The sequence below is a fragment of the Thalia democratica genome, chromosome 5 (assembly GCF_965202585.1).
Source record: "Thalia democratica chromosome 5, ktThaDemo2.hap1.1, whole genome shotgun sequence".
Taxonomy (NCBI): Eukaryota; Metazoa; Chordata; class Thaliacea; order Salpida; family Salpidae; genus Thalia; species Thalia democratica.
In genome coordinates this window covers 7,080,110-7,152,198 of record NC_139169.1, presented here as the reverse complement: position 1 = coordinate 7,152,198, position 72,089 = coordinate 7,080,110, and the positions used below count along the sequence as shown (strand labels likewise).

Sequence of the window (72,089 nt, the reverse complement as noted above, 5' to 3'; positions counted from 1 at the left end):
CTCCGTATATGTTCATTAAATCTAACGCAATAATTAAACATAAACAGCTACTTTTCAAAATTTCAAGTTTTTTTCAATGAACCAGTTTTAGTTCAGCAAAGATTAGAAATGGTTAGAAAAGCAACGTTCGGAAAAACATTGAAGTATCAATTTAGTTTGATAAAGTAGAACGTTTTTACTAAACAGCACAAAAAAGGCTTAGTTTATTTGAAAATGGTTATATTTTTACCGGTTTGCAGTAACAAAAAATGACAATCATTAAAGTGTTTACAATAAGTAATTAATCACACTGCTCACCTTTTAAATTAACATAGAGACGCAAAGAATCTTTTTTTTTAACGGTTTTGAATCATTCTGATATATTTGACTTGGATTTTTTTAAACGTTTTATTTGTGTAATAAAACTGAAGCATATTCGTTTTTATCGTAATTTGAAGGTAATGTTTGTTAATTTCAAAAACACTAAGTATTATGTCTAATAAAACATTTTGTTTAATCTTAATTTAAGCATTCGAATATAAAGAAAAAAAAAATTTAAATAGATGAAAGTTAAAAGTAGTTATAAATTTTAGTATTATGTATTGCACCTAAATAAATTTATTTTGTTACATCAGCAGATGAAATAAACTATATCTAATATTTAAAGTATAATGTAAAAGTATTTTATGTTATCCTTGGAATTTGTTATAGACTTTATCGTTATAAAATCTATCTGTTACTTATTAAAGTTGTAAAATTTTAAACTATTACACAATGTTCCTTACAGTGACGCTTAGAACTGTTTCATAACAGTTTATTAATTTAAAAACTGTTTTGATAATTTTAAGAATTAGTTCAACAATGAAGCTGTTAAGATTAAATTAATTAAAAAACTAAAAAACTAACTTTAGTTAAACTTATACAGTTAAAAGTAAGTAGAGGTTAGTTTCTTAACTTGGCAAACAGTTTTACAAGCAAAAAATTAACCGAAGTATACTTTATTTTTAGTTATTATATTCTTAAACTTTGATATGTTTACACAAAAACTTAATATAAGTTTGTATTTCAAACATTTAAACGTATATTTTTTGCCTTGTTTTATTTTGTTTTTTGAGTGTTAAACATAACTGAATTATATTACTAGTATACTAGAGTTTTTGCAACTTTATATTTAGACTAGCTAGTGGTTAATTATTATGTAAAATTTTAGTTACTGTTGATATTTTGAAATTTTAAACTGATTTGTATTAACGTGTAAATGTATTAACAAAGGATGGTGAGAAAAAAAATAATAAAAAATAATGTCAACCACTAGGTTTTAATCTTGCAACCTTTAACTTAAAAAGTTTTCAAAGCCATCATTGGGACCCCTAAAAAACCATCACGTAAAAGTCCATACAATCTGTAATTAAATACAATTACTTAGTACCATATCAGATTAAAATATAATTTTTTCAATGATACATCAGTCCTAGCTAGCATAAGTATGATTTCAGTGTAATTTTAAATTTTTGGTTATATTTTGGTGTAAAAACAAAAGTAACTTTATGCCCATCTACAAAATGTTCTCTTTTAAATTTTGTTAAAAATTCCTGCAACAGGGCATTAACTGTAAACATAAGTCGAAGCTATTGTGCTTAAAAGGAATTTAAGACAAGAGAAAATCGGATAGCAATAATAAAACAAGAAAAAAACTTTTTTTTTAATTTACCATACTAAAGGCTTAAGATTACGATTAAGAAAAATACTTGGTCAACGCAATGTACTGCCAAGCAAGAAGCCCTAAAAAACCATCACATTAAAGTCCAAACAATCTGTAAATAAACACAATTACTTAGTACCATATCAGACTAACATATAATTTGTTTAATGTTACATCATTCTTAGCAAGCATGAGTATGATTTCAGTAAAATTTTAAATTTTTGGTTATATTTTGGTGTAAAAACAAAAGTAACTTTATGCCCATCTACAAAATGTTCTCTTTTAAATTTTGTTAAAAATTCCTGCAACAGGGCATTAACTGTAAACGTAAGTCGAACAATTGTGCTTAAAAGGAATTTAAGGCAAGAGAAAATCGGATAGCAATAATAAAACAAGAAAAAAAATATTTGAACTTACCATACTACAAGCTTAAGATTACGATAAAGGAAAATACAATGAAGTTTTTGCTTGTGTTGGTCAACGCAATGTACTGCCAAGCAAGGTTGCCAGAATGACCTAAATAAATGATACGAATGTTAAACAAAAAGATTTCAACTTAAAATTTGATTAACCAGAAACATATGTATACGCTCATCGCCATAATGACTAACTTACAAAAATATTTCTATGAGAAAATTGCTACGTACTTACTGATTCAGGACTTTTTAGTTAAGATATTATTTATTTGGTTTCTAAAATGTGTGGATTTATATATTTTCTACATTTTAAAAAGATTATTTAACTATTTAAACAAATCAACCTAAAAGTTGGTAGAAGACCGATTATTGTATTTTATTTTTTTTTTTACATCGCTTACTAGTTATTAAACTATGCTTTACAACCCGTGATTATTACTTTACTAGTATAAAGTAACAATTTTTTTAATTATACAACGACTAAAATAAAAGTTTTAGTCAATCAAACTTCAAAAAGTCGGCGATTATTTAGTTACTGATTAGTCTTAAGCTAACAACTAATATATTACTGTATAGATGACCATATAAAAAGTTTTATCGCGTTAATATTTGAAATACTGTTTTTCTTTTTCCTACTTAACAAATGCTTCAAACTTAACTGTGCAATATTTTCATTGGATATTTTTCACTGCAAATTTTGGAAAATAGTCTTCATAAAACTTTTTTACATTGACAGAACATGAGTTGGTTTTTGATTTTTATTTAACAACTGAAATTCGCATCAACGTACTCAAATTCAAACAAAAAGTATTTCAACTAAAAAGCAAAACATAAAAACGCATGGAGATTAAAAAAATATATATACTCAATACAACTAAATAATAAATTTAACGTTACAATCAGCGCAAATTAATTTTTTAGTCTCTTATTCCACGGGCTCCTCTGCCTAAGGCAAAAGCTCCAAAATTGCTACTAACACAAATAGTACGACGTGAAAGCAGATAATTTGAAAAATACCGACTAGGATCGGATGATACCAGCCTGAAAAAAATTTATAGTTATTATTATTAAGTACATTTATTATTTCGTTAGTATAATAAAGTTTTAATTAAACGAGCTGCAATTTACTGAAACTGATAAGTAACATTTAGTACGACACCAAATTAATAACTGGATGTAAATAAGCTAATAAAAAATTATTTATGGCAAATTTTATATAAAATCTATTTAACCGTCAGATCTACTAATAGTAAAGGATTATACAAAACAGTAAGGCAAATTACCTTCCTCTGAAGCAGTTTGATCCAAACCAGTAGTATTGACAACATGTTTTAACAAATCACAGCAGGTTTCAGCATGAGTTGTGGAATTAGTAGCAGGTTTCAACAGATCACAGCAGGTTGCAGCAGGAATTGTGGAATTAGTAGCAGATTTCAACAGATCACAGCAGGTTGCATCAGGAATTGTGGAACTAGTAGCAGGTTTTAACAGACCACAGCAGGTTTCAGCAGCAATTGTAGAATTACTACCAGATTTCAACAGATTACTGGTTACAGCAGGAATTGTGGAATTAGTATCAGGTTTCTTCAAATCACTGGTAGGAATTGTAGAATTAGTAGCAGGTTTCAACAAGTCACTGTTAGGAATTGAAGAATTAACACCAGATTTCAACAGATCACTGATTACATTAGGAATTGTAGAATTAGTATCAGGTTTCAACAGAGCACTGGCAGAATCTGTAGCAGAACTTTCAGGATTTGTAACAGAAATTGTGTAACTTTCAGGGTTTGTAGCCGAAATTTTAGGACTTGTAGCAGAAGTGGTATTACTAACTAGAGCTCCAAACACATTCACCATCAGTAAGTAGAATGCAACAAGAAACAACAAGAACTTCATTTTGTTAATTTTAACAACAACTGAAATCAAAATGTATTAATCATAAAAAAATTATATTACACTTATTATAACCAGCAGTTATAGTTACTTGTTCGTTTATAAAGCTATGAATACTAAAGTGGTTTAAGCAATTTTCATTAAAATAAGTATACTTTAAACTTAGTACAGTTAGTTCAGTTATATTTTTAGGAGTTTCTAATTCATCTAAAGTAAAAATCATACATGTACTTAATAGCAGAAAATTTAAGTTTTTGATGGTTTTACTTGTAAGTCTACATCATAAAAAAACTTTCTATTTTACCTACAAAAATTATATTTCAAACTTTTAACTAAACTCCTTTAGTGTTCAATAAATATTTCATATACTTTCTTTTTATCTTTGATACTAAACTTAATCATAAATCTAATATGTATAAAGTATTCAAAAGTTTTAATTGTTAAACTTTCAAAGTTATATATACTTATCAGTCTTGTATAGACAGCATTGATTTGATTGTTAATACTAAGAACAAATGATTATAATTCGTCGAAATTGTTTTTCATTGTTGATACGAAACGAACATATTTTTACTTGTAGCAAAACTAATGCCTCATAATTAAATCATAGTCCAACGGGTGTTTAAATTAGTAAAACTTTTGTTCATACTTAATATCTAAATAATTTAATAACAGTCATTTACCATCTTTTTGCTAGTTTGTTTGTAGGATAGAAATATGTTTTTGTTATTTTGATTTCTAACAATGAACATCAAATACTCTTTTTATCACTAAATAATAAAAGTTTTAAACGCTACTAGGTTTTTACAGTACAAGTAAACAAGTTTCGAGTAAACGTAGAAATTTTCCAAGAATTTTAAGAGAAGATCTTTATGGTCTTTTTTAAAATACATTTTTCAGTATTAAAACATTTACCAACTTATTTTTTTAATATTAGTCGTTTCTTGTTAATGTATAATTAAGGCGTAGGAAAATTTGCTTAAAAATACTGAAACTAAAACATTGCATTTAGATTCTTTGATCATAAAAAGTAAACTGTAAATTATAAACAAATCTACTACGAAGTCTTCAATAAACAATATATTATTAATGAAAATAATTAAATTTAAGTTAAAATAAGTTTTCCGATTAAAGAGTTAAGTAATCTAATATTTATTTATATGCTTTTTGTATTTAGCAAAGTCAAACAAATTTTAAAGCTGGAATTAAAAATACACGCTTATAAAGTTTATAACGTTTTTTGCAAAAATAAAAACATATTTATTAATTTTAGTTTTGTTATAGTTTACATCTGGGTTTCTTAAAGGGCCCAAAATAGGGGCCATTAGCAATAAAGGAGCCATTACTTTTTTTTTTATCTAAAAAATGTGAATTTTAAACACAAAAAAAATCTTGCGAATGTGAGTCGTTTCATATGTAATTTATGTATCAATTTACAAATGTAAAGTTTCATACTTCATACTAAATAATAAAAGAATAACACATATTCTAAAAACAAGCTGTAAGTGAAAATTACATTTTCTGTAGTATAGAATTTTTATAATTTAATATATATATATATATATATATGTTAAATCAGCATACATTTTAAACTTATGCTAATGTTTAACTATCAAATTGTTAGAAAGCTCAGTAAAATGTGGGAACGGGTCTAATATGTACGAAGGGACATTTTTGCACGAGAGTAAAACAATAAATAAAATGAATAGAAAATTGAAAGAAAAATAAGAAAAAAAATCACCGACCGAGGGTAAGGGATAGGGATAACAGTGATATTAAATAAAAATAATAATTAATATAAAAACAAAAAATGAAAAATAAAGTTACCGATCGATAGTAAGGATTAGGGGTAATAGTGATAGTAAAAAAAAAAGATTAAAATTTAAAAAAAAAATATTCAACCTTTGTAAAAGTATCTTTGTACAAAAGTGTCCCTTCGTGCATATTAGACACCTACCCATAAAATGTATAAGTTTTCTACTTATTTGAATTTGTAATATTGAAGGTATATTTGGTGTTTAGTAGCAGTGAGACGGAGCCACAGTTTACAGATTACGTTCAGAGTTCATAGCAGTTTAAACTACCTCGAATTTAGTTAAAAGATACAATCATTCTTAAGATACAATGACATTAAAAATTGAATTTTTAAAGGTTGATAAAAACTGCATTTAAGGCAGGCGTTCTAAAAATGCAATCACGTTAAAAATTGAACTCTTAAAAAGTAAAAACATCTTCATCTAATAAAGTTTGTTTATTTCCGCACCCCCTATGACCTCATAACGCGTAGCAGGGTAGCACAAATGCTGTTATTCAAGTTTTAATTTAGAAATTGTTTTATTCACATAAAGCTCGCTATGAGCTTAGTTAATTTACTAACATAACATACAACATAGATTTATGTTTGTTAAAATGTTATACTTTATAGGAAGTAAATAAACACATATAATAAAAAAAATCACATACATTTATTTAATACACGTCATAGGGGGTTAAACTAGCTTGAACTTTATTGTATCGTTTTTAAAATAAGCAAATATGTCAAAATTGAGAATAAAATTAATATTGACATTTAAGGTTGATAAACAACTGTATTTAAGGCAGAAGCTTTAAAAATACAAAGGCAATTAAAGTTGAAGTTCTTTTTTAAGAAACTTTGTTTATTTCCGCACCCCCTATTACTTCATAACTCGTCGCAGGGTAGAAAATTGCCATTAATTAAATTTTAATTAATCTAGCAATCGCTTTTCACCCTATAACCTTCATGAGCTTAGAAAGTATACGATTATACAACATAGCTTTAAGTTTGTTTGAAATTTGAACATTATAGGAAGTAAACTAAAATAAGCTTTTAAATTATAGGAAGTAAACTAAAATAAGCTTTTAAATTATAGGAAGTAAACTAAAATAAGCTTTTAAATTATAGGAAGTAAACTAAAATAAGCTTTTAAATTATAGGAAGTAAACTAAAATAAGCTTTTAAAACTTTTACGGAGATTTATTAATGTTTGTTTTTATAATGCTGTTTAGTATTAAAAAGCAGTAAATAAAATATGCATAAACTTTATAAACACCTTTCCAAGTTAAATGAATTGTTTGTTTATGAACTAGTTGTAGTTTTTTTCACTTTTAACTTAAACTTTGGAAAAAGTGTTAAAAGTAGCAAAACTACAACTAATCAGTAATTTATATGTTCAATCTGGCGGAAAAAAACACCACAATTTTACTCGAAGACTATCTGCAGTTTACTGGATAGAACCGCTGGTTATTACGTGTAAAATGGTATTATAACAGGGGAAGTCCGCACATTTCTCACTTACCGCCAGTTGCGCTCGTAACCAGCAACACTTGATCACGTGCGGTGAACTTTGGGATCTCTTTTGCTTTTTTATCTTCCATAATTGATCATTGACTTGGAGTTGTGCATAGATATACATTTAAGATGTTAGTGATTGCTTTATTTTATTTCAAATCAGCATCGTTTTCGTTTTTGCGTTGTCGTGTTGCTTTACGACCAGAGTGTGTGTGATGTTTTAATTTGCTTGTAATATGTTATTTGTGCTTGTAATTTGTTGTTCTTATATTTAAAAGTTGTGTTTAGATTACTAGCTAGTATGTATAACTGACTTGCTAACATTTTTTTAGAAAACTTCTAAAATTTATAAATACTTTCAAGTTAGTTACAAAAAAGTAAACGTTTTTAGAGCCGCTAGTTAATAAAGAAAATATTTATATTGATGGCTGTGCTTTCAAAAAAGTATGACAAAACTATAGCCAGATGACATTAATTCTGCTTTGTAGAACTATAGAACTAATTACTTAGGTCATATATACAAAAAAGGTATTACAGACGATTTAACTCTAAATATCATTGAAATATCCCTTTATATATACTGTTATTTATTAAAAGTAAATATATGTACTAAAACGAATATGAATCGACTAAGTTCCATATTTTTGTTACAATCTTAAAATAAACAATGAAGTGCTATTTTTAAACATGTCTAAATTTATACATATTTTATATATGTATGGTTACATAAAAATTTACATTCAAAAAATCTAATTATGTATAAAAATATTAAAGGGGCTCAAATTTCTAAAAAAAAAATTGAAGCTTTAAAAAATGAACCGAAAGATCTAATTAATAATGTAAGGGCTTAAAAACACTTTGAACAATTAACTATAAATTGAGATAAATCGGGACAACTGAGAAATATCAAAATTTGAACTGTCGGAACTTTGTCAGAACTTGAAACGTTGTGCTACCTACACGTCGTATAAATCTGACGCAATAATTAGCACAAACAGCTACTTTTTTAAGTTTCTCAAAGTTTTTTTGAATGAACCAGTTTTACTTTAGCAAAGATTAGTGAGGGTTAGAAAAGCAACGTTCGGAAAAACATTGAAGTATCAATTTAGTTTGATACAGTAGGATGTTTTCACTAAACAGCACAAAAAATGTTTAGTTTATTTGAAAATGGTTAGATTTTTAATTGTTTACAGAAACAAAAAACGACAATTATTCAAGTGTTCACAACAAATAATTAATCACATTGCTCACCTTATAATTTAACATAGAAACGCAAAGAATCTGTTTTTTGAACGGTTTCGATTCATTCTGATGTATTTGACTTAGGTTTTTTTAAACGTTTTATTTGTGTAATAAAACTGAAGAATATTAATTTTTTACGTAATTTGAAGGTAATGTATGTTAATTTTAATAACACTAAGTATTAATTTGTCTAAAAAAACATTGTGTTAAACCTTAATTTAAGCATTCGAATATAAGAAAAAAAATAATTTGTTTAAAAGGATGAAAGTTAAAAATAGTTTTAAACTTTAGTTTTATGTATTGCACCTAAAAAAATTTGTTTTGTTACATCAGCAAACGAAATAAATTATGTCTAATATCTAAAGTATAATGTAAAGGTGTTTTATATTATCCTTGGAATTCGTTATAGACTTTATTACTATAAAATCTATCTGTTACTTAATTACATTGTGAAAATTTAAACTATTACACAATGTTCCTTACAGTGACGCTTAGAACTGTTTCATAACAGTTTATTAATTTAAAAACTGTTTTGATAATTTTAAGAATTAGTTAAACAATTAAGCTGTTAAGATTAAATTAATTAAAAAACTAAAAAACTAATTTTAGTTAAACTTATACAGTTAAAAGTAAATAGAGGTCAGTTTCTTAACTGGCCATCAGTTTTACAAGAAAAAAATAAACTGATGTATACTTTGTTTTCAGTTATTATATTCCTAAACTTTGATATGTTTACACAAAAACTTAAAATAAGTTTGAATTTTAAACATTTAAACGTATATTTTTTGCTTCGTTTTATTTTGTTTTTTAAGTGTTGAACAAACCTGAACCATATTACTAGTATACTAGAGTTTTGCAACTTTATATTTAGACTATCTAGTGGTTAATTATTATGTAAAATATTAGTTACTGTTGATTTTTTGAAATTTTAAACTGATTTATATTAACGTGTGAAGGTATTAACAAAGGATGGTGAGAAAAAATAATAATTTAAAGACATTCTGTGTCCAGTATTGTAAACTAATGGAATCTTTCGTTCAAGTATAGATTTTTCTTTCAGTCTAAAAGACAAAACAACTTCGCTTCTAATAAATTTTATCATTTAGTACTTTCAAATTAATTCATGTATTATATGTGTAATTCAACATTTTATTTAAAGGGTGAAACAAAAACCACATTGATTTTATTTTGTATAAACGACAGAATTTTTAGTTATTTTTTTGATTGGAAAGATGAAAAGATACACCTTTATTAAGACTTCGAATTTAAAAGTGCACTTTGTTCTACATGTTAATAAAAATATTGAAAAATATATTTTTTTAAATGCTTCATAGTACTGTTAAGCTATTAAATGAAATTAATTAATAGTCTTTGTTATTATTTTATTATTACGTTGTTTATTATCATTTCTAAGTTACAATCATACTAGGTTATTCTTTGTTTAACTTTATGAGACTTTATTGACTATTTTTTTACTTTGTTAGCGCTTTATTGAACTTATACATTACATAAAACTAACAGACAATTTAAGTGCTATTTATTAATCAAATATGTAACAAATGTATAACAAAACTGTTAAAACAACTCAGTTAGTTACAAAACTAAAATGTTTTTAAATTCACACTACAACTAAAGAGTTTACTTTTATAGAATTAAGTTTTAAGCTTAAAATTGCTTTTGAAAACTTATAGTTTATTTTACTTCTGGTATTTTTCTTAATACAAAGTTACAAACTCCAATACCTCAATACCACAGCACACAAACAAAAAAAAAAAAAAGACTTTACAACTACAGAGTAATTTTTTTTTATAAATTCTTTCTTTAAAATGGACGACTTTAAAGTGAAGTTCATTGCATCCGTGTTAACCGTGCGCAACGACGTCACCTTGCGGAACTCCAAAACCTTCGTTTTGAATCCCCGCTCGGGCAGAAACTGGGAGAGGATGATCTGGAAGGGCGCGAAACAAACGGGGAAGTCCCTGATCGAAAAGACCTTGAAGGAAAAGTACTGGCCCAATCGAGACACTGACGGTCTGATTGAAGACGGGGACACCAAAGTGTGCTTGTGCGTTGACGTGTAAGGTTTTCAACGACGAGATGCTGTCCAGGTCCATGGTCGATTTCGTCCAGTACTTCAGGGCGATGCGGCCCAGCGAGAAGGAAATGGTGCTCAGCATCACCATGCGGATAAACATTGTGTGATTAGTTGTTTGTTCGAATGAAAACATGATAATTGTGGATTAGTGATAACTTTTTGCTTTTTTGCGTTTGCTTCATTTTAGCGATTAGAACTTTTTAAGATTTTTCCCTTTTTTGCAGCGACTTTTTCTAATAAATGTTTTAGTTTTTTTTTTGTAAACGGGTTAAAAGTTGGCTATTTACGAATAAATTTAAATAATTTTCGTACTTTAAAAAGTCTAAAATAGTTAAACTGCATCGAACTGGTGTATAAATGTTTTTGGTTCACTAGGTCTTTGGACCAAACTATTTTATCGTTCAATAAACAATGTTTGAGTTGTTAGTTTTTGCAAAACTATAAAAAGCTCTTATAGTTTTTCAATTTCATAAATTCTTGTCTGATTCTGGTTGTTTTCTAATAAATTACATATGACTTATTTAGAAAATAACAAAACAATTAGCAAACGAAGGAATGATTATATATAGTAAACAATATATATAATTAAAATAAGTAATTTCTAGTTTAAGATATACTAACAGAGATACAAACTTTTTTGATTATATTTCACAGGAAATTTAAGTTGTAATCAATTTAACTTTAATATTTTGTTATTATCATTGATCAATTATTAAAAAAAAGAAAGTAGTGTAAAAATCATTTGAGTAGTATATAACACTATTAAACCATTAAAACTGCATTTCAAATTTAAAGCTCGACATAATCACAGTAGAAAAAAAAATAACAAAATTTTTGGGCGCTTTTCTTTTACTATTCAATAAAATATATACTAAATGCCAAATATACGCTAACATCAAAACCAGTATTTGGTTGTATATTGTATTTTAAAGAATCCGTAGAAAATAAACTTTTGATAGAATTTTTTTTCAACAAATACAATATTTTTTTCAAAAGTTAAATATTTTAAAACAAAAAACAACAACGCCTTGACAGAGCTTAAGCAACAAAAATAATAACTTCAATAAAATATACGTTATTAGCCTTAAATAAAGTTTCATGAAAAAAATTCCTAATGAATTTAAATTATTTTTTAGGGTATCTAAAGTGGAGAAAAGAAGATCACCAACAAAAAAGTTGAGTACAAAATATTTATTTTTATTTTTGAACAAAAACTAAATTTAATATGGCTTGGTTATGCTTTGTCTAAAAAAAAATTGACACCTCCAAAAAATATGTTACAGGAAATTTTAAATGAACTAAGTTTAAGTATTTACGGTACCAAATAGAATTCCTGTTCACACTAGCTTTTTTTTGTGAAAATTGTTGTGCACCATTTAACATTTTAAGGCTAGAAAAAAAAATTGTTTAAACTTTTACCATTTTTTGAATTAAATCGATTATAAGTATGCATTTTAATAAAAGTATATGTTTTCTAGATAAAAATTAAGTTGTATGAAAAAGCGTAAATAGTTATAATATATTGTAATAACATAAAAACCCAAATATTAGTTTCTGTCCTCTTATAAACATCGAAACGTATTTTTGAACAATGCATTTGTTTTGTTACAAGTAAAAATTTCTTGCTAGAAAAAAAGTTGTAACAAATATAATTCTTTAGCTTAAACGTTAATTACCATTTTTCACAGTTATTAGTTTTAAAAGTTGGATAACTTGTATAAATGAGGAATTGATTAGTGTGAGGCTTTTAAATCTATATCAAGCTTTTGTCTAAACTAATTTTTATTATAGATTATATACAGAATGAATGTAACCACAAGTAATTATGTAGAACAGGCATAGTTGTTTTATTTATTTTAATAGCTGTTATTTTAAGATTTCTCTAATTTATAAAAGTTTTAAAACTGCTAAACAAGTTTAAGTAAGAATTAAATAACAAAACAGATTTTTTTGTTCAAAAGGAGTACTAATTTATTTTGTCCATAAGTTTAAAATTGTTGTTCTCAAACCTTACTACTGTACTTTAAAAACATTTAACATGCTTAAAAACATCCATTCACACTTTCGTGAACAAAAATGTAGTTTTTAGTTGTTAAATAAACATCCTAAGTAGATCATTGTTATCTTTTTTCTTAGAAAATTTGTAGACTTTTATTACTTTCAGTTCTTGTAAAACTAACAAAATTAAACTTTTGGTGTTTCTTATTTGAAATTGTAGTAAAAATTTGGAATATTACTAAAAAGTTAACTTCATTTGATTAGCTTCAGTAATTATAAAAAGTAATAAAATTAAGTTCTTGTTGTTTTTTGTTGCATTTTACTTACTGATGATTATTGTTGTTAGACAAGTCAATACTCCTGTAAGTAATACCACTTTTGTTACGATTTCTGAAAATTATTTGACTTCTGTTAAAAGTCCTGCAAATTACACAACTTCAGCTACAAGTCATGAAAGTTCTATTACAAAATGAAGTTCTTGTTATTTATTTTTGCATTCTACTTACTGATGATGAATTTGTTTGGAGCTTCAGTTAGTTCTACTACTTCTGCTACAATAGCTGAAAATTTTACAACTTCTGTTACAAATCCTAAAAGTTTTGGTAAAAATTCATGAAAATGTGTAACTTGCGACTTCTTTTTTGGTAAGGAGTGTGATATCTGCCTTCGAAAACGTAGCCAATGAAGTAGCAGAACCAAAATATTTGTTAAGGATGTTAAGAGATAGACTACCGGATAAATTAAATATTTTTTTTTAGGTTTTTTTTTCCATACTTTGTTAGTAAGGATAGTGTTTCAGTTTAAAATTGTATTACTCTTTTTCTCTTTATGTATTAATTTTTATTTGAGTTTTTAAGTTGCATAGTGTACATTATTTATTCATAAAATAATTCAAAGCTACTAGTTTTCTGTATAGTTTATAGTAATATAGAAATACCATACCGAAAATAACACACTATCAAAATCCACCCGCGTTCAAAATCCATCGGATTTTTCAATTCTTTTGTTTTTTAATTTATTTTATATAGTTTTAACATTTTTATTTTCATTTTTACTTTTTTCACTATCACTGTTACCGCTAACCCTTACACTCGATCGGTAAGCGATTCTCGAATTTGGCTGGGTGGATTTTGATCGCGGGTTGATTTTGAACGTGTCCCAATAATGTAATATAGTTGAAATATAGTTCGAACATAGCTTCTTGTTAATTGATTAAATATCGAATACCAATGTTTATGTATTTGACAAATTAAAAACTCTTGAGCTATTTTTTTAATTTGTTCTAATGGTATAGGATGTTGGAAAGTGTGTTATTTTCAACAAGCTTGTTAACAAAACATAAATAACCGAAAATAAATTTTCCTATAAAAATCGACTTATTTAGTAACAAAACTTATCCTACGATTTAGCTAATCAGCATCCGAGTATGCTTTGTACTATGAGTTTTTAACCCTAAAAACTGAATTTTGATTATAAAAATATACTTAGCTGTTTCTAATGTGAACCTTAGCAAATCCAAAATACTACTTATTTTGTGCCAATTGTGTATCATTTTACAATAATTAAAACTACATACTATATACTAAATGCTCAAAAAGTTAAGGTAATTTCAGACAACAAACTTTTGAGTAAAAAAAAAGTTACACACTTTTAGTAGTTAATTGTTTTTTTTAATTTAATATTTATGTAAATTTAGAAAACAGTTTAAATTAAAGCTAGTAGTTTACTATCGAATAAATGTAACATGCCTTCAAGCATGAAATTTTCTATTTATTTGTTTGTTGACTTGATTATTTCTTACATACTATTTAACACTGGGTAGTAGGAAGTGATGACGTCACTATGACTTGTGATGACGTCATATAGTTATGTTCAATGACTGTATATTTATACAAAATTAATCTTATTGTTCAATTTTGTACTTCTTAACACTTTCTATAACTTTAGATAAATAGTTTTTAGTTTAGCAAGAGTTATTTTAGCAACGCATGCCAAAAATCTCAAGTAGCAACTCAGTTTTTTAAAACACAATACTTTCATTTGGACATGTACTAAATAAATTTTCTTACTTTCAAATTTACAGCGAATTATGCATAAATTTTCTAATAACAACTAGTACGAAGACAAAGCTTTTCACAACCAGCACAAAAAAGTGCCCATTAAAATTAAATTTATTCGCAAAACTTCACTGGGGTACCAAACAAAAGTCAACATTATTGCAAGGTAGTTGTTCATTTGACAAATAATATTAATAATATACATACACAAGTGCAATCCGCTTTGTCACGCCCAAAACCATTTCTCTTTCATCGGGTCGCATCGCCCCGAAGTAGCGGACCGGCCACCGGCCTGGTCATCATCTTGTCGCTCAAAACGTTGACGTCACTATGACTTGTGATGACGTCATAAATGTTCAAAACGTTGAACTTCCCGTCCAAATACAAGATTACCTCAAAGCTCGCCTCAACAATCGACCCTCGTAGTGTCTCGCCGTCCAAATACAAGATTACCTCAAAGCTCGCCTCAACAATACCCTCGTAGTGTCTCGCCGTCCAAATACAAGATTACCTCAAAGCTCGCCTCAACAATACCCTCGTAGTGTCTCGCCGTCCAAATACAAGATTACCTCAAAGCTCGCCTCAACAATACCCTCGTAGTGTCTCGCCGTCCAAATACAAGATTACCTCAAAGCTCGCCTCAACAATACCCTCGTAGTGTCTCGCCGTCCAAATACAAGATTACCTCAAAGCTCGCCTCAACAATACCCTCGTAGTGTCTCGCCGTCCAAATACAAGATTACCTCAAAGCTCGCCTCAACAATACCCTCGTAGTGTCTCGCCGTCCAAATACAAGATTACCTCAAAGCTCGCCTCAACAATACCCTCGTAGTGTCTCGCCGTCCAAATACAAGATTACCTCAAAGCTCGCCTCAACAATACCCTCGTAGTGTCTCGCCGTCCAAATACAAGATTACCTCAAAGCTCGCCTCAACAATACCCTCGTAGTGTCTCGCCGTCCAAATACAAGATTACCTCAAAGCTCGCCTCAACAATACCCTCGTAGTGTCTCGCCGGCCAGCCTTTGTCTTTCAACATTTTCGCGAGCTTGGACTTGGTGATTTCCTTGACGCTCTTTCGAGTCATTTTCGCCCAATTTCTGCTTGAACGCTTCAGTTTGAAGATTTCGGGTTTCCGCACGGTGGAGCCGTTATACACGGTTGTGACGACTGCTTTGAGCTTCACGGTGAAATCTTCCATTGGTGACGAAATATAAAAAAGAACAAACTTTTTGTTTTTATCCTGTAATCAACGAATTATTTCAGCAGTTTGTATTTAGACTAGAAAAAAAACAAAACAATTTATAAGTTTTTGTAATATATATAAGTTGAATAAAGTTAAGTTGAACAAAATGCTAGCAAACTAAAATATATTTTGAAGTATTATTGGATTCAATCAATAGAAATTTAATAATTGTGATCGACAATAAAAATTTAATAAAAAAATTTGGTTAAACTTCTTAAATAACCAACATTCTTTATAAAATTTTCTATTAAAAATAAATTTTTTGGTTATGTTACTAATGACAGCTTCTATTTAACATAAAAAGAAATTGATATATCATTTAAAACAAACTTTTTCGACTAGACTTTATAACAGGTTAGCTTATATTAAGTATATTTTATTGTATATTTTTAAGTAGGTAGTTTTTTTTCTATATATCAAGTAAGTTTTGCTTTATAATGTAGCATTTTCTTTTTTTAAACCTATGAATAATAAGTTTAAACTTAAGTGAGACAAACATTTATGATATTGGAACTTTACTGAGTATTAATAATTATATTTTTAGCATATTTATAAATCATAATAAAGTTGTTTTTTACAAATGTTCTCTTAGACTGAATATATAAAAAAAATTAAGTTACACATTAAAGTGCCTTTATTTTGGTATTTTAAACCATTTTGAAGAAGAGCTATTTCTTAGTATTTTTTATAAATTTTTAGAGCACAACACATTATTAAATATGGTATTTTTAAAAACTAGTACATTTAAATCTTTCTTTCAAAAAATTGTTAATTATTGTAGTATATTTAATATAATACAGTATTTGTTGGTTCTATTCATAAAAATGGAAGTAAAACTATTTGACAAAATGTTTATATAAAAGCAAAAAAAAAACATTTATTTGAAATACACTACGCAACAGATCATTAAATTTAACATATTTTTCTGACAAACTTAATATGTTACTAAATTTTTTAGATACATCTAGTCTAAGAATAAAGTGAGAAAATTCTTTAAAATATTTTTTGGTCTGTTTGATAGTTTTAAAATAATTAAAAAAAAAATCTGTATTTGTTTGATTTAGAAACTTACACTAAGTTCTTGTCTTAATGTATCAACCTTTAGTATTTTAATGACTGCATATAAAATACTCAGCAAGATTAAAGTTAGTTTTTAAGTCAAAGTTGTTTTCAAGTTAAAATATAATATTTAACTTTTTTTATGGAAATTATATCTAATTTAAACCAGTTTCATAATTTGTGAATTATAGTTAAACCTAACAGAACTTTTTTTAAACAATTTTTAAAATGATTAAATCAGTTTTCAAACAAGTAAGTTGTTATGAAAGAGCCTTAAGTTTTATTGTTGACAAATTAGTAAATTAATTACAATGTAATTAAATAACAACATACATTAAAATTTAAAAACTTGTTATAATTATTTAATTTCCAAATATTTGGTAAATTCTATTACATCTGCTTATGTAATGAAAAAAATTTGTTTACAGTGTTTTAGTTGATATTTTAATTATAACTAAAACTTTGAACTACTGTAAAACTAGTAGTTAAACGCTTGTCTTATGTACGAGTATTAAGATTTAAAAAAAACTAAACGTTTTTCAACTAAAATTAATGTATTCCTATTAAACAACACTTTGTTTTTGCTTTGGTTTATAAACTGAAATAGATGAAGTAAATAGTTTATGTGCAGCTAAATAACTGAAAATTCCTTCAATGCATCTTTGACCAATTTTGTTAAGTGTTTAAATTTTTTGGTGTTTGTTTAATTTTTATTCCTAGAGTTTTTATCATTAATAAAAAGTAACTTTAAAACACAATAAAAACGAGTATTCTTGGCTTTTTGAACCATTTAAAATATCAAAGAAAAAACTAAAGTCTACAACAGCACTTTAGACTTATACGGCCCGTTGAAACAAAGTTCTCAACGCTTTTATTTTAATTACAATTTTAATTGAGCAATATGATTAATTATTTCATGAAACAAGTTTTAGCTTATATTGTTGTTGTTTTGTTTAATAATAAAGTTGATCGTTTTTACGTATTTTCAACAGTTGGTTTTATTTTATTATACTTAATTAGGTTAGTTTATTAGTTATTTAAACTTTTATTTATAAATATTACAACTAAGTTTAAATTTTCACATACTAGAAGGTTATTCTCTTTCAAAAATATTCATAATTATTATAAATTACTTATTTTGTATTTTGGACTTTCCCTGTTAGACGCTAATAACTTTATACAAAAAAATTATCAAGTTTGATCTTGCAATAATTTACTAAAACTAAAATTTCATCTAAGTTTTTAATTTTTTTTATTGTTTTAGACATACTTTTATGTCTGGACAACTAACAAGACTGTTTCTAAACGTATATTAAAATACAGAGAAAATCAAATATGAAATTACCTAGTTTTCTTGCTTTAAAACCAGGAACTTAAGTAAATGAGCTGTTAATTTTTAATAATAAATAAACATTTATTTTTGTTTGTCAGTATGGAAAATGTCTTGAGTCGAAATTCATGAGATATCGACAATAGCCAAGTTTTTAGCAAGTTATGACTGTTATTTTAGTATATATATATATGTATGATGTTAATAAAGAGGTTGTTAGAAGTAGGTATGTATTCCGTATAAATTTTTAAAATCGTACAGAAAAAATTATTTTTAGTTAGGCTTAATGGTTTCAAATAAAATATTAAATAAGTTTTCTGTTTGTACTATATCATTGAAACTCTAGCTTGATTATCAAAATAATTTTAATGAGTAAATATAAGTAAAAATAAGCCACTACAAAAAGCAGTCTTAAAGTGCCATCTTTAAAAACAAATTTTCAACAGTTTTTATAGTAAAATACATTAAAAAATATTTTTTTAACTATAATTTAAAAATTTTTACGATTAAAACAAATGAAGAGTACTAACATGTGTTAATTTTTTATGCCAAATATAGCACATAATACTTTTAAAACCTACTTCAAGAAGGTAGCCAAGTAAAAGCAATATAATTTAAATCCGTTCTAAGTCATTTAAGAGCATTTGAAATCGTTTTTAATTAACCATGTTATAGTTTTTTAGAAAAGCAAGTATTGATAAAGTTTCTAATAAAACTTTGAACAACAAATCTTAAATCAGAGCTTCATATTTAAAATGTATACACAAAAAAGATAAACTTAAGTAGTTATCTTTCATCAACAAAATTCAGAAAAAAATCCAAAATTTTTTAAAACTTTTGCTAAAATAGTTTCTTATGTTTAGTAAAGTATTAATTTAATATTTTTCTTCACACGTAGTACTTCTAAAACTTCTTTTACTTTGAGTATAATTGCTATAGGACTACCAATTTATATAGTAAGTAAACAAAAAATACATGTTATTAGAATCTTTTTAATAAATATCAAACCAGTGCCGTTTATATACACTACTTAGTCGAAACTTCAATAAAAAGTTTGTTGTAATCTAAACCAAAATTTTTATAGAACATTGAAATAGAATGGTATTTAAAAAATGGCTATTAAAAAAGGTTTTATTTTTTAAGTTTTAAAATCAAATACCAAACATACGTTATACTTAAAATAAATTTTTCATTTTGAATTTATTCTAAAGACTCCGAGCAAACAAACCTTTGTTCACACTTTCCAATTTTTTTTTCCACAAAAAGTTGAACTTTTTTGAACAAACACTTACATCCCATTAGCACAGCAAAAAAAAAGGATTTAATGATAACTTCATTAAACTATAGTATTACTTATTATACTTAGAAAATATTTCTTAATAAAAATTACAAAATGTTTAATAAAAAAGAAACTCATGGTCAATTTGAATAAAAAAGTTTTAGTGGTTTACCTAAAGTGGTAAATAGTAAATTGTCAATGAAAAATCTATTTTGATTACTAAGTATTTACTTTTGTACAAAAGCTACAACCTGTACGGCTTAGTTGTGTTTTTTAGCTAAAAAAACACAAATACCAGTTAAAGTATATTACAAAACAATAACTTGAAATGAACCAAGCTATAGTATTTTCGGTTCTAAACAAATTTACTGTGTACACTAGATTTTGTGGGTATAACAGTTTCATGCACAGTTTCACACATTGAGACTAGATAAACATAAAGACAAAACTTATTTTTTTAATTTTTAATATTTTTATAAATTAAATGAATTATCCCTATAAGAATAAAACATTGTCCTGGACAACACGTTAAACCGTATCCAAATGTTATATGACTCTATAACTTAAAGGTTTTTTTCTTACACTATTTTCTTTGACCGAAATTTTTTTGAGAATTTTAATTTGTTGTTTATTAAACCATCAAACAAATGTATTTTAATTTAAAATCTAATTTCATTATAGTTCGTAAATAGTTATAGCAAGACGTTAAAAGGTATCCGTTGTGTGCAAATCAATAACCAAAAGGTTTTTTCCTGCATTAGGTCCTAAGACCGAATATTTTGAGTGTATTTTTTGTCGTTCAATAAACTTGATATATATAATAAAGTCATAACAAAATAATTTTTTCTGTTTTCCTATAAACATCAAAATTAATTTTGAATAATGCTTTAGTTTTATTATAAGTAAAAAATACTTAAACAAAATGTTGTAATTAAACATAGTTCTGTAATTTAAACGTTAAATACCATTTTTTCATACTTACTAGTTACAAATGTGGATTATGTTGTATCATAAAAGAACTGATTAGTGTAGAGCTTTTAGAAAAACATAAAGCTTTTGAGTAAGTCAATAAGTAAAAGCTTTTAATTAAACATATAAATTATCAATGCATTCTTAAGTTTTTATGTACAAACAGACATAGTTAGTTTATTAATGTACTAAAATTTTTTGAGCTTTTAAAATTTTAAAACTACTAAACAGGCTTAAGTAAAAATCTAATAATAAACAAAATCTTGAAAACAAAGTACTTTTTGTTAATAACTTAAAACCCAACTTTATTTTGTCCATAAATTTAAAATTGTTAGACTTTATTCTAATCACAATATTCAAAATATATTAAAAATACTTGAGTTGTCAATTTACACTTTCGGAAACAAGTTTATAGTTTTTAGTTGTTTAATAAATATCCTAAACTTTTTATAAAAACGTTTTAGTAGAATTTTTGTAGATTTTTTTATCTATTTTGTAGTTGCAGTAAATATCAAACAGTAGTAAAAAATTACTACATTTTATTAGATTCAGTTGTTGTAAAAGTAATAAAATGAAGTTCTTGTTATTTCTTGTTGCACTCTACATACTGATGATGAGTGTAGTTGGAGCTCCTGCTAGCAATAAAACTTCTACTACAAGTCCTGTTAGCTACAATGCTACTGCAACAAACACAATCGATGCTTCAAAGAACCTGACTACTGTGATGAATGCAACTCCTAGTGGAACCAGTGACGTAGTTAAACTTGATACTTTTAATTCCACAACTGCTGCCAATCATACTGCTACTAAACCAACTGATGGTGCTACTAAAGGTTTTTGCTTGATTTAATTTCTTATGTGAATTTTAATTACTTAATAATATTTAACATAACTCTTAAAGATCTTAAGATGCTTAAAAAGGTATGAGATGATTTTCAGAATTTTACATTTACCCTTTAAATGAAAAGACACACTAATTGTTATTGCATAAGATTTCTAACAAATTTAAAACATTTTTGATTATATTACATACAATTTCTATTTTTTAAGTTCACCACAGTTTTAAGTCTTTTAACTTAATAGAAAATGTGCGCTATGATAGTACGACATTTTAGTAGAATTTATTTCAGTTATATGTAAAATCTCTAGTTAGTTCATTCGGCGATACTTCTACAGGCTCATACAAACCAATTGACGGTTTCATCACCTTTCTCTGGGTTTTACTGTACTCTTACGGAACAATTTCAATGCTTATTGTGACGTGTGACTTCTTTTTCGGCAAGGAATGTGAAGGGTGCTACCGAAAACGAAGCGACTGCATTAGACGGATCAAAAGATTTGGCACGGATGTTGATATATAGAATATTAGACGTCCTTAGTTATTTTGCTGAGGGTTTTGCCATTTTTGTTAATTTAGAATAGTGCTTCAGTAAAAAAATATCACAACAATCTTTCAGTTATATTTTGTTAGAGTGTCTAAATATTAGTTTTGATTAGAATTTCTGTTTTGTATTGTATTTGTTCAATAAAAGATAGAAAAACAGTTCGGTTCTTTACATGTGTGTTATTTGTTTTAGTACAAGTTTTCTTCAAATTTAAAAATTATGTTATGCAAACTTATGTCATAAATTTAAAATAATCAATATTTTTTGAAGTTCTCTTGTAAAATGTTTTAATAAAAAAGTTAAAGTTTTTTTAGTAAGTAAATATTATAACAATTGAGCTTATTTTCGATTCAATAACAGTAGTTAAGACTAAGAATGCTTAAAGAAAATAGTATAACATTTTAACTAAATAATGCTCATAAAATGTTTTATTCTAAATGTTTTTGAACGTTTTAAAATAAAAACACTTTATAAGTACTTTTAAAAAGTGTAGTAAATCACTTTTGGTAGCTAGGTTGAGATTTATAAAAGTTTTCATTTGAAAACTTAAAAAATTTTTACTAAAAGTATATAATTAATAGAAATAATTAAATAATTTAATCTACCACATACTATTTTGGTACCTTGTTTTTACAGTTTGAAAAAATAAAACTTAACTTAAACTAAATGTTCAAATTAATTTTTTATTATACTGTTTTAATAACATTAAAAAAATAACATCAAATATAAAACCTAAATAACTGATCTTATTTAATGTTAATCTAAAATGAACTAATTAGAAGTTTTATACGGATTTTTAACTACATCACAATCTTAGTAAGTTGGTAATAGCCTTTTTTAGATGAAAAACTTGTTTAAAAAAATTATCCATATAAAGTAATTAATATTACATGATGAAGTTACCAATTTCAATATAAAAAAAAAACTTACTTGATCTCCATTTTTAAAGTTTTTCAGTCAAAGAAAAAACGTTAAAACATATTTTACTGATTAATGTGATATTTTACTACATAGAGCTTGTTTAACGTATTAAAAGTGAGAGCATTTTTAGTTAACAGTAAAACATTTTTATCAAAAAAAACATTATAAATAAGTTTTTTAATTATCTTTAATTATAACTTAAAATTGCAATACGAATAAAACAAATGTTCTTATTAACATAAACTTTTATGTTAGATACAAAACAAAAATACAATAATTTTCAAAATAAGACTGTTAAGAAAAACCTATAGAATTTAGATTTATTTTTACATATTTAAGTTTGTTTTTTAAATCGCTTTCAATTAACTGTGTTATAGTTTTTGAGTAATGGAAGTATTTTATAAAGTTACTTATAAAACTTTGAATGAAAGATCTGAAGTTATAGCTTAATTTTCTTAAGTTTACGTAAACGTAAGTTTTTTTTGCTTCATCACTAAATCTGTTTTAGTTTTAACACTTAGACAAAAATAGATAAAGCATTTTTGCTAAAGAAAAGCTTCAATTCTAAGTAAAATATTAATCTTATGACTTGTTTTGACTTTTAATATTTTCAAAACTTCTTTTAACTTTAAATTAAACTGTTTTTGGATTAGTAGCTGGTATATTAAGTTAGCAATACAAACTTAATTTTTTATTAAGTTTGCTTTTAGAGCTTTTAAAAACTTATCAAATTAAAGCCGTTTGCGTATAATACTTAGTCGAAACTTAAATAAAAAGTTTGTTACAAAAACTAGTGTAGTGTGAAATAAATGTTTAATACAAAAAAAATTTTAATCAATATTGTTTGTTTTAAAATAGCTAGAAGTAGGTCAAACTTTAATTCAGTTTAAAAAACTAGGCATTACAACTAACATACTTGGAGCAAAAGGTATTCTGGTAATTAATTTGCAACAAATTACTTTAGTACAACTACTGTCAACAACTCAGTTAAATTTAATTTGAAAAAGAAAGTCGTATAGCAGTGTAGTTTTTATTTTTATAAATGAATATCACAAAAACAAAATTAAATATTGAAGCAACAGACTTGTACATGTACAAAAAACATAAAATTTTTTGAGTTTATGATATATTGATCTAATCAACATTTTTTTAATGCTGAAAACTTTGAAGTTTAAAAGTTAGTTTTGTAAATATATAAGATTTATAAATTAAAACCAGTCAGTGCCTAATAAGTAACCGTATCATTAAAACTTATTTATGATATTACTATATAGCAGTTCGTAAACAGCAGTCAACTATGTATAATTTTTTTTTAATTTTAGCAAGACTAGACTACAAAACATATATAAATATGCAGGGTAGATAATGTGTTTAAAAACTTGTTTCTAGTTTTCTGACTTTAATAATGAAAGTAAACCTTAAACTAGGACAGTAAAACGGTCAGCCCAATAAAACAAAAAAATAAGTCTGATTAGTTACCTTACGTACAGAGCAATGTAAATCTGTTCAGACAGATACTTTACAGAAAAAATGGCAAATGTTGAAGTATTTTTCTTAGCTCTAGGATATCTAATAGATATCCTCAAGCCTACAACTCGCAAAACAAATTCCAGAATTTAGTTGTTAATATTCGGACCTAAAAAATGTCCAGTATATCTTAAATTAACACATTGTCAAAACACTATTGACCAAAATAGTTTTGTAGTAATGTAGACCGCAAGGTTTGATATCTAACACAAAAAAAGATGTGGGTAAACTACCGAAAATAAATAGTTCAGCAACTGGTCAACGTTTTATTTGTAATTTGAATCTCTTTGAAAATTGTAATGTGAGTATATTTTAGAATAATATCAAAAGCAAGTAATTATTTTATTTAAAGAACTGCTATTTCCTCTAGAAACCTAGAACCAGAACTATACAACCAAAAGACATTTTTCTACTCGACCAAGTTGTTTGCTTCATTTAATTCAAATTAATTGCAAGCCATACTTAGTTAATGAGCATAGTTGTGTTAAATTTTTATATCAATAATAAAACGTTTGCTTTATTTTGTTAATTAATATAGCTATGTTACCTTTTATTAGTGTGTTAAACTTTTTGTTAATATTCTTACAGCAGGTCTAACCACGAGTAAAACATTTATGAGCATTGTCAAAATTTTTTTTAAATTGTTTAAAAATATAAAAAATATTTAGTTTTATATTTTTAGAATTGAAAAACCATTTCATATGTTAACTATTTGTATAAACTTTAATAAACAACTTACAAAATAAAAGGTTTTCGATAATTAATGTAGTTATAGGTTTCTATAAAGAAATATGTATAGTTACTTATCTTAATATCTTTAATTTTAAGTGTTAATTTTGTGTAAACTACTACACGAGTTAAGTTAAAAAATCATTTATACCTAATAGCTTGTATAGAGTTTTTTTTTAATTTAAATAAATTTATATAGCTTTATTTTCTTCAAAGGTGTTTAAACTCCTGTTTATATATACTATAAAAAAATTCAAGAATTGTCTAATCTATACCAAAGTTTTTAGTTTATACTTTTGTAAACAGATAGCTTTGTTTATTTAGTAAATAATTAAAATAAGCATTTCCTTATAATTTAACAGACTTTTTAAATAGTTTTAGTTGTTATAAAAGTAACAAAATGAAGTTCTTTTTATTTCTTGTTGCATTCTACTTACTGATGATGAATGTTTTTGGAGCTCCAGTTGTTAATACAACTTCTGCTACAAGTTCTGAAAGTTCTGCTACAGATCCTGAAAGTCCTACACTTCCTGTTAAAAATAACACTGATGCTGAAACATCTACAAATAATGATCTTAATTCTACAACTCCTTATGTGACCAGTGATTTAGCGAAACCTTCGGACAGTAATTCTAAAGTTGTGACAAATAATACTGATAATAAACCAACTGCTGATGATAATACTAAAGGTTTTTGTTTGTTTAAATTTTGGAAAGTATTTTTTTAAATGATATATTCTTTTAAAAGCTTAAATATTCCATTTCAAGAAAACCTTTTTTGATAACTTTATTTCAAAGCTCTTTAACTTTTTATCCTATATAAAATACAAATAACTTTTAGATTAAGTTCAATGTGAATGTATGTAGAATTTACAAAAAAAAAAAAACAAGTAGTACTTTTACAGACTCATACAGTATAAAACTTTACTTTAGTAAGGCTTAGAAAAAAAATACTTAAACTAGTAAGCTAGAAAATTAAAGCTTGTTTTGTACTCCAGTCATAACGAGTTTAGTCTTTTTAGTACATAATATTTTAGTTAACTACAGTTGACACTTTTACAGGCTCATGCAAACCAATTGACGGTTTTCTTACCTTTCTCCGGATTCTGTTGTACTCGTATGGATCGTTTTCAAAGTTTGTCGTGACCACTGACTTCTTTGTTTTTGGTAAGGAATGTCCAAGGTGCCTTCGAAGACGAGGCATCTGTGTTAGGTGGATAAAAAAGATTTACAATGACAACAGGAGGAAAATTACCGGCAGGTATTAGCTTTATTTGGATTGATGCTTTTTTATTTTGAACGATTACTTTTTCAGTTTTGATTGTTGATTTAGTATTAAACTTTTTCTATCTGTTTGAGTTCTTCTATCGTTAGAGTTTCTAAGTTTTGTATCTTCTTTGATCAAAAAAACTTTGTTAAGTTAGTATAAAGTAGTTTTCTGTAGGTTCGATAACAAGTATAGTATTTTTTGTGTTGATTACATGTTTACTACCAAAATAATTTGCTTTCAATTCCATCCTATCAATGAGGGTTTCGAATGTTAACCAAAAAGTTATTACATTTGAATAAGGCTATATTCCCAAGTCTCTATTAAAATAAACTAATATCACTGTATAAGTTTTTTGAAATATTAATAAACTACAGGCAAGTTGAATGTTTTAGATGTATTCTTAGGCATCAAAAGTCTTAATAGTTTTAAAAATTTTGTTTTTGTTTTAAACTTAGTTCGATGTTAAACATAAAAACACTGATTAACTAGCAACTGAGTTCTAATGAAAAAGTTGGTTAAGTTTACGGCACGATCAATATTTATTTAGAATGCAACGATGTTAATTCAAACACTAAACAAAAAGTTTCCAAGGCAACAAAAATTTCTATCTCTAATGTTGGTTACAGCTTAACAACTTAAGGTTTAAAAGTTCATACTTGTAAGTTATACAGCAGTATAAATAAATTTGTTCTTGATTTATAATTATCCTCATTTTCAAATTTTATTAATTCTACCTGCCAACATATACAATTAGCTAGTGTAGTTTTATTGTCACTTGAATTATCAGTTGCAATTAAGAAAAAGCCTATGTTTAAATCTGCTTAAAAAGATTATGTTTGCATTTTTACATGTTTTAATTTATTGTAATCCGTAATACCTTAAAATACAGTCACCTCTCGCGATTTTACGCACTCGTTTAGTTACGCATTTAAGAATTCACAATAAAAATAATTTGAAAATTAATAACTGTAAATTTATTGTATGTTACTAAGTTAAATTGCTTTTTTTATATAAAATTTCAATCTCAACAATAAAGAAGGAAAAATATATTGAAGAGAATAGAGATTTTTGCATTTTACGTTTGGCCTTCTATAAAGAACCTATTAAACTCTTTAATTTCGCGTTTTATACTTAAGTGTCTTAACCTCCTTTGTAAATTAAACATGGTAGTGTTCAATTCTATATAATGTTTATGGCATAATGTTTCATTTCAAACTAATAGTTGTTTTATTTTATTACTTCTAAGAATTTTACTTAAATCAATTAATTTAAAAAGTACTGATGTGCTCTTTAAAATAATTAAGCTCCTAGAAAACATTAAAATATATAACAATAGCAGCATTTTTACATGTTTTAATTTATTGTAATAACTTGAAATACAGTCACCTCTCGCGATTCTACGCACTCGTTTAGTTACGCATTTAAGAATTCACAATAAAAATAATTTGAAAATTAATAACTGTAAATTTATTGTATGTTACTAAGTTAAATTGCTTTTTTTATATAAAATTTCAATCTCAACAATAAAGAAGGAAAAATATATTGAAGAGAATAGAGATTTTTGCATTTTACGTTTGGCCTTCTATAAAGAACCTATTAAACTCTTTAATTTCGCGTTTTATACTTAAGTGTCTTAACCTCCTTTGTAAATTAAACATGGTAGTGTTCAATTCTATATAATGTTTATGGCATAATGTTTCATTTCAAACTAATAGTTGTTTTATTTTATTACTTCTAAGAATTTTACTTAAATCAATTAATTTAAAAAGTACTGATGTGCTCTTTAAAATAATTAAGCTCCTAGAAAACATTAAAATATATAACAATAGCAGCATTTTTACATGTTTTAATTTATTGTAATAACTTGAAATACAGTCACCTCTCGCGATTCTACGCACTCGTTTAGTTACGCATTTAAGAATTCACAATAAAAATAATTTGAAAATTAATAACTGTAAATTTATTGTATGTTACTAAGTTAAATTGCTTTTTTTATATAAAATTTCAATCTCAACAATAAAGAAGGAAAAATATATTGAAGAGAATAGAGATTTTTGCATTTTACGTTTGGCCTTCTATAAAGAACCTATTAAACTCTTTAATTTCGCGTTTTATACTTAAGTGTCTTAACCTCCTTTGTAAATTAAACATGGTAGTGTTCAATTCTATATAATGTTTATGGCATAATGTTTCATTTCAAACTAATAGTTGTTTTATTTTATTACTTCTAAGAATTTTACTTAAATCAATTAATTTAAAAAGTACTGATGTGCTCTTTAAAATAATTAAGCTCCTAGAAAACATTAAAATATATAACAATAGCAGCATTTTTATATGTTTATTAACACCATCATGGTTGCCCAAATTTATTCCAGGTTTTTAAAAGTACACATTTTTCGGTCTATTTCCACTTTAGAGTAAAAAACTGGGTTAAATAGTATAAACACATTGAAAAGATACTCTAAAGCTACTTTAAATGTATTAAAATAAATTGATGATGACAATTTTATATTTTATTAATATAATATGTTTTGGTTTCAAGAAAACAAATAGAGAGATCTCAACTGCTGGAGGAGAAGTAATATATTTATTCTTTCAAAAATTTATTTTACAAACTAAGTTTCGGTCAAAGACCTCTTCAGTGCTTAAATAAATCTTATTCAAATAGTATCTATTTATTCTTAACTTATACTTATTCTCTAACTATTAATATGATAAGTTTAGGCGAAATCGAAATTTTTATACTAAACATGTGAAAATTCCAGGTTTTTTTTTCAAAATTACTTAAATTTCAAGTTTTTTAGCCTAAATTGTCAAGCTCTAGGTTTTTTGGCAACCCTGTACAATTCAAGACACACTTTCAAACATGTGAAATATTAAAAAAATTTAAGTTTTTATCATAAATTCAAACAACTAGAAATTTAATAACAAATCTATCACTAACACTGAATGAACAGTTTAGAATTTCTACTAATAAGCTTTATGCTTATGTACAACATCTTTTTATTAAAAGAACTTTTTGAAATTTAAGTTTGTTGAGCTGGATTCTAAATAATTTTCACATAGAATAAATATTGATAATTGTTAAACTGCAAATTAATTTTATATTAGTTAAGACATTAATTCTAGATTTTTTTTCTTTCTAATTACTAGGGTGTTGATTTATTTAGTCAAAAATAAGATGTAAGAATTTCATAAAGGTCTATATATTCATTAAATAACTTATTTTTGAATTCATTAAACACATACTATTTTAAGTATATACACAAATAAATTTTTATAATGGTTTATTAACTAAAATATTTAGTTTACCCTACTTTTATCTATTTTTTACTATGTAAAAAACTGTATAATAAAAGTTTATTAAACAACTAAAATCATTAGAAAACAACCAAATCTCTCAGGAAAGTATTAGCTAATATATAAACATTTTAGATAAATATAGAAATTCCCCTAAGTTGAAAATACATTCTAGTTGGCCAGATCGAACATCGTTTTCAATTCTGTAAAAAAAACAATATAAATAACATATATAAGTTTTGTTTATAATATAAGTAAGTTTACATAAATTCTTAGACGATAGTAATTGCTTAATAAAAAATGTTTTCTTGCATTTTAAGTCAATTGATTAGTGCTTACAAAATATTTTAACAGTTAAACAAACTCAACTTATATTATCCTATTTTGAAAGACCTAAGTAATAAACATGATAAGTTATAAAAAAAACTTCTGAATGAAAATACCTATATAAGCAGTTTATTACAATGAAGATTTTCCAATTCTATCGATTGAAATGATTTGACATTTGATTGCTAAATATGAAAGATGGGAAAGAAAAAATAGAAAAACTTGTTAAATTGAAAACTTCTTTTCAGCTTTTTTAAGAATTAGCAACAAAGATTTCATTTTAGTAAACTGAGTTTAAAAAACTTAAAAATAAAGTCTATTATTGAAATGATAATATTCTTAAAAATAAAATACCAAAAGTAACTTTTTAACAACATAATTAATTGGTCTTAATATCAATGTAATATGAAGTGTTTAATGAACCACTGACAAAAACTAAGTAAAAATACAATTTTAAGACTAAGTGGTTAACCTGTAAACAAAACTACAAAATATTTTTACAATATTTTTAGTGTTATGTATATAATATTAGTATAAACTAGTTAAGGATAAAAACTATCATTTTTTTTACAAAAATCTTATTTTCCAAGTAATTACAAAAAAGTGATTTTCTCCACAATGTTTTTGGTTTTAATTAATTTTAAATGAACTAAGTAACTATTAAAAAAGTTAATAAATATAAGAACATATAAAAAACTCACTATCAAAAGTGATTTTCTCCCAATAATTTTAATTTTGACCAGTGTTAAGTTAATAAAGTACTATTAAAAAACTATATAAATATAAAATATATAAACAACAAACTATCAAAAATGATTTTCTCCTCAATATTTCTAGTTTTGATCAGTTTTAAATGAATTAAGTAACTATTAAAAAACTATATAAATATAAGAATATATACATGGTTGCCACTCGTTTTTTCAAATTTTTTCCAGGTTTTCCAAATTTCTTCCAGGTTTTTAAAATAAACATTTTTGGGTCTGTTTTTAGTTTTAAGTTAATTTCTATAAAAGAAACTGTGTTAAAAAGTACAAAAACACTCAAAATATGCTGTAAAGTTACTTTAAAATTGTTTATTAATAAAAAATTTTTTTGATGATGACAAATTTTTTTCTATGATAGATTTTTTGAGTCAAATTGAAATTTTAGTACTGAAAATGTTAAAAATATTTAAAATTCCAGGTTTTTCCAGGTAAAGTGGCAACCCTGTATATAAAAAACTAACTATCAAAAGTGATTTTCTCCACAATGTTTTTGGTTTTGATTAGTTTAACATGAATTAAGTAACTTTAAAAAAACTAAATTAATATAAGAATATACAAAAAACTAACTATCAAAAGTGATTTTCTCCACAATGTTTTTGGTTTTGATTAGTTTAACATGAATTAAGTAACCTTAAAAAAACTAAATTAATATAAGAATATACAAAAAACTAACTATCGAAAGTGATTTTCTCCACAATATTTTTGGTTTTGCAATTATCATCCTGATTGGCAACAAAAACAACACCTTCCTTATTTTCCACCCATTTTTGTTCAACAATCATATCTTCAAGAACCTTTGAAATTATAATAGAAAATAAATGAAATTTTAATGACAATAAATAAAATGACAACCTTAATGAATAATTTTGTTATATTTTTCATTTTTAAATATAAACTTTACTTAAAAAAAATTATAATTGAAGGGCAAATTTTTGTTTTGTTATTGAATTCTTTGAAAAAATAATTGAAAATGAAAAAAACTATATATATAAAATACCTGTTCGTCCAAACTTCCCATGTACGAGGACAAAACTTCTTTTGAAATGTTCTGGTAAGTGGACTGGACCACTGTGCAGATGTCTGTGAGAAAATATTTATTTGAATTTTCCGAATGACATTCAGGTTGTTAACAATACGCATTGTTTTCAACATACATGTCCATATTTAAGTGTGTTTAATTTCATAAAATATATTATTTTTTGTATGTCGACTGCTCTAGATGTTAGTTAGGAGATAATAACATTTATTGAACATATTCAAATTTATTTAGTTTTGATTGGCTTTTCAACTCGGAAACCTTTCGTATTCAATATGCTTAAAATAACCACCGTAGTGATTGAAAATACATAATTTTACAACTTAGCTGTTATAGTAATTTTTTTAATAGCGATATAATAGATGCAAAAGCACAAATGCTTTTTATTTTTTGCGTTGCGTTACGTCACTAAACAATTCACATGCAGCTAAATTCTAATGAAAACTATTAAATTTTTAATATTTAAACAAAGGTTAAGGATGTAATTCAAAAACTTATCGATTACAACTTATTGACGAAATATGTATGTAAATTATTCGGAATTTTAAATTTAGAACTCAAGTTATATAAGAAGGTTATATAAATTCTTTTGCAGACATTGATGTCAAAAAATTCTTGCATACACTAATATCTTTTTCGATTTAATTTTTAATCATTATATAAATACCTTAATGTTTTATTGTAGATGAAGAATATGTACTTATTTAAGTATATTTAGTTTAACAAATTGTTAATAATTAACGGCCTGTAAAGATAACATTGAATAATAAAATAGAATATAAGTAAATTAGTTGGAAGTAGAAAGAACTATGTTTAAAAAAGATTGGAAAATTAAAACTTTATCATCAAATGCTTGCAGTTATAACTGAAATATACCTTAAATACTATACTACTTATATTCTATATAAATCCATTGAGATAAACCTAATTACAATACTTTAAAGTGATTAACTTTATCTCATTTAAAAATTTTTTCTGATGTATTCGAAAATCAACAAAAATTTTTATTTTACACGAAATTTCGGAGATTTTTGAGCTAGTTTAAGTAAGAGTTGTACCTGATTTAGCAAAACTCTTCTTTATAGTGTACTTGCATTATTTTTACCACTGACTTGGTTCAAAATCCAACGACTTATTATGTAAAGCTACCACTCAAGTTACAAAATAGCAGCTTTATATATGCTAACGTACATATACATTTTGTGTTTTTATTCAATTACGTCACTAGACAAATTTAAAATGCAATATTATAAAAAGAATGTGTGCTTATCAAGTATTTAGTTTACAAAAGTATTAATAAGTCTATGAGCTACTAATATCTATTTTTTGCTAATTCAAACCTACAAATTTTTAGTAATAGTATCAATTATTTACCGTAGAAATATTTGTAAAAAAAAAAATCAATAAACTATCTGTATTTTTATTAAAATATTAATTATATGAGTTGTTTTCTTAATACTAATACTTTGATTTACTTTTACTAGAACTACTTACTTTTATTTAGCTTTGATTGATTTTTGTATAACCGAAAACCCAATAGAAAACTGAACTTTTTTATTGAGCTTATTAAAGTTTATTCCTAGGTAATTTGTATCGACTAACTGATATATAAATATTTATAGTCTGATAGTAGTTTCTAAAAGTAGAGAAAACAACGCTTTATATATGTACAAAAAACACATGTGTTTAATAAGTTTTTGATTCTTTACAACGCTAGACAATTTAAATGCAAGTTTATTACATAACTGTGCAGAAATAAGTATGATTTTTTTAGTTTTTCTATTTGATAATGATATAAAATATGTGCACATTATGTATCAAAAAAATCAAAGGTAAAGAAGAATTGTTAAAGTTTTTTTTTAAATATACTAGAAGGACGGTTAGAGAACCTTTAAAATTATTAATTATTACTAAAATTTTTTTGAAGGTATCACAGTTCATATATGAAGTTAGATCATATATTACTTTGTTTTTAAACTTTAAAACTATTTAGTTTTTTATTGAATGCACAAAACCGTTAAGATCTGGAACTAAGTTAAAGCAGGGTTTCTTTAAATAATTTTCATAAACGCCACCTTGGCAGAAATAAAAGCCCCATTTTTTTTTAGATTTCGCCTTTTTACTAGTAAATTACCTATTTACTTATTCGCCACGTAAATAATTAACGGCCACTGATAGATAAAACCGCTATTAAAGGTGCCCACTTTGGGAAACCCTGTTTTAAACTTATTAAAAAAATATCAATATTTTTGGACAGCTGTTAAATATATATCAGTATTAATGAAATAATTTTCTAATGATAGAACAATTTAGTAGCTTATTTGAATGCAGTAATATAACTTACAGTGAATAAATATTAAACTTACTAAAAAGAATTAATAATTTTCATATAAAAATTCTAATAATAATAAATACAACATTCATTTATTGTATAAGTAAAAAAATAATAATTTTCGGAACGCTATTTTTAAACCATTAGGGACATGACTATAAAAATTTACTTTTAATATTTTATTTTACATAGATTTATTAACATTAACCCAACTATAATACTTAAACTAATTTAATCAATCCATTTGAAAACCCTGAGTTTTTCTGAAAATCAAGAAATAAACTTTATTTTTCACGAATTTTGCAATATTTCCAAACTAGCCTATGTAAGCGACAAACCTTTAAACTATCCAAGATTGTATAATTATTCTACTTTTTACCACCAAAGTGATACTATGTAAAATAAAATATTCAAAACTTATTTTTGTAAAAAAATCAAATTTTCACAATTCTTTTTTTTATTGAATTAAATTATGTTTCTGTGTGCTAACAAGTTAAAGTGTTGTTAGCACACAGAAATATATATTAGTTCAATAAAAAAATATTTTTGTGAAAACTTGTTTTTTTTACAAAATTTTCTTTAGATTTTTTATTTTACATAGATTTATTAACATAAATCCAAATATAATATGTAAATCTTAATTATTTAGCTATCATTTTAAGTTTTTATTTCAGCAATCATAAAAAAATCATATGTAATAAGTTAAAAAATATTAAAATTAACACCATAAATTTTGCAAACAAAACAAATGGCAGATTATAATTCTAGTCATTTAATTTCTAAAAAAAAACTAATCTGAGTTTATGAAAAGTATTTAATTAGCTCGAAAAAAAAACAAACAAATATTAAATTTAAATAGCAAAAGTTTTCCAAAAATTTCAAACTAGCTAAGTAGTGACAAATCGTGATTTAAAATAATTCTTCAAATTAAATTCATACTACATTTTACGACCTGAGTGATTTCAAGTTATTTTACGATCTCACTTAATGACAGACGGCGTAATAAACAGCAAGTTACACATACTACAAACCGAAAATACAAATACTGATTGTTTTTTGCTTTAGCAGTGATGTAAGATTTAAAATAAACTCATTTATTACACTTAATTGACAAAAAAACTGTTTTTAAGTTGATTTGGTTATTCGCAGAGTTAATACCTAAAACAGAGTTTGTACCAAAACTTGCGTTAAAAATCATTATTATTTTTTGTAACCACCAAAGTCATTGTAAATATACTTTACTTAATTGATTCTATGTATCTTGTCAATTAACAACTTTATATACTTGAAAATACAAATGCCGATTGTTTTTTCTTTCGATTACGTCACTATAAAATTAAACTCGTGATTAAATCATTACAACAGATGATATAAAAAAAAGACCATAAGCTATTGTTTTTTCTTTTCTTATGAGATTTTTCTATATTCATTTAAGTTTGTTCCTACACAATTTTCTGAACATTGCATGGAGCAATTACTAGAATTTTTTGTAACCACCGGAGTGATCGTAAATATTAACTACAATTTGCGCCTTTAATATACATTTCGTCAAGTACAAGTTTACATATTTTAAAATGCAAACACCGATTGTTTTTTATTTCAATTACGTCACTAAAAACTAAATTCGTTTACACAGATAACAAAAAAACAAAACCTACTGTTTTTTTTTTATGAAATTTATAATTCTCGAGCTTGTTCTTAAAGATTTTTCTGAATATTGCAAGGAACAATTACTAAAATTTTGAGGTATTCATCTTACAAAACGTAGGAGACAGATTTTTAGTGACTTCTAGTTATTTGCACTTTTAGTTTGCGCCTCTTGTAAGGAACCTACTGTACTCTACATCTTTAACCGACTTTATATTAGAAATTATTTTTAAAATAAACTATCTGTGAAATGCAACTTGTAGTTTAGTTAAACATCAAAAAAAAATTAAAATGTTCAAAAATTGACTTAGCCTCCACTATAGCCTCCACTATTTCGTTTTTTGCCGCCAAAATAATTAACGTCCCCTAGCAGCAGAAATCGCCTTCAAAGGTGCGATGTTGCCAACTTTGGGAAAACATGATTTAAAATTATCAAGAAGCTAACAATAATTTTGGACAATTTTAAACTTGTTAAAAAGTTGTCAATAGGTCAGGACAAACATTAAACTTTAAATATGCATAAGAGTTATTGTTATAGTTTTCAAAACAAATCAGCAATTTAGTAGCTTTTTTGAATGCATTATTATAATTCACAGTAAATAAAAACTAAATATTATTTTTGTTTCAGCATTGATAAAAAATAAATTGTAATAATTGAAGGCTAAACGAGTACAGCTAGCCGCAAAACAAAAACTTAAATATTATAAAATTTGATACTGAAATATTAAACAAAACTAAGAGGTAGAATATAGATTGACTCATTTCTAAAAAAAACCAACCTGAGTTTCTCAAAAGTATATAATTAACTTGAGTTTTTTGAAAACACAAAATAAATTAATATTTTATATAGCACGAGTTTTCAAAAACTTTCCAACTAGCCTATAAATTAGCCAAATTTTATTTAAGAAAAATTAATTAAGACAACGTACATATACATAATATTATCACCAAAAGTGATTATAAATAACAACCATCAAACTTTAACACTATACTGCACTTACTAAGTAGCAGATCTATATACAAGATACAATAAAAAAAACTGTACTTTTCGTTTAATTACGTCACTAAACATTTTAAATACATTATTATTTTGAACTATTTACTTTTATTTAGCTTTTTATTACTTAAAAACCAATACACAACTGAACTTTTGTAATTAAGCTTCTAACAGTTTGTTCCAGGTAATTCTTTTATCTATTTTTTATCAAAGTCGTCCAAATTTTTTTATTCACTTAATAACTGTAACAAAAATCTAAACTTGATTAAAGAAAGTATAAACACACTAAAATGAGCTTTATTTCTACAACGTCACAAGAATTTTTAAATGCAGACTTATTAGAAAACTGTGCAGAAGTAAGTCATGTTTTATTTTCATTTTTCTATTGAAAAGTGATATAAAACATGTGCACATTAAGTAACAAAAAATATCAACAGGTAAAAAAGAATCATAACATGTTTATAATTATTCTAATGATATACAACTTCCTCAATAAAACTTCATAAGGTGATAGCGTAGTGACAAGAAAATAGTTAAAAGTGTTTTTTAATGATGCTAGAAGGGCAATTTGAGAAGCTTAAATATTATTAATTATTACTGGAAGTTTATTGGAATGTATTACAGTTCTTAGATTAGTTAGACTATATATTTATTTTGTATTCCAATTTTAAAACTCTTTAGGTTTTTATTCAATGCAAAAAATGGTTAAAATCTGGAGTCAATTTAAAGCAGGGTTTCTCAACTAATTTTCATAAACGCCACCTCGGCAAATATTAAAAAAAAAATTTACAGCCCCTATTTCTTAGATTTCGCCCTTTTACTAGTTAATTACTCATTCACTTTTTCGCTGCGTAACTAATTAACGACAACTGATAGCCAAAATCGCCCCTTTAGATGATATTATCCACTTTGGGAAACCCTGTTTTAAACTTATAAAAAAAATGTCAATACTTTTGGACAAATGTGAAATATATATCAGAATTAAAGTGCTAATTTTTTTATGAAAAAACTATGTAGTAGTTTTTTTCAATGCAGAAATATAACTTAGAGTGAATGAAAACAAACTTAACTAATAAGTATTAATTTATTAACTATAAAATTGCTAATAATAATAAATACAACATTAAAATATAGTATCAGCAAAAAACAAAAAAAAAAAAACATTCATTAGGGACATGATTATAAAAATATACTTTAAATAAATTACATAAATTTATTGACATTAACCTAACTATAATATTTAAAGTGATTTAATCAATTAATTTGAAAAATATCTGGAGATTTTAAGAAATCAACAAATAAACATTATTTTGCACAAATTTTATGAAAATGCAATCTTTTACCAAAGTGAAGCTATGTAAAATTAAATGTTTAAAGGATATTTTTGAAAAAAAAAAGCAACTTTTTATTTAAGTAACTTATGTTTCTTTTAGCTAAGAAGTTAAAGTGTTGTTAGCACACAGAAAAATATTTTAGTTCATCAAAGAAAAAGTGTTGTTTTTTTACAAAAATATGCTCTAGGTTTCTTTATTTTACTTAGATATATTCCAAATATAATATTTAAATCTTAACTTTTTATTTATCATTTCAGCACTCATAAAAAACTTATATGTAATAAGTAGGGCTAGTCCGAGAAAATTTGTTAAAATTAACAGTATCAAATTTACAATAATTAAATGGCAGAATATAATTTGACTCATTTTATTTAAAAATCATTTCAATTTAAAATTTTCAAACTAGCTTAAGTAGTGACAAATCTTGATTTAAATTAATTCTTCAAACGACATATTTATACGACATTAAACCACCTGATCAATACAAAATTATTTTTACGAGCTTCACACAATACACTACATAAACGGCGTAACAAACAACAAGTTTAAATAAAAATACAGAAAACGTGATTGTTTTCTGCTTTAGTAAGAATTCTAAATTAAAATAACACTCATCCATTGCAACTTTTTGCAATTGAAAATACAAGTACTGACCATACTTTAGCAGTGTTTTTAAATGAACATATTCATTATACTCAATTAACAAAAAACCTAGCTTTTAATTTAATCTGGTTATCAAGTTATGCACTACAGCAGACTTTGTACCAACCCTTGCGTTAAATGAGTTTATTCAGAATTATTTTGTAACCACCAAAGTGATTGTAAATATTCTCTACTAAGTGGTCGGACGATAGGTATTTGCTAAAGTAACAAATTTATATGTTTGAAAATACAAATACCGATTGTTTTTTACTTACCATTACGTCACTAAAAAAAATTCTTGATTAAATCGTTTAAACAGTAGATATTAAAAAAACATAACCTACTGTTTTTTTATGAAACTTTAATTTTTCAATATTTATCCAAGTTTTTTCCTACAGATTTTTCTGAATATTGCAAGGAACAGTCACTAAAATTTTGAGGTATTTATTTTATACCTATCTTATAACATTACTATTTTTTATTATTATTGTAAAACTAAAAGTTTCTTCTCATTTTCTAAGGCCATTTTTATGTATTCTTTAATTTTATTTTATTAATAGTTAAATTAACAGTTTCTAAAGGTTGTCTAAACCCAGTAGTTTATAAATACATACTAATAATATTTTATAATTAGACTAACAGTTTCTAATAGCTTCTTTAAATCCAGTAATTGGTTCAATCAACTGTGGTGTTGCCTCTATTTCTTTCTGTTTATTTATTATTTGATAAGAATGTTTACTTAAATCAAACCCTAAACAAATTAGATTATCATACTTTGAAAATTTACAGAAAAATGTGAAGACCATTTTAAAACTTATATATGAACTATAACAATAATTATTTTTGATAATTCTTTTAAGTGGTAAACGCTTAAGAAACAAAACAGTAAGTATTAATACCGTAGCTTACTAGTTGTTTTTTTATTATCAACAAGTTTTAGTAAAAGTACAAAAATAAATAAATTTTTAAATGCTTAATAAATTGAAAAAAAATAATAATAATACTTAAGTTAAAGAAGAAGTTTAAACAATTTCCAAATTAAGAAAGCGACGACCCTAATATGGAAGTAAATTACCCTCCGAAAAATCACTAAGTATTAATTGATATAGACCAGGGTTTTCCAAAATGGTCAATTTAAGAAGTTAAACTGGGCATAATGAAATAATTTGAAACTTACACTAGATATTCTAGAGTTGATAGTGAAGAACAAAAAAATATCTTAGGCACATTTAACATCAGTTTTTTGAGAGAGGGGCCTTATGAAAAAAAGTTTCGGAAATTCTGACATACTCATTAATTTGTTCTTATTAATCTAATATTATTAACCAACCCAAAACAATGAGAATTAAAACATTATAAAAAGTCTGTGCAAGTAAAACACCCATCCTTAAAAACAACAACTAAGATAATTCAAATATTTTAACTCAAACCTATTTATTATCATGTAAATAAATAAATACAGAAATTTATAATAATTATTATAAAATATCAATTAACCAACCCAAAACAGTGAAAATTCGCAAGTAACAAGAAGCCTGTGCAAATAGATGACTCTTCCAACAAAGTACATATAAAATGATATATAATATAATAAATACAATAAAAATTTCTAACCCAGAATAGTGAGAACTCGCAAGTAACAAGAAGTCTGTGCAAGTAAATCACTCTTCCAATTTCAACTTCGTCCTGCATGCGACCGTCTATCAACGATTTGCACAAAGTAAAATGTCCGCTAGGTAGCGTCATGAGTGTTTTGAGCAGAATGCTTGATACAACTTGCAAGTATTCCTGCTCACTCTCCATCAAGTGGGGGTTGAACTGGTAGCTAAAAATGTTTTTATTTTTATTACTTTTAATTATTTATTGATACTACTTGCAAGTATTCTTGCTCACTCTCCATCAAATGGGGGGTTGAACTGGTAGCTAGAAGTTAATAAAATTTATGATTAACTATTTACTAAAACTAAACTAGTTAAAGTGATTTTTTTCAACAACTGTTTATTTAATATAACTTGCTAATACTCTTGTTCACTTACCCTTAAATGGGAATTGAATTGGTATCTAAACAAATATTATAATATAGTTTAAAAGTATACTTGAAATTAACAGGTTAACTAATGGTAGGCTGAAAATTTTTTCAAAAAATTTTTCATCAATTGAAGTGCATGTTTGTATACTTTATTGCATAAAAAATAACAGCTTTAATATAACAAAATTTGTGGTAGTGTATAAGTATTTCTTACAAATTTCAACATTTAATTCAACTAGTCAATGTTTAGTAAATAAAAAACTAACAGTTTTAGTACAGCCAGGTTAGCAGTGATGTCATAAGTATTTTCTTTCACTTGTTGGTAGACGTAAGGCAACAAAGTCTTCAAGTTTTCTGGGTTGTACCTGAAATAATTACATATTTTATTTGCAAGCTTAGACCAAAGTCATGGATATATTATAATAAAAATTATTAGAGTTTTTGAAATGGTTGTAATCAAAATATTGTTCCTAATCATGGTAAATATTTACTTGATATTAAATAGCTATAAGTATTTCAGCTAATTGAGTTTTATAAAGTTGATTAAAAAAAATTGCAATAATTAATTTAAAACTATTATTAAACATTTATCATTGTAAATTTCTAAATATATACGTGACCTATTAACAGTTAATGATTCGAAGTACTGATACTTAACTACTTGTTTTAATGATCCTATTTACAAGATCTTTTTTGATAGCTTACATTAGTAAGTATAGATAAACTCAAATAATCAAGTTTATTATCCAATAAAATGACTTAAATTCTATTTAAACTTTACTAAAATGTTTCAAATTGAATGTAATTTAACTGAATTGAAAACTCATATAAAATACATTGGTGTACTTAAAAAGGAATTTTTGTGGGCTAATACTTGTTGAATTATTAATAAGAACACTTAGTTTCATAACCTTGTATTATTTACCAAAGATCATCTACTGTATGTTCATGTAAAAGTTAATAGATCGAGAACGATATAAAAGTCCATTTCTCGTTACAAAATTAGAGCTCAAAAGCAGTAGGAGAATTAACAACAAACATAAATTATATAAATTCATACAGTTGAAGTTTCGATTTGTGTGGTTTTTATTAACGTCACCAAAAATTACACGAGTAAATTGTTTATTTAAAATTTGCATAATTCTCACAATAACCAGAATAGTAAAAAAAAAGAATATACTTCTTAACAATTCTTGTTGCATAGTTTGGTTTACAAGTTTTAGCTAAAACATTTAAACATAAGTCACTCATTTAAAAAAGGTTTATTAATTAATTTCGTTTAGCGCATCCTCAAAATAATCTTGGTAAAAACTGATAATATTATAGTGTACATTTAGTTATAAACAATAATTTTTAAATGTCTAGCAAAAAATAGTTACGTAATAAAGTAAAAAAGTCTGTTTAAAAGGTTTAAATTAGAATTGACTGGTGCTTAGTTGATTAAAAGTAATTTAAAATTACTAAAACAAAAGGATTTAAGATAGAAGAAATATTTTACCTGAAACTAAGTTAAAAGCACATTACAAAAAACGACAACAATAATACTAAAAAACACGCTATTTATAAAATTTTAAATTGTTAAAATCTATTTGTTTGCAAATTTTCAGCTCGCGAGTTCTAATAAACAAAGAACAAAGAAATTATAAACTAGAAACTAGAACTGAGAGATTATAGGTGTTTCTGGCTCTGGATAGAATTTTGAACCTACTATGCAGGTAGTTCTCAGCACAAACAGGGAAGTTTCTTGTTGCACGGAGCTAATACTCAAGTAAAAAAAAAATCATTTCAACAACATTTAGGTGCATGAAAAATATGACGTTCTTATTGAATTTAAAATATACGTTGTTGTATTAAACAAGTAGAAATAATACATATATAAATAAAAGCTTGGAGAAAGATCAATCACAAAAAAAAAAAACATTTGATTCAGTTGTTATGCACTAATTTTTTCATAAAAAGTATTTATTGTCTCACTTATTATAAGGATTTAAACCGAGAACATTATAAAATATTTCATTCTCGCTACAAAATGTCACAATTCAATTCCATGATATTTCACAACTTACCTAAAATTTATACAGGTCAAGTTTTTACTTGTTTGGTTTTGAAATGATGTCAATTTAATTCTTAAAATCGTATAAGCTCATGCAAAGATAACTGGAACGATTAAATTTATTTTTAACAATTGAGAAAATCAAGTCAATCATAAGAATCATATAAGGAACTTGAACTTTAAATTATTAAATCTGAACTTATTATACGATTTTTAGCACGCAAGGTTATCAACCTTTTTCTACTTTAAACTTTTTATTTTCAAGGGTGAATAAATAGCTTTATTAATTCAACTTTTAAGAATATTAGTTTGCTTTTTAAAATGTTTTATATTAAAATAATAACTAGTATATAGTAGCTAAAAACCTATTTAACATCAAGTATATTATTCTCAGTACTATTTCTAATTTAAATTAATTTAGTTTTGATTGCAACTTTGTAAAGAATGTTTATTATTTTTGTTGCGGATAGAAACAATTTTTGAAGACCAATTCGCAATGTAATCATGATTTGTCAAAACAGATTTTTTCTGGTAAAAACATTCTGGCCAAACGAGCAAAATTTTATATATTATATTGATATTCCACAAAAAATATCCAATTTTAAAAGTAAAAAACACATACCTTAAAACTTTGAAAATTGAGAAAAATTAAAACACTACTACCAGATTTGGCTCATTCAATTTTCTTATATACTATACGTGTTTACTAAGTATTTTACAGTCACACTTCTCAATACCTTAATAAAAATATCAATTATAATTTATTGATATTTAAAGTATACTTTATATTAAATAAAAAAATATACATACCTCTCGATACCTTGAAGAAGGGTAGCGATCTGCTCTGAGCTGATTCTGTCTTCAGATGCCATTATTAACTGTTTAATTCTATACTATTGAAAAATTTGTTAAACTATACTTACGATTAAGAAACTTGCATTTCAAAAAAGTAGTTCTCTAAGATCTATAATAAGCTTGAAAACTTAAATCTTGTATAATCAACACATTCAAAATAAGTAAATTAAATAGTCTTTAAAACTGTAAAACAATGTCATAATTATTTAACACAATACAGCATCAAAAATGCAAGAGAAACTTTTGACTTAACTTATTTGAGATAGTATATTATAAATTTAAACTTTTAAAACACAATAAATAATATTTAAAGCCTAAACTTCTAGTAACATCTTTCAATTAATGCTATTTTAAAATTTTTTAACAAATTTTAAACAATTTTTTATTTTAATAACCACACACTAGTATGTTTTACCTAATTAACACAAAATAGAAACGTTTTTTAATTATTAAAATTATAAAAACATCATATCAGTTGACTTTTAAAGAAACTAAAATGACAAATGTTATTGTTTAGCATACAATTTTTTTATTCAACACAATTAAAATGTTCACAACTTATAGAAAACACCTATTTCAAATAAATAAATTATCTAGGCATACAAACATCTTTAATCTGAAAAATTAATCTACATATCAAAATTGTTCTAGGTCCAAAATGTCTAATTCAAGCTGAAGTCCCAAAATTCCCAATATTCAATTCAACATAAGTTTATTCAGTCTTCTTGACTTTCTTCTTTTTACAACTGAGCGGATTAGGTCCCTTAGCCTTCCTTTTCCTCTTTTTCTTAAATCGGGAATCCCCGCTTTCGTGACTGTGCCTGGTGGCTTTCAGCGCTTCCTGGTCTGCCGTTTGGTCCCACATTTGCTTGTGGATTTGCGAAACCTAAAAATATTAATAATAATTATTATTATACGTATTATACTATTTATATATTTGATACATTTTATATGTAATATTACCATTTAAAAACAATAATAACAAATTTACATAATGCTTGATTCCACATTTCCTTGTGGAGTTGTAAAATCGTTTTGTTTGTTATAACAATTAATGTAAAAATTGCATCTTTTATGATTTTAGTACGACTACAGAAAAATAACAAGAATAATAAATTTACATATATACGGTTTACTGTATACTAAAAATTATATATAAAGCAAAATAATCTTATTCAATATATAAGTTATTGATGTTACTTACATTATGTAATACTTATATTTGTATTAAAATAGAATATTTATAGTTGTAAAAATATCAATTGTTTTAATATAACTTTTACAGAAAAATAATATGAAAAGTGAAACAATATAAAATCATCTAGCTTTTACCAAAATTTATTAAAATAATACAAACATAGTATATTTATTCACCTTTTTGTTTGTTTCGTCACTGAGATCTTTAAGCAATATGACGTTTCCGTGCATATAAATGAGGGGAATCCCCGGAATTTTGTCACAATATGATTGGATCTTTTTGTCCTTTGTTGCAACGAAGTATTTTCCTGACAAAAATAATTAACTATTGTGATAAACTTTTTAAAGTGTATAATTGTTTTCATGTATTAAAATTTTGTCCCATTTTGTAGGATCTTATTGTCTTTGGTTGCAACAAAATATTTTTCTGGTAGAATATAGAAAACAATAAAATATACATTAATGCAATTTTTTTTTTAATTTCAGTTACTCGTTGTTAGTTTTGCTAAACTTAAAAAGTTATTTTGTAATGAAACTAACATTTCATTTTAGTATTTTAAAGCTTGTGAATAAATATGGAATTTTTTGTAACAATAAAATATTTTTCATTATTCTCAAAACAAGCTTTTCCAAATTTATTTAAAAGCGGATGTTGTAAACTGTTTTACGCAGATTTCGTGACGTACTTCCAGTATTGAAAACAAAAACATTTTTTATTGTTAGGAGTTACATTTGTTTCAGTGCTTATAAAACGGAATTTTACTTGCAGTAGCAGTAGCAGTTTCGGCAGAGCATTCGGCAAGTGTGCTTTAAGTTAAAATGCATTTTAAACACGTGAGATTTAAGAACTAATGTTTTCTTGTGTGTTTAACTTTAGTTCTCGTATAGAGTGATGTAACTGTATCTTTGTGTTGTTTAGTTTATGTAAATAAAATATAAGTGTTGTTTTGATTGTTGTACTAATCTACTTTAATAATCATATTACCCCTTAATAACATCCCTGTAACGAGACATTGGAAACCATGTGTGGCCTGTATTTTAGGAATCTTCAGATATTTAGGAATTAGGTGCCTTATCAATTAAAAAACGCAGCGAAAAAAAAAACTTTAGTTTATTACTAAACAACTTTTTAACGAGTTTAAAATTTTGAGAGTATAATTTGCGATGATACTTTACTTTGCGACATTTTACTATGATAATAGTAAGAAAAATTGTGTGAATAACTTTCTACTTTGAAACAGCAAGTCTACAATTATAATACAAGTGTGTGGTAGTGATTTATTTAGTTTTGTTAAAAGTCAGGCTTGATGTCAAGGATTTTTTTGCTGGAAGTACTATACAATTTTTGCGGTTATTTCTATGTATACTTCTATTTATGCTTTTTTAGTGCTTAGGTGCACAATATTTGCTAACAAGCATAATATTTCTTCTTCTTAGTGCACAATATATGTTGCAACTAACATAAGTCGCATGGGTGCGCAGTATTTCGATCCTAAAAAGCTTAATCTTTTTAGCTAAGTGCACAATATATGTTGCAACTAACACAAGTCGCATGGGTGCGCAGTATTTCGATCCTAAAAAGCTTAATCTTTTTAGCTAAGAGTATAATATAAGTTGCAACTAACACAAGTCGCACGGGGGCGCAGTATTTCGATTATAAAAAGCACAGTCTTTTTACTCTAGTGCACAATGTTCTTTTGAAGATGTTACAATTTACATAAGTCGTCAGGGGACGCAGTACTTTAGTGCAAAATTGCATTTTATAAGTTGCCAAGAGAGCGCAGTTATTATATTTTTCTAAGCATAGAAATGTTAAGTAAGAACCGCAATAAAATTTAGAATTACAACAGCAGAATTGTTCTTCTTAATAATGTCTGAGTTTTAGCTGATAAAACTAATTTTCCTATGTGTTTACTACTACTAGTTTATTGTTTTGATCTGCTGATTGATTGTTCTAAAGTATAGATTGTATTTGTTTTAAACCAGAATGTTGCTGAAGTTTAAAAATATATTTGAATGAGTTTTCATCTTTCTTAGTCGTAAAAAGATAAGTTTCTTGCCTTATTTTATTACTCGTTTCAAGTTCAAGTATAAAGTTGTGTTAAAATTTTTCCTTTTGAAAGAAATCAGAAATAAACTCCCCTTAAATTTAGCAGTCGTCACTTGTTAAATAAATGCGTTTGTATCATTTAACGTTGTTTAAAGCAAATTGTCGTTTGATAACCACAGCTTTAAGCACACCTAACACCTTGCTACTGCATGAAACTTTAAAAGTTTTTTTTTGTTTATAAGTATGACAATAGACAAAATATAGAATGAAGATTTTGTGTTTATTATATGACGTCACAATCAAAATTCCTGCAGTCATTGTTTCCAAAGCCAATCGATGTGGTGTTTTTCTGATTCAACAAACCAGCTAGAAGACAGAAAGTAAATGTTTCCTAAAAGAACCAAGACGTTGTCAATAATCCAATTGATGGTTCATAAGCCTCTATTAACAACCTGAGGATAACAACCTGAGGATAACAACCTGAGGATAACAGCCTGAGGATAACAGCCCGACGACAAGCCCGAGGACAACAAGCCCAAGGACAAGAACTTTGAGGACAACAAGCCTGAGGACAACTAAATGACTATCATTGTTACTTACTTTGTCTTTATGTTGTGTTTTATCAAAATTTTTGTAAATTATGTAACTTTTGAGATAATAAGTTATACAGTTTCTTTTTCTTACTTTTTTCTTACCCGCGCTTAAAACTCCTATAAAAAAGCTTTAAGTTAAGTAGGATTTTAAGGATTTAAATTATTTAAAACTAGGCTTTAAACGTTAAAATTGAAAATTAAAAAAGAAACAATGTAATGAAACTAACATTTCATTTTAGTATTTTAAAGCTTGTGAATAAATATGGAATTTTTTGTAACAATAAAATATTTTTCATTATTCTCAAAACAAGCTTTTCCAAATTTATTTAAAAGCGGATGTTGTAAACTGTTTTACGCAGATTTCGTGACGTACTTCCAGTATTGAAAACAAAAACATTTTTTATTGTTAGGAGTTACATTTGTTTCAGTGCTTATAAAACGGAATTTTACTTGCAGTAGCAGTAGCAGTTTCGGCAGAGCATTCGGCAAGTGTGCTTTAAGTTAAAATGCATTTTAAACACGTGAGATTTAAGAACTAATGTTTTCTTGTGTGTTTAACTTTAGTTCTCGTATAGAGTGATGTAACTGTATCTTTGTGTTGTTTAGTTTATGTAAATAAAATATAAGTGTTGTTTTGATTGTTGTACTAATCTACTTTAATAATCCCTATTATTACCCCCTTAAAATATCTGTATCGAGACAATTTTAAATAAAATATATTGAAAACATTACTTATTCTCTAAAATATTTCTTAGGTTGAATATTAAAACAAACAGTATTAACATTTCTTAAAACCAATAAAACTATTTAAATCCACTCACTACCAGAAACATCCCCATTAAACAAGATAATTTATAAAAAACAAACAGTGTTATACTTAAATAACATTTTATGTTTGTGTTATAAAAACCACCAGAACCATCCCCAGAAGCAAGCAAGTTGATAATTAATAATTTTATAATACAAAATCAACATGATAACTTTATAGTATTTTGTTCTAAAAATTTTATAAATTAGTTTGTCAATTATCACTCATTGCAAGAGCCATCCATAATTATTAGTATGTAGATAAAAACAATAAATAGCTAAATGTATAGTTTCAATTTCATTTAGTATTTTAAAACTACTCACCACCAGAGCCATCTCCTGACACCATGGACTTGATGCATTCAATACCTGAAACTGGATTTTTCTTGTGTTCGCAGTGCCTAAGTTGAAACTTCTTTGCTATCAACCTGGTAATTAAAAATAATAAATGTTAAATAAAAAATTTTAGTGAAATTAGGATTTTTCTTGTGTTCGCAATGCCTGAGTTGAAACTTCTTTGCTATCAACCTAAACAAAAATAATTATGTTAAATAAAAATGTTTAGTGAAATTAAGATTTTTTGTGTTTGCAATGCCTGAGTTGAAACTTCTTCGCTATCAACCTAAATATTTAAATAATTATGTTAAATAAAAAAGTTTAGTGAAACCAGGTTTTTCTTATGTTCGCAATGCCTGAGTTCAAACTTCTTTGCTAACAACCTAAATAATTAATTAAAAATAACATAAGGGCATAGGGGGGTAAACACCCTTTTTTGGTTTTTGATCTTATTTTATATAGTTTTTACTAAGCTACAAGATGCTTTTTACAGATTAAAAAAATTCAAAATAATTTTTGAGATACAGCCGGTCAAAGTCGGAGGCAACAATAGGATCCTTATGGGAGGCGCAAACTAAAACGGCAAAAGAGGTGTGGGGTTAACCAAAAGTGTAATAAATGACTGTATGTACCTGTGTATATATTAAGGTTAAAAATGTAGCGTTAATGTCATACAATATCAGATATCTTTAAAAATTACCTCTTAGTAAAAATGTTTGGTAATATTATTCAACATGGTAGACTTTCATAAGAATAAAACTAAACATCTTAATAAAAAATTACTAATAAAAATATTTTATATATATAAACACAACTACAACAAAACAGTATTTTTTTTTATTACACTTTAAAGAAGCTATGAAAGTTCAAGAAATGCTCTTGAAGAAACTCCATAAAAGAAGTATTTCTTGAAGCTAATGTAAAACATGTGTTACTGTAATAAAGAAAGAGTTCAAACTTGTATTAATATATATTCCAGTGAATTTGTTTTGCTAGGATGTTTATTAGCAACCGCTTAAATTTTTTTTTTAAATAAATATAAATACAATTATAAATATAATGGAGTATAGTTACTTATTAATAAAATACAAACCTGGCTCGTTTAAATGATTCCTCATGTTCCGTTCCAGCAGTATCTTTTTCCAGTTTCTGTAAAAATTATTAGATTAATAGTTATAACTCAAATAACTGATTTTATTTTATGCTCTGTAGAAGCAATCTCTAGTTTATGTGGGAAAAGTTGTTTAATGATTATGTAAAAATCTCTGTTAAGTTAGTTATTGGTATGTTAAATAAAGTTTTGGTTCTCATTAACAGCAGTTTTTTTTTGCAATACATTTTCAGCAAATAACTTTCAGAAATTTAATTTTAATTTAAGCAAATGAGTACTTTCAAATTCTCAACAAACTTTTTAAATAATATTACCTGTAAATAAATAAATATTACAAATTAATTAACTTCACCTTTAAAAAAATTACTTTAAATATTATTTTGCAAATATTTATTCTTAAAACTTTAAAATAAAAGTTTGGCCGTTTACTTAATAAAAGGTTATAATTTTTTGTGAAAAAAATAGCCTGAATTAAACTAAGCTAGCCAAACTTTCCAAAAGTTTAAAAGAAAATTGAACAATAATGTAATGAGCTAAAAACTGAAACAAAATCTAGCAATCAAGCATAAATACCTTAAAATACCAAAATAACAATAAAAACACATAATAAAAATACTTATAAAAAATGCTTGAGGTATAAAAACTAGCCTGAGTGTTCCATAATATTCAAACTACTTAGTTGAGTTGGTTTTGATTTTTTTTTAATTTAGCTAGAATTATCCTGAGTGTCTAGTAAACATGTAGTATACATTATATTAAAACTACTTTAAATTTTATAAACTTTAATATAAGTCTAAACATTTAACTTGCAAAAAATATGTTAGGCTTTGAAATAAAACCATAATTTACAACAGTTTACATTTAGTAACTTAAGAGCATGGGGGGGGGGGAGTTATAACACTTTTTTAACAATTTGATCTCTTTTTACATATGTTTTACAAGCTACAAGATGCTTTTTACAGCTTTTAAAAATTCAAAATAATTTTTGAGATATAACTGGTCAAAGTTGGGAGACAACAAAATATTCAATTATTAAGTGTATCTAATTTTACTGGCTATTATAAGTCAGTATGAAATGTATACTAACAAACAGTTTATAAAGTATGCATACTTTACAGAAATTTATTTATATCTATTTAATGTAACAAACTTTTTTTTTAATAATTTTTTTTAATCTTTGAAAAGAAATTGCTAATACTGGCTTAGTGGAAATCAAGTGTAAAATTCAAAAAGTAATAACTTAAATACAAATTAAGGGTATAGGGGAGTAAAAACGTTTCTTACAATTTTATCTTATCTTATAGAGTTTTAACTAAGCTACAAGATGCTCTAACAAATTTTAAGAATTCAAAATAATTTTTGAGATATAGCAAGTCAAAGGCAACAAAAGGTTCCATATAAGAGGCGCAAACTATAACCACACAAAAAAAACATTTAACTAAAAATCTATCTTCTTATTAAAACTTTTTTCACAATTTGATCTTGTTTTATGGAGTTTTTACTAAGCTAAAAGATTCTTTTTACTGATCTAAAAAATTTTAAATAATTTTTTAGATATAGCTGGTTAATATCGGAGGCAGCAATAGGTTACTTATGGGAGGTGCAAACTAAAACCGCTTTTTGGTATATACTTGAATCATTAATTTCAACAAATTTACTGATATACCCAAGATCCAAAACAACAAATAAAAATACACATATTTTGAAAATATAAATGTTTAATACTTAGATTTTGAGTTGACAAATATGATGTTAAAGAGATTAGAAATATTTTCTAATAGTAAATAAAACAAAACAAACTTTCAGTTCATTGAGAATGCAGACGGTGGTGCAACAGGTGCTCTCAACATTCAAATAGTTGGATAATCTGTCTCTCAGATCAAACATGCCCTGACTGGCAGCAGCTTTGCAGAATGTGCCGTCAACAAGCACTAAGAACGGCACGTGGTAATTGAACATGCGCTTGTAGATTGCCACTAGTTTCTTTGCGTGCTTTACTCTATTCTTTTTCATGCTTATTTACTTGTGTATTAAAACAATGCTTAAAACAATGTCTTTCTGTGGTAGATAATGTAAAAAATATTAAAATAACTAAATCACCATTTACTTTAATTAAATATATCAATAAAGTTTCATAAACTAAATTTAGAATGTTTTAATTAAATTGTCACTGATTTGAAAAAAAAATACAACACAGAGAGTTTGATAGAAACTTATATCAAATTATACTTTAAATTAATCTGAACAACAATAATTTAGAGTTTTTACTCATATAAAATACTTTAAAATATATTGAGATTTAAAAGTAAATAGTAAAGATTTGTAAATAAGTCAAAGTATTTTATTTGATAATTCGACAGTATTGAAAAGCGATTTTTAACTTAATAATTAAAATAAATAGTTTTGGTGTAGTCAACTGCCACTAATTTTCACAAAAGATCTAGCATGGGTTAGTTTGAATTTATTATAAAACAAATGTGCCCCTTGTTGTTAAGAAATTTTTTCAAGATTTTCTAATTTTCTTCTAGAATTATGAAAGTACAAGTTTTTTCTTTTGTTAAAAAAAAGCTCAGGGTTGCAAATTGTGTTTATTGGTATACAGTTGCTAAAAAGATACTGTAAAAGTTTTTAAATTTAGTTTTATATTTTACAACACTTATTTTAAATCTTATAAGAATTTGATTAATCTTTATGTAAAAATTGTTCAAAATTATTTCATGATTTCAGCTTAAATGGACACCTTGTAAATTCTATAAATATCTTAAATTTATTTAAGTTTTCAAAGAACTTGACATTAACTACTGACTAACAAATTAAAAAAGGATTAAGACTTCAATGTTCAAAAAACAACTCAACAAGTTTTATTTCTATCAGAGTAACTAGCCCAGGGTTGCCGCATATCAAGCTGAATAAAATTTTCTTGACTTTTTTAAATCAAACTCTAAATTTAAACTTATTCTAAAATATAAAATTAAACACTTGAAACTATATGTTGTCATGTTCTACATATAGGGAGTTCAAAACAAATGATAAAACAAGTAAGATGCAGTAGATTCATTACAAGTAATTAACATAAACTACTTATATTTAATTTTCATATTTAGACAACTTTGAAAAAATTATAAAGAGGTAAAGTATACACATGAAGTTATGAATAAAATACAAAATTTAGTGCATAATTATAAAAAGCTTAATTGTTTACTTAAGCAAAAACACTTTGATTCTAAAATTCCGCAAAAAAAAGATGTTTGTATATATTACAGTTTCATTTTGGAAGTGTCCTTGCTACAAATCATCAATACTAAAAAGCGTACAAAAACTGCTTGTTCAAGTAGGGTAGTTGTTCAATATATTAATAGAAAAACTTTGCCGTTTTATAAAGGATATTTTATTCATTTTTAACAGATAAGGCATTGGAAACTAAAAATTTTTGTAACTTTTTAGGAAAATTTTGCAATCTTAATCTGACTATAAAAGATTTTAATTAATGTTTTACCATTTTAAGGCATTGAAATATAAGGAATTTTGTTAGTTTATGCTGACAAAATCTGACTTTCAAATTTTGTCAAATTTACTGAATTTTTTACAAAAACCCCCATTTCTCCTGACTTTTGTCATTTTTTAAAGTTTTTCCTGACCTTGTGGCAGCCATGTTGGTATTATATATTTTATACTAAATTTATTCTTGAAATAACTGTTCAAGCTATGATATCTAGATCAATACTATATTTTTGTTTTATAGCATTATCTTACAAAGTTAGTATGATATTCTGCTTATAAAAATTAAATTAAAGTTACAAAAAAATTTTTCAAAATTTATATTGCAAATAAATGTTTTGTTTGTATAACAGTTGTTAGAAGCATTAGTGCAAAAATGACTTTTATAAAAAACTAAGTATTCAAATATTAAATCTAATTAAAAGAACAGAGAGCTTTGAGTTGCAACTTTGAACTAAAATATATATTAAAAAAGTGAATAAAAGTTTATGTAGACTTCAAAGATGATAAATAAATTCATAGCTTACAGTTTATTATTAGTTAGAATTAAATCAAGAACCTTTTTAACATTTTAACTGAGTCATTCTGCGTTTTATTAAATAATAAATAAAAATATTTTTTGAACATCAATGAAAAACAATTTATCAATAAAACTGGTCATAGAATAGTAAAAAAACATTTAAGCTAAATCTTATTTGAAATATAGAAAAAACTTGCCTGAGATTTCAAGAAATCTTAAAACTATCTGGAGTATTTTGTTAAAAAATGCAAAACTATCCTGAGTCAGCCTGAGTTTAAAAAACTTTTTTAAAATATCCTGAGTTATACTGAGTCATCCTGAGATTTAAAAATATTCTGAATGTGGAAACCCTGAATAATAAAAAGTGTGTTAACAAAATAAGTTTTATTAAAGAGAATAGTTCTTTCAAGAACTTTATTTCACTTTCAAAATGTTTAAACAATTTAGATTATAATTAAACATTGACTATTCTGACAATTATAATAACTTAAGGTAACTGTGTAGAAAAAAATACATTTTGCCCAAAAAACTTTGACTAAACCTAATTTTTACATGAAAACTTAATATAATTTTTTTAAATCATTTTTTACTTTTAGTAGACAAAGTAGTAAATTTTGACACATTTAATTTATTGGTACTAAACATCATAATTAAGTCCTTTTTAATTACTTTTATATAAATACTAGATTCCATTTGAGCCTTTTTTATGTTTCTATTATATATAAGAACCACAGAACCCTATTATAACAACACTATTTTAAAAATTTAAGTTACTTTTATAAATAACTTGGAAAAAACTTCATAACAAAAAAATAAAAAATACTCTAATGCTTTAGATGTGAAGTAATGTAAACCATAAAATATTTAAAGAACTTTTCAGCAAACATGTATTGTTTAAAAGAACCTTTAGTACTTAAATAATAAAAATAAAAAATAAATAACATGAAGTTCTAAATATAGCCTAATAATAAATTTTAGCAAAATCCCAATTCAAATTTTATATATTAATCATAGCAAAAAACTTCTTATGTTTTAGGCTATTGCACGCTTCATTGGTTGAGGTTATTTTGAAAACCAAACATTCAATATTTTAAACAAAATAACACTCAAACAGTAGAATAACCTATGAAAAATGCATTCCATTACAAAGAAGTTTTTCTATAAAAATGAAAGTTTAATTAACTATAAGTATACAGGTTTTAGAAGTACATATTAAAATTTCTTGCATTATAAAAGTATAATTTGGCTTTTTGTATTGTAACATAGTGGCTTTTTTTGGAAAGGAACAATCTAAAATAGACTACAAAGTGATAAATTTCAAATTAAATTAAGCTGAAGTGTTGACTAAGTTTTAAATTTAAACTAAGTTAAAGTTTTATTTCTTTTTTTATTAATTTTTATTTAGTTTATTTTAAGAATAACAATTAGAGTTCTCAACTTGAATCCAAAAATATAAATAAAAAATATTAATTTTATTTGAGAGTCTGATTATTTCTTTGAGTGACTGAATTTTTTTTTTTTAATAAAATGTTCTGAGTTAATAAATTTTAACATATTGATTTAATAAGAAGTTATTCTAATATTTCATTGAAGGCTTTTTTTATTTGGTTGGAATAAGTACTCTGGATTCATAAAATGGTAGTGTACCAATTTTCCAAAAAAAAAACTCTTTCTTAAATACTCTTATTAAGTTTTCAACTTAACTTACTCTAATTTTGGAAAGATTTGTTTCAAGTGTATAAAAGATAAAAGTTTTTTAAAAAACAGTGACTTGATGATTTTTTGTTTTTGATTAATTGTTTAAAAATAGTTGAAAAAATAAAACCTATCATTCAGTATTTTTAAAATTTTATCTATCTTTCTCAGTTCTTCTTTTTTTGGATTTTATTCTAATTGAATGGCATTCTAATGAAAAAGGCTAGTAAATTAATGTGATCCTAACTTTACCAGCTTATTTTAAATAATAGTACACTTTTTTGTTCAAAGATTGTTATTAAAATATGTTTTACACCATGAAACTTTCATAAAAGTTTTAAATGCTTCAGCTATAAAAAAAATAATCATAATATTTAATTACTCTTAAAACAGATATTTTAAAATTTACTAGATTTTGTAGATGCATAAAATAAAATATTTTCATAATTAGAATTAGTTGTTATCAGAGTGGTTATCTGGATCATAACTTTTTTAAATATGTTTATGCCTTTTTTGTTACATTTTGTATCTTTAAGAGTGAAACTAAGAATTAAAATATTGTAAACTTGTGCTTAATTGTAGTTTAAAGATATTTTATTTAAACTTAATATTTCTAAAAAAAACCTTGACTTCATTGTATTTTAAAAGTTTTAACTATTATTAAAGTGCACAATATTACTTACATTAAACTAACAAGAAAGAAGAATGATTAAAAACTGAACTTATTACTTAATTTAGTGACTATGTATTCCCAAACCTTTTTTAAGTTTCCCCCTTCAACAAGATTACTCAAAAAACTTACATTAAAAGCACCTAACACCTTTTTTGTTTTTGCTCTTCATCAACAACTCCAGGTGATCTAGTGTAAGTTTTAAAACTAAAACTAAAAACAATAAAGACAACTTTATCTTTTACTCTTCATCAACAACTCCAGATTGTCTAATGTAAGTTTCAAATTATGCCTCTGCCCCCCCTTTGCTGCTCATGGCGGAGTATCTGTTATGGCCCACTTTGAGAAATCCTGACATATTTATTCTTGTATTTAGATATTATGCATAAATAAAATGGACTAAAACAGAAAGAAACATATTTTATACAATTTATATCCTGTACACAAGTTGTAAAACATTTATAAACACTTTTAAAACCACCCAAATTATATATAAACTAAAAGTTAAACCTATGAAGCTTTAACATTTCTGATTTGATCTAAGTTGTATTAAATTTTAGTTCCCACACACTTGTTAGCTCCATATTTTCATTGATTTCTTTAAGCCATTTAAAACTATCATTTTAATTTAACCATTACTGTCTGTATATTATGGATGTATCTTAAAAAATGAAAGGAAACTAATTAAAAGTTAAAATTATAAATTTATATAAAATCAGGGTTGCCACTTTTTGAGTCAATAAACTATTCCAATACTTGTCTAGGGTAAAATGTCTTTTTATAACAACTTTATTATAAAAAGTTATAGATTGACTTGTAAAAATCAATCAAAAACCAGGTTTTTGAATTAAGTTGGTCATAAAATATCAAAATATTTATCTGGGAAAACTAAGTCTTATTCTAGACCTAGAAAAGAAACTTGACTGAGACTTTTTAAAATCTTAAAACTATTTTGAGTTTTTGTTAAAAAAACAAACTTGCCTAAATCATCCTGATAATTTCAAAAATTCCAAACTGTGAGTTATTCTGGGTATCCTGAGATGTTTTTGGCAGATTTTATCCAGATCTTCAAAATTTTCTCCAGGTTTTTAAAAGTACACATTTTTGGGTCTATTTTTAGTTTAAAGTTGAGTTGAAGGTTAAAAAATGTGTTAAATGGTATAAAAACATTGAAAAGACACTGTTAGGCTACTTAAAATGTAATTTTCAATAAAAAATTGATAATGACAAAAAAAAATATTTATATGGTAGATTTTTTATGTCAAATTAAAATTTTACTACTAAGAGGGTTGCCACATGTTTTTTCAAAAACTTTCCAGTTTTTCAAATTTCTTTAAGGTTTTTAGAGTACACATTTTTGGGACTATTTTTAGTTTAAAGTTTAGTTTAAGGTAGAAACTGTGTTAAATAGTATAAATACATTGATAAGTAACTGTAAGGCTACTTTTAGTATGTTTTCTAATTAAAAAAAATTGATGATGACAAACAATTTTATTTATATGATAGATTTTTTGAATAAAATCAAATTTTACTACTGAATATGTTAAAACTATTAAAACTCTGTTTTTTTTTAATTTCCAGGTAAAGTGGCAACCCTGTACTAAACATGTTGAAATTGTTAAAAATTCCAGGTTTTTAGTGTAAAATTCTAGGTTATTTGGCAAACCTGAGTTCAAATAAAAAATGAATTCAACAAACTTTCAAAAATTTTTTTAAGAAGCTGGTAAGATTGTGGTAAGATTCAATATGACCCATAAAAATTAAACATTTCAATACTCCTTTTTTAGGAGGGTTAGTTAAATATCAATTAACTCTATAACTTTTTGATAATGATGAAATACAGTGATATTTATAAAACATTGCAATAGTGAAAAATACAACAGTCAAAATGGTCAGGAAATAAATAGACAAACAAATGGTCAAATTTATACAAATTCATATATTTGAATTAAGCTGTCAGAAGGAGTTTTTTGTTTTTTGAAAAAGCAAATCGTTATTAAAACTTAAATTGTGAGAAAACTGTTTAAAATAAAAAATAAAGTATAGCGTTAGAAAACAGTGCTTTTGACTAGGTTTTGTAGACAAGCTTCCTTAGAAGACATACCCTAAAGGCAGTAATATTTCTAATACTTATATCAAAAATCTTATATAATGGCAAATTAATTTTAACTATTAAAACAGAATTATTTAATAGTAGTAGTTTATTTAACAATAAAAAATATTCCAAATATTTGGTCCTAGGACATGGTGCACAAACAACCTTTTGGTTATCAAGTGGTTACCACGGATACCTTTCAATGTCTTGTCCAGGACAATATATAAAATGGTCCTGGTAGAGCAACTAATAAATTCGAATCAAAATGAAATTAGTAATATCAAAATCAAAAGTGTGTAACTTAGAAATGATGACCATGAGTTTTTGTTTTTAAGGTTTTTTATTTAATTAAAGTTAAAAACTTACAACTAATTTTTGAATTTTATTAAGTATAAATGTCTGGTATCTTACAGATACTTTATACATATGTATCTTTAACAAGTGTGCAAATCATAAGTTGAAAATTTAAAGCTATTATTTGGACCCCTATGGCATCAGGCCACACTAATTTAGAAAGTATTAGAAAAAGTATGTTTCAAGAAGAAAAAAAAAAATTTCAATAATAGGTAATGTTATATAACTATTTTACTATTTATAATTCATTTGTATTATTTTCTTATTTCATATTTCTTTCTTTTTAAATTATTTATTTTTTGAGGTAGTTTAAAATTTATTAAGTTTATTTATTTTACTTAGACATGGCGGTTCAGTAAGCTTTCATATTGGAATTCAGTATTCTAAATCAACGCAAATATAATAAAAAAGTATTGAAACCAGGGACTCAAATAGCAACTTGCTTTACTATATGTACAAAAAGCAGAAGCTTTATCATTTCTTTCTAGATAGTCAGACCAATCTTATTTCAAAATTAATTATACCCTTTTGATATTTTGTTAATTTCAAGATGATTTCTAGATTAATTTTTTCGAAAAGACGTTTTGCAACAGTACAAATCCAAGACCTTATGATTGAAATTGGAAAATATATAATATAGATTTTTTAAGATTAAAGGTGTTACGTTATATATAAAACTATTTTTTGTATAACTATGTATACATTGGTTCATCAAAGTATGTGTTTTTATTCACTACGTAGTTGTCATTTAAAATCAAGTCCTAATGAAATTCTGGGTGTTTCCCAAATATTTGCCAGGTCGGCATAAAAAACTTATCAAAATTTTATTTTTTAAACAGTTTTTTATATGTTTAAAAAGCCTTTGGTTTTAGAAGTTATTATTGCTAATTTAAATGCTGTGCTTCTATTAAAATAAGCTAAAAAGGCATTAATAATATACTAAACTGTCTACTGAGATGATAAAATCCATTACTTAAGTTTATTTAAACGTTGTAAAATAAAATTGAACTCAAAAAATCTTAAGAAAAAAGAATTTTATTCTAATGCTAAGTTTTCAACAGCAGAAACTAAACTAACAACATCGATATGACCGTTAAAATTGCCAAACAAATCGTCAAAAGAAAAACGCTCGTCCTTGACTTAGACGAGACACTGGTACATTCTAGGAAAATCGGTAATGGGATAAGGTACAAAACCAGTGGCAAACCACATTTCGTTTTCAAAGTAAGTTTTTTTATTCCTTTTGATTAATTTTGATAAACCGTATAAATAAAGCATGATAAACAATAAATTCACCTGTAAACCAGGTTTGTTTTTGTTACTTTTGATGTTAATGTATCCTTTTTTGTAAGTACTATTCTTTCTCTTTATGACTTCTTTAACATAGACAAATGTAATACTTATGTACGTTAAAACTAAAAAAAGAAAGGAAAACTATTACACCTAAATAAAAATAATTCAATATTAATAAACTAAAATGATTAATATTTTTACATCGATTTGAATTATGGAAAAGTAGTAAAACTAAACTAAAAATAAAATTGAGACTAATACAATTACAACTATAATTTAATGATCATTTTGTTTAAACTAACGCTAGGTAGTGACAACTAAACAAAATATTTTCAAACAGGTGAACCATTTTTCAAGTTATTTGTGGGTTTACAAAAGACCTGGAGTTGACAAGTTCCTTGATACTGTTTCCGAATGGTACAATTTGGTCGTATACACGCATGGCGCTGAAGCGTACGCGACACCTATTCTTGATTACCTGGATAATGGAAGGGGGATTCTCAACAGGAGATTTTTCAGACAGGTATTTTGTATGTTAAACACAGTTTAATATTTATATATGCACAAATTGTTAAATATCTTGTCACTGAGAGGAAGATTTAGTAGACGGAATGTTTAAGTTTTGTTTCAATTACTTATTTTAAACATCAATCCATCAACATTAGCTTTGGTTATATAAGTTATTGTAAAAATTACTTTGGGAAATTTTGAGCTCAATGCGCCTCACCATAGTTTTTATTATTTTTCTTAATTTTAGCTGGGGTTTGTTAAGGTTATATAATAATCTTTTATATTCAATTAATATACTTTAGCGAACGAAATATTATTAGGTCAAATATTTTCAACTTTCGTTATTTTTCTGCAGCGTAGTGTTAAAGCTCCGTCTTAATAAAAAACATGTTAACGATTACGACGGTTTGCAATTTTTTTTATTTTTTTATTTATTTAACAAAGATCATTATTTCAGCACTGTGGCTGTGGCCATGCCAAAGACTTGAGACTGGTCGAAAAAGATCTTAAAAACGTTGTTTTGTTGGACAACTCTCCGAAAACCTACAGACACTTTAAAGGTAGTTTAAATTTGTAATTTCAATTATTTATATACATGTAGGTACAAGTAAAATTGTTTAAAAGACTTAAAGAAGAATTTGAAAAAAAACTCTAATAACTGCTTGACAAATTTTACGGGAAAGAGTTTTAATACCTTTGTTGGTTAAAAAGATTTATTTTCTAAGCTATTTTAAATTATTTAATTTTTAATAAACTCAACAGAAAATGGAATACACATCGAGTCTTGGTATGAAGATCGAAATGATAATTGTCTTGATGAATTAATTCCAATGTTCGAAAAAATGAGGTAATACTAAGTTTTTTTAAAATAAAGTAATTTATTTAATTGATAACTAAAAACACAAAACGGTAATTTTCTAAAAAAATTAGTTCTCGATCCAAGAAATTTTAACTTTATTTAAATTTAAAGCAGATACTTATGTTTGAAACTTTTTTTTTAATATATATAAATTACTTTACCGTCTTGTTTTGGAGTATATTTATTCCATTCTTTTTTTTTTGAAAGAGTTTGTATACTTTGGCTAGTTTGTATATTACGTATTTAATAATTGAATTTTATAGATTTTTTTGACCAAATTAATTTTTAAGTTTTTCTATTTAAGTATACTTATTGAGGTTTTCCTAATATAAGTGGAGGTAATAATATCTACCTAAAATTTCATTTAACTTTTTAGTCTTTACAACAATCTACTTAATTTGTAATTATGCCAATTTAAAAAAAATCATACATTTTTGTTTTTGTGTTACAAATATTTAACAGCTACACGCTTGTTTTTTTATACAAGTGGTAACAAATCGTTTGAGTTTATGACGTCATCAATAAATTTACGTTACTGCAGGTCCTGCGATGACGTCAGAACGTTCTTGAAAGAATATCGAAGATCAGAATAAACAGCAGACTTCGTAATGATAGAAGTTTTTAAAGTGTCATAAAAACTATATTTCATATTAGAACTAAACAGCACTCATTATTTGATAAAAATAAAAATTAGTTTTTAATTGCTTTTGTTTGTTTGATTATAGAATAAAATAAATTGAGTGGAAAGTTTTTTTCTGTATTTTTTTAATTTTTATTTCTAAAAGAAAATATTTTTGACGTTTTACAGAATATTTGACTACATTAAATGTACGAAGTCCTTTAGTTTGGTACTGGCAGCCGAAACTAATCCTGTCCAGCGCTTTTTTTCTTCAAATAATTTTTCCCAATTTTGTCTTCGATATTTTAAAAAATAATAAAATTATACACAAATTGAATTTGTTTTCTATAAATGTAAACACTTAGAAACATTTTTGAATTTTATAATTTTGAATTTTCTATAATAATTTTCTACACACTACAGTTTATCGTCATAATGAAGGCTTAAGTTGGAATGCTACTTACCTAAAACTATTTGTTTAAAACTGACAGTCTAAAATTTTCTCACTAGTTTTTGTCCTATTTCAGTTCTTCCTTGAATTTAATTTCTTTTTTTTTTAGGTTTTTTTTTGTATTTTAATAATTTATTATTATAGAAAATTTAAAATTTCTTGGATCGAGTTTTCAGATATAAGAACCAAGTTTTTCTAGAAAATTACCATTTTGTATTTTTAGTCATCAATCTGGTCCGCGGACGGCATCGCCTCCTGCCTGGCGTACGGGACGATCCAAAAAACGATGAAAAATATGGAGGACACCAACCCTATGATGGCTCTGCTTGTTTCTTATATCGCTGTCCTTCCTTGGGGAACTCCCCTGTGTGTATGCAGTTTTCCTTGTCCTGTGTTTCGAGCACCTGGTCCGCGGACGGCGCCGCCTCCTGCGTAGCGTACGATCCAAAAAACGAGGACCAAAGTGAACGATGAAAAATATGGAGAGCACCGACTCTATGATAGCTCTGTCTTTTTTACAAACCCATTTCGTTTAAATTGATTGTAAAATTTATTAAAAAAAGTGTTAATTTTATACTGTTTATTATGACGTAAGAGAATGAACGATTCTAGTTTAGTAGAAATGTTGTTTTTAAATTTAGTGCATCATAATAAAGCTATAAATTCCAGAATAAATTTTTGAAATTGCGTATGGATCTAAACTCTAAAAAACAAATGGAATTTTCATATACATAAAGCTGTGTGGAAAATTTATATTATATTTATTTTGAAATTTTTATCATAAAATTCACAAATTTTTAATTTAAGTAAATTAATATGACATAAGTATTTGTGTTAGATTTAAATAATAGATTTTTAAAATATATACAAAGAACTTTTTTTGAAAGTTTCATTTTCTTAAACAGAAATTAAATTCTAAAAATAAACAAACGAAGAAATAAAGTCTATTTCATTTCAGTTGAGTAATATAATTTGTGTTATTTCTGTATTATGCAGAGTAATACTTCAAAAATTTCTGCTACGTAATTATGACGTAACTCTTTATCTTTGCTCTTGTATCTTTTATATTCTTTCAGAAATCTTCTGACGTTTTCGCAAGACCTGTAGTGACGTAAAACGTTCAACGATCTCATAAACTATACATACGTTGTAAGAATACCAAAAAAAAAATGTTTACTTATGTTATGATCTTTTAAAGATTCATTTTCGCGTTTACTTACCAACTTTAAAATAATAAAGTATATAATAGTTTTATTTTTTGAGTTATATATAGTATGTTTTATTTATTTTTCTAAGTTACAAAAATTAAGAAAATTGACATTAAGCAAGTCAAATTAAAGTCAACAACCTTGTCCAAAAAACTTAAGCAATAGTTATTAGTAACACATTTTTTATGCTTGGACTAAACTGATTTTTCATTTCAATGTAGTGTTATTAGAATCCAACAAACTATATTTAATGTATTTAGCTCATATTTTGAAAACAACAAAAATATAAAAATTTTAATATGCGTAAACTATATGTTATATTAACAGAAAATTAAAACTGCTTTGTTTAAGTTTTAAAGAAGTTCAAAATAAAGCACCTAGAGTGTTTCAAAAACCTGTTACAACAGTTAAGTTTAGTTTTTACTATCAAAAATGTTGCCGTAAACTTTTAAGTAAGTGCTTAAGATACTTAAATGATAAAGTTAATTTATTCAATTAATTTTTCACACTTGTGTTTCAATACGCAAAGATATTTTAACTTAAATTAATGAAAAAACATTTAATTTTTTGAGTTATTTTAACAAATTTGAGATGAAAATGTTTATCTATACCAATAACAAGTTTATAAATGTTCTACATTATTTATAAATGTTCTACGTTTTACCTTTGAAATCATACATTGAGTATTAATGGTTGAAAATCTTAAGAATAACTAATTAGTTATAAATAGTTATATACAACAACACACGAACAAAAGTTAAAAAATAAACATATTAACTTTAATAACGTTTTAATATCAACTGTAATAACTTTATTATTAACAATGTATCAATATGTACTTGCCCTAATTGATTTTTTCCATTATAAAAATGAATATAAAAATAAAATCTACACACCAACAATATGCATTTAAAACTAAGTTTGTAAATTACAAAAAGTTTGAACAAAAATCAGTACCTAACAACATATTTTCAACATTTCGTATAAGTTATTAGACAACAAAAGTGTTCTATATTGTTAAATAACAGAAAGTTTTGAAATCATTCAAAACCTCCAAAATAATAAAAACCTCTTCTTTCAGTTTTCCATTCATTTTTGTTGACATTATAAGTGAGAATTCTTTCTTCTACTCCTATTTCACCTGAACAATATACTAAAATTTTGTCACAAATACAGACTGCAGAAATGTATTTGAAACAACTTTGATCTAAATGCTTGATACTAGTGAACTTCATGGAACTGCTATCAAATACCTCGCAAGTAGCATTTTTCTCTCCACCAATGACAAACAGCTTGTTGCCCATACAAACAGCCCCATGTAGACATCTTTTATCAATCATGCGAGGCGGAAAGTCCCATTTGTTCTCGTAACAATCATATGCCTCTACGGATCTTAAATCTACTTTATTTTTACCGTCGTATCCTCCAGTTAAGATAACTTTACCTTTGAATACTGTACAACCTGCAAACTGCCTACATTTATTCATTTTGGCTATTAATATCCACTTACTCCTTTTTGTATCATATTTATAACAACTTTTTATACCTCTTTTTTCAGTAAATCCACCAAAGACATAAATGTTTTTCATAAATGAACAAGCGCTGCAGTTACCTCTATTATCAGGTATTTGAATTACATTAATCCATTGGTCAGTTTTATCAAAATAATACCTGAACGAATCTACAAACTTGTAATTATCTTTTAGATGAGTTTTGCTGTTAAGGGGTAATCTACAGCAAACAACCCATACATTGGATCTTTCACATATTGTTGTGTCACTGTTTGAATGTCTCTAAAAACTGTTTATTGTTTGTTTTTTTTTGTGCGTTCTACTTTTCAAATCTTTAAAAGACTAGCATAACTTTAGGCTAAATACAAAATAAATAAAAAAAAAAATGCAAAATTTACTCTTAAAAAAACAAGGGTTTAATTATATAAGTCTAAATTTTATTTGCAATTTAGTTTTACTACTTTTTCCATAATTTAAATTTAGGAAAAACATTAATCAATTTAATTTATTGATATTGAATTATTTATATTTAGATGCAACAGATTTCTTTTCTCTTTTTGGTGTTCACGCACATAAGTATTACATTTGTCTATGTTAGAGAAGTCATAAAAAATAAGAATAGTACTTACAAAAAAGGATACATTAACATCAAAAGTAACTAAAACAAACCTGGTTTACAGGTGTATTTAATATTTGTCTTAATAAATTTATACAGTTTATCAAAAGGTTGATCAAAAGGAATAAAAAACTTACTTTGAAAACGAAATGTGGTTTGCCGCTGGTTTTGTACCTTATCCCATTACCAATCTTCCTGGAATGGACCAGTGTCTCGTCCAAGTCAAGAACGAGCGTTTTTCTTTTGACCATTTTTTTGACAATTTTAAATTTTTTAATTCACCTGTAAAGTTTTTAGTTAAATACAAAATAAAGCTTCAATTTTACAACTTCAGCAACTATAGTAAACGTTTAAATATAAACTTCACTACTACACAATTGTTAATATCAAGCCAAACTAAGTGTTTCTACATTTTAAGGAAAAAGATATATAGTTTATATCTATAATTTAGATACCAGTTTAAAAAAAAAAAAAAAGTTAAAAAAAATCATTAAACAGGTAAAATACCATTTTTGGTGCTAACTATTAACTTTTAATTTAAAGCGCATTAAATTTTTTGATTAAAAATTAATTAATAAACCTATATTTAATTAATTTATTAAATTAAAGTAATAGAACTTTTAATCTCTGCTAAAATATGTCTAAAAAACATGTGATTTTTATTTTTTATAGTACATTTTGAGTCTGTCGACCTAATTAAGGATATAAATGAAAATGTAATACATGAAAATTATAAAAATATTTTAACATCTTGTGTTTTATTCTTTATAAAAAAATCTTAACCATGAAAATTCTTTTAAAATGTAAACGGAAAAAAATTTAAAAAGCAGTTATATTAAAATGCTAATAATTTGACTTTAATTATTTTAATTTATTTTTTATTTTATGTTTTATATTATATGTAACAAAATGCTATCATTAAAATTTAATGCTATAAACAGTGTACGCTTACGTTACACATTTTTAGATAATATAAATACTTAACTTGTTTCATAAAAACTACTAGTATAATTATGTTATAAAAAAACTATACTGTTTATTTTATAATTTTAAATAGAAACATTTGCAATTTTTTATCATCAAATTGTTTTTGTTGCAATTTATGCTAGATTTTAAAGATAAATAACGTAGAATTCACCGATAATCAAATTAATTTTATCCGTAACACTTGTACTACTCAAGATATCAAAAAAACTATTTTTTGACTAATTATGACGTGATTTAATTATAAAATTTAACAAATTCGAAAAAATCTTGTGTTTTATACTTTATAAAAACAACTTAACCATAAATACTCTTTTAAAATGTAAATGGAAAAAAATCTAAAAAACGGTTATTTTAAAATGCTATTAATTTGACTTTAATTATTTTACTTTAATTTTTCTTCATGTTTTAAGTTAAATTTTACAGTATGCTATCATTAAATTTTAAATGCTTAAAACAGTGTACGCTTACCTTACACATTTTTAAATTATATAAATTATTAACTTGTTTCATAAAAACTACAAGTATAAATAAATTAAAAAAAACTATACTGTTTATTTTATAATTTAAATAGAAACATTTGCAAATTCGTTCATCAAGTTGTTTTTGTTGAAACTTATGCTAGATTTTAAAGATAAATAACGTAGAATTCACAGATAAACAAATTAATTTTATGTGTAATACTTGTACTACTCAAAATATCAAAAAAATTTAATTAATTATGACAAGATTTTATTTATATGATATAACAAATATGATTTTATGTTTATTGTTGAAGAGAAAAGACAAAAAAACAAAACAACAATTTCCAAAATTTCCATTAAAAACGAAGTATTTAAACTACAAAAATGTAGTAAGTACCAAACAGCAACATATTTTTTTAAAATTTGAAAACTAAAATGAGTTAAAATAAATATCATAATCAAACAACAACATACACATTGTACATTGAATAAAATTATCAGGCAACATGGACATTTTAAATTGTTAAAAAACAGAAAGTTTTGAAAGACATACTAAACCTCCTTCGAATTGCTTAAAACGATTACTTCTACATACCATTCATTTTTGTCAACATTATAAGTGCAAATATTTTCTTCTCCTGACGTATACCCTGAACCAAAAATCAAAATTTCACCAGCAACACTGACCGCAGAAACAAAATGATAACAATCGTGATCTAACTGCTTGATACTAGTGAACTTCATGGAACTGCTATCAAATACCTCGCAAAAAACATTGTAATTCCCACCAATCACAAACAGTTTGTTGCCCATACAAACAGTTCCATGTAAACATCTTTTTTTAATCATTCGAGGCAGAGAGTCCCATTTATTCTCGTAACAATCATATGCCTCTACTGAGCTCAAACTTATATCATTTTTACCATCGTAACCACCAGTCAAGACAATTTTACCTTTGAATACTGTACAAGCTGTATATTGCCTACATTCATTCATACTGGCTATAAATATCCACTTACTCCTTTTTGTATCATATTTATAACAACTTTTTATACCTCCTTTTTTAGTAGATCCTCCAAATACATAAATATTTTTTATAAATGAACAAGCGCTATAGTTACCTCTACCATCAGGTATTTGAACTACATTAACCCATTGGTCAGTTTTATCAATATAAATCCTGAATGAAGATCGTGTTTCAGATACGCCTTTAAAATATAATCTTGAGCAAACAGTCCAAACATTGGATCTTTCACAAATCGTTCTGTCACTGTCTGAATATGTCTTTGAATAGTATATGTTTCAAATTTGTTAAAGCTACGAGAGTTTAGCCATAACATTTCTCGTTCTATCATACTAGTGTTTCCAGAAATGATAACATCAAAGTTTTCTTGTTCACAAAATCTATTCTGGTACAAAATTCGTGTTGTTTTAGAAGAAAAACTAACTGCCATTTTAAACCTGTAACTTTGGTATTTTTAATTTTACAGTAACTTGTGTGCTTGTGAAATATTGGATTTTGTAGAATAATTCAATCAAAAATTTTATTTATTTTGTTTTTGTAGAACTATATACTTATATGTTACTAGTAATATTTGACTCTTTATAAATGTAATGTAGTTAAATTTGAATAGTTTTGAAGTAAATTTAAAAAAATTAAAAAAGAATTGAATCTTAATTTGAATACTCTCAACAAATTTTTAAACTTACTAATTTATTTGTTTTGCAATTGCTTAATCAGTTTATAAAACTTTGTACTAGTTCAGTAAAACAATATTAGTTCTTCTTGGATATAAATTTAGAAAAATTTTAAGATAGTCTTTTTAAGTGTTGTTTATTATATTTTAATATGTATTACGACCTTGAACAGTTTTAACATTGTATATCAATAAACAAAAAACGAAATATTTAATTTAATTCTTTGTTTTGAACGTTTAACTCTTTCTTATTTTTATCCGTCCTTTAACTTTAATGTAAACCTAGTTGTCATGGTATACTATCAAAGTCCACCCACGTTCTAAATCCCCACAATTTTATATATATTTATTTATTGATTCATTTTATATATTTTTGCATACTTATTTTTCACTATCACTGTTATCCCTAACCCTTACACTCGATCGATAAGTGGTTCTCGAATTTGATTGGGTCGATTTTGTACGTGGGTGGACTTTGAACGTGTCCCAATTGTCATATATAAATGAATTTAGAGTAAAACATGTGAATTAAACAACTCTTTTTGACTAAGCGTATTTTACTAACTAAAAATTTAAAAACAAACAACTGTAAAACCTCTACAACTTTTATAGCATAGTTATGTTTATTGACTGTAATATGAATGAGTATAACAACTGATTTCCTTTGTTACTACTTAATAAGAATCAGATATAATAAACACCTAAAAACTTAATTAACAATTCTTAGTCAGTCTGAATTTCTTCAATGGATAAATAAAAATCATACTAAAACTTTTTTTTTATTAATTTAATTGAAACATTAAAACTATATTAAACGTTCCATCACTTTGAAGATTGAAGTAAAATCAAAGTAAATAACAATTTTTAAGTCTTTTAAAATTTGAAAATTTTATCACCTTTGAATTTCCTGGTGAGTACTATTTATTTAATTAAAACTACTAACTTATAAAAGTATATCTAAGTTACAGATGTTTTTTTTTTATGTTTAAAAAAAAAGCAATTAATACTATTCATGTATATTAATAATAAATAAGAGAAAACTAAGGTTAATAAAACTATTACATTGTAAACTAAATATTTAGTTTAATTGCTAATACATGAACAATATTTTTGTCTCACCAAGAATAAACTGGTTAGTGAAAATAAAATATCATTTAAAAATTTCATAATGATGCAATGCAAACTACAAACAATATGTGAGAGTGTTTAATCTAATTTGTAGTCTTTTTTTAATTTTTAATTTGTGGTTAGTTTTGAAAGTTCTGTTGTGTGTTTGTACTGGAAGTAGCTTGTATTAGCTTTTCCAAAAACTTTTAGGTTAGAAGTTCTTGAAGTCAATAATATGTTTTATACTTAAAGACAAAATCAAATGGACACAATCTGTTTTACAAAAACCCTTAGAATTATTTTTAACCTAACCTTAACTTAAAAACTTGAAGATCAAAACAATTAGAAAACATACAAGAATCAAAATAATTGTAAAAATCATATATTCGACAGAAATAATCACCCAAAACTAAATGATTTCCTTTGTTACAATATAATCAAATATCAGATATATTAAACATCTCAAAACTTAAATAATAATTCTAATTCAGTTTGTTTTACGTGAAAAAATAAGTTTTCAAACCTTTAAATCAGTGATATTTTTTCAACGGATAAATAAAAATCATATTATAGTTTTTTTTTAATCTTAATGAAACATAACAAATATATTAAACGTTCCATCAAATTTGAAGATTGAATTGAAATCGGAGTAAAAAACAATTTTTAAGTCTTTGAAACTCGATCGTATAAAAACTTTATCACCTTTGTATTTCCTGGTAAGTTCACTTTATTTAATTTAAATTACTAATTTATAAAAATATATAAACTACTAATATATATATACTGATGTTTTTTTATCTGTTTTTAATAAAAAGCTATAAATACTATCCATGTATTTTAAGGTAAATAAGAGAATATAAAGCACAATAAAACTATTACATTGTAACTAAGCATCAAATGTAATTGCTAAAACACGAACAACATTATTAATTGACCAAAAATAAACTGGTATAAATATTTATAAAATTAAAATAATAATTAAAATTGTTATCATGATGCAATGCGAACTACAAACAATATGTGAGTGTTTGAACGGCCGGTAATGCCCGGTTACTATAAAGATACTTATCGATTTTACATTAAATGTGGTTTGTCGTTAATGTTGTACTTACAAACTTACATTTTACTTTATCTTTCAGTTTCATAACTGCCAGATTTGTATGATCGCCATACAATTACTCAAGCGTGAAATTTTAAGTTAAAACTAATAAAAATTAACTTACTTCGCAAAACTCTTAAATTTAATAGTATTGCAACCGTGCCTAGTTTTTTTATGTTTGCGTTTAAGAAAGCCTTTAAACGGCTCAAAAACAATAGTTTTAGAAATAAACTATATAATCTACTAGTACATACTTTATGTCAATATTAAACCGGTTAAAAAAAAACTAAACACTCATTTTATCTATATAGTAGAGTTTTTAACTTTAACTTTATCATACAGAAATATAAAGATTTGTTAATATTAAGTAAAAATTAAAAAAAATGTAAATGTAATTAGTAAAAAAGAAAAACTAAGAAAAAATGTAAAACTTAAAAATGTAATGTTTTATTTTGTAAAAATGAACAGTTTCTTTATTTTATTTAGATAGATTTAATATTATCTCAATTTTAGAACTTTTTAGAATTACTGAAGAAAATAAGGATTACTGCTGCTTAAACAATCGACAAATGCAGCCAACCAAATGATAAAATAAAAATCGCGACGTTGATTTTGGCTGGAAAACAGCTAACGCAGAAAAAGAATACTTACAAAAACTTTAATTTTTGTTTGTTAGGAAACTTTGCTGCCTGTTTTATGCTTAGTTGGTAAACTTTTTACATGCCGATCTTATTTTAAAGATCTTTAACATAGCTCTAACAGTTTCTTTTACCGTTTCAAAAATCTTACATAGTTTTTGAGATCTAAAGCTACAAAGTTAGATAGTTTAATGGGTTCCTTATGTAAGGATTTGAAAAATTTTAAAAAATAAAAGCTACCGACTGAGGGTAAGGGTTAGGGGTAACAGTGGTAGAATAAAAGAAAGATTAAAAAAATATTTAAAGAAACAAAAATAAAAAATTTAGGTTAAAAAGAATTAAACAAAAAGAAATAAAAAATTACCGACCGAGGGTAAGAGTTAGGG

At 25.3% G+C, this 72,089-nt stretch overlaps 3 protein-coding genes across 3 annotated transcripts; all 3 read right to left on the bottom strand.

Moving 5' to 3' along the window:
* Window positions 1-29,750: 29,750 nt before the first annotated feature.
* Window positions 29,751-43,755, bottom strand: LOC145835909 (eukaryotic translation initiation factor 3 subunit K-like). The gene is made up of 7 exons (XM_082943663.1): window positions 43,677-43,755; window positions 41,080-41,178; window positions 40,399-40,609; window positions 39,425-39,491; window positions 31,794-31,876; window positions 31,470-31,590; window positions 29,751-29,908 (listed from the first exon to the last, which is right to left on the bottom strand). Exons 1-7 carry the CDS (start codon window positions 43,736-43,738, stop codon window positions 29,877-29,879), a joined length of 675 nt encoding a protein of 224 aa, XP_082799789.1. The 5' UTR covers window positions 43,739-43,755; the 3' UTR covers window positions 29,751-29,876.
* A 488-nt stretch (window positions 43,756-44,243) lies between these two features.
* LOC145835930 (rRNA-processing protein UTP23 homolog) lies at window positions 44,244-51,866 on the bottom strand. The gene is made up of 5 exons (XM_082943695.1): window positions 51,616-51,866; window positions 49,798-49,853; window positions 48,693-48,796; window positions 45,096-45,226; window positions 44,244-44,607 (listed from the first exon to the last, which is right to left on the bottom strand). The coding sequence occupies exons 1-5, from the start codon at window positions 51,826-51,828 to the stop codon at window positions 44,434-44,436; spliced, it is 678 nt and encodes a 225-aa protein (XP_082799821.1). The 5' UTR covers window positions 51,829-51,866; the 3' UTR covers window positions 44,244-44,433.
* A 12,761-nt stretch (window positions 51,867-64,627) lies between these two features.
* On the bottom strand, window positions 64,628-68,158 carry LOC145836234 (kelch-like protein 25). The gene is made up of 3 exons (XM_082944053.1): window positions 67,758-68,158; window positions 64,789-65,060; window positions 64,628-64,728 (listed from the first exon to the last, which is right to left on the bottom strand). Exons 1-3 carry the CDS (start codon window positions 68,156-68,158, stop codon window positions 64,628-64,630), a joined length of 774 nt encoding a protein of 257 aa, XP_082800179.1.
* Window positions 68,159-72,089: the final 3,931 nt, after the last annotated feature.

What these genes read in the sequence shown, in the direction of transcription:
- LOC145835909 (XM_082943663.1), bottom strand. Translation starts at nt 43,738, where the DNA reads ATGGCATCTGAAGACAGAATCAGCTCAGAGCAGATCGCTACCCTTCTT. An exon ending in AACCTGGCTGTACTAAAACT is followed by an intron (nt 40,610 to 41,079) that starts GTTAGTTTTTTA and finishes AAACATTTTTAG; the next exon opens with CTACCAGTTCAACCCCCACT. An exon ending in GCGAGTTCTCACTATTCTGG is followed by an intron (nt 39,492 to 40,398) that starts GTTAGAAATTTT and finishes ATAAATAAACAG; the next exon opens with AAAGAAATAGAGGCAACACC.
- LOC145836234 (XM_082944053.1), bottom strand. Translation starts at nt 68,158, where the DNA reads ATGAATGAATGTAGGCAATATACAGCTTGTACAGTATTCAAAGGTAAA. An exon ending in AATGTTGACAAAAATGAATG is followed by an intron (nt 65,061 to 67,757) that starts GTATGTAGAAGT and finishes GAATAAATGTAG; the next exon opens with GCAGTTTGCAGGTTGTACAG. An exon ending in TATCAAGCATTTAGATCAAA is followed by an intron (nt 64,729 to 64,788) that starts GTTGTTTCAAAT and finishes TATATTGTTCAG; the next exon opens with GTGAAATAGGAGTAGAAGAA.
- LOC145835930 (XM_082943695.1), bottom strand. Translation starts at nt 51,828, where the DNA reads ATGAAAAAGAATAGAGTAAAGCACGCAAAGAAACTAGTGGCAATCTAC. An exon ending in GAATCATTTAAACGAGCCAG is followed by an intron (nt 48,797 to 49,797) that starts GTTTGTATTTTA and finishes TTTAATTACCAG; the next exon opens with GTTGATAGCAAAGAAGTTTC. An exon ending in GTGACGAAACAAACAAAAAG is followed by an intron (nt 44,608 to 45,095) that starts GTGAATAAATAT and finishes TAATATTTTTAG; the next exon opens with GTTTCGCAAATCCACAAGCA.